Raw genomic sequence first — 72,089 nt, forward strand, 5'->3', positions numbered from 1 at the left:
CTTGGTGAGACTTAAAATAATAGTCAATGGAAAATATTTTTCGTTTGACTGCAAATTTTTGTTTAATTTTTGGAAAATAGTTTACATTTTTGAAACTGTAAACCATTTTTTGAGTTTGAGCTTCTCATTTTCAAATTGACAAACTCAACCGAAAAGTGGTTGGGACCTGCCTGAGACCCACCCAGCACCCAACCAAACTCGACCAGAACTTGCCCGAGACCTGTCCGAGACCCCGCATGAGACCTGTCCGTGACCTTGCCGGGACCCGCCCAAGACCTGTTCGAGACCCAGCACGGGACCCGACTGGGGCCTGTTCGAGACCTTGCCGGGACCCCACCAGCATTTGTCCAAGACTCTGTCGGGACCTGCCCAGAACTCGACTAAGACTTGTTCAAGACCCCGAGAGAAATTGCCTGAGACCTGCCAGAGACTCTGCCAAGACCCACCTAGGACCTGTTCGAGACCCTACCGAGACCTAACCACGACTCGACCAGGACTTGGTCGGGTCCCAGTCAGGTCCATTTTTGTAATTTAACATTTTATATAATAATAATAATAATAATAATAATTTGAGATTTTTCGTATGCACCAAACACCGTAAAATGTTTTCTAGGAAATTAGTTTTCAAAAAATAATTTTTACTAAAAGCATTTTTCGAATTCTTTCATCCGCGAAATGAAAATTAGGCAAGGCGAATAAAACAATAATTTCACGTTCCCTTCTTATGTGTATATAATTCACATATAGAAAATAGAAAAAGTATAAAAAGATGAAAGATTCTATATTTTTTGAGAATTCCCAGTTTTACTAAGAATTCCTATTCTCGGATCGAATTATAACAAATTTTTGGGGAATTTGTAAGAAACTCTTTCTTTATTTTATATTTTATTCAAGTTTATTAAATTTTTAGACAAAAACAAGATAATAAAAAAAGGAGATGCTCATACATATATATAATATATATTTAATGTAGAATATATTAGAATAAGAATATATAATATATATTTAATGTAGATTATTTTTATTCTCAAAAAATCATCAATCCGGTGTACCTCAAAATTATACAAATTATCGATAACCCAAATCCCATTTATTTTATTGATGTGAATCAATGTTTGGATAAGATTTTCCTATTCAATTTTTTTTTTTTTGAATTGATTTTCCTGTTCAACTTCACGGATGAATGAAGTCCTCTTCATATATATTCTCCCGCATGGGCAAGCTGACTATTCAGATTTGGTCAACTAATTACACCTTGACTGGGTAGGAAATTATGGGGCCTTTGGATAGGATAGGATAATTTTTTAAGATTTTTGAGAATTCTAAAAGATTAGCTTGCTTGGTTGTCATTAAGCAGAAGGAATTCGGATTCCTTTTCCTTCTAGAGAGGTGAGAATTCACATTCCCTCGACCTTGATAATGTTCTGTTTCTTTTAAACGGTAAGAATGTCCACATCCCAAACAGAAGGGATTTTTGATTGACGGAATAAAGGTTTTGGATACAAAATGGTAGTTCATAGGGTCGGGTATCACAGTTGGTAGTTCATAGAGAGAAAGTAACAAGGCGTTGTAGTTAATGGAAGAAAAGGTAATTACCCCATTTTTTTATTAGTATGGCGCTTGACGAAATTTTTTAAGTTTTTGATACTATTATATTTTTTTAATTCAATATTATTATAGTTTTCTTATACTATGTGATAATTTTGTTATGATTATTTTATAGTAATCCTTTTTTTTTTTTTAACAGGTAAATCTCTTCTCATTCCATCAAACATTCAAAGCATAAAACTCTTAAAAACATAGGCAAAAGCTATGTGGTTACAAAGTCGTAGATACATCAAAAAATCTAACAATCAAATCGTATCTATGACCTACAATCAAACCCACATACAAACTTCATTTAGTAATCCATGTTCAACGTCACACATTGTATAAAAGTTTTCTTTTGGGTATTATATTTCTCCAAAATCTAAAATCTCTAAACATGAATCAATGACAATATTGGTGGTATATGATTATCAGTTTGAGAAAGATATTATCTCCCCTTGTGCCGACATGTTAAAAAAAAAAAAACATACATGTATCAAGCATTTGCTTCATGAGTGTATGTATTTGTGTGTGTAGTCTAGTATGGTGCAAAGAACTGAACGCACATGTGCATGTGACAATGGGCTATATCGCACTAGTGGCGCCTTGATGGCGCGTGTAACATCTCCAGCCCGTTAAGGCTGAGTTTGCAACTTTTCTTCTTCTACAACAAAAGCTTTTGCAAAGATCTATAAGGTCTATCAGAGTAATTGATTTTAAAAGATACGATAAATGTATAAAACATTATTCAAGAGATTTTATTACAAACGAAATTAGAAAACATTAAACTTTAGTTGCGGAACATCATATTATTACAATAACTGATATAAAAAGACTTTGAAAGTTAATAATTATTCCCGCCCCCATTCCGGCCTCTATTCCAGCGTCCTTTCTACCTGAAAACAAGAAATAAAACTGAATGAGCCCAAAGGGGGGCCAGCAAGTAAAATCCACAACCATAAATAGTTTTACTCCTTGTTCTCAGTTTTGAAAATCGTTTTCACAAATAAATATATATCCAGCCATAATAATACATGTATGTACGGTTGCATCTCCCGTAGCATATACGTACTATTACATCTTGTAATAGATCATCGTCATAAATCATCTTTATAAATCATCATAGTATATCATCGTTGTAAATTATCATAGTATATTATCGTTGAAATTATATTATCATTTTCTCATATTAGGGCCCATGTACACAATTACTCCTGTGTACGAGGGTTGCGGGTCCTTGTGACCATGCCACTGAACTGTGGCCTCAGCCATGTCCGACCGTCAATTAACTCTTTTCTTGGTGCACTCAACGGTTATGTTGATGGAATACCATCTTCTGGCATAGCCTCCTTCAGTGGTTTCGCCTCCATCCGAGTATCGGTACCAAACTCCTCTCATCCTTACTTATCTTGGGGCCAAAAATACTCTCCTCCATACATGTGCCCTCATTTCATAAACATTTAACTCATTTCTTGTACTTTTCTTTGTACTTCTTTTGATGCATCTTAGGGTAACATGTAGGAGGGTTTATCATCATTCTTCTTTCTTATAATCATCATCATTTCTCAAAATCGAAACTTTTCCAAATATAAACTTCTTGTACTTAGAAAGCGTTTAAAGAAACAGAAACTTTCTAAATAATTCTTTTAGAAATCCTTCATGCATGCAACATATCTCCATGACGGTAAATAAAATAATCATTTACAATTTGATACAAGAATGAATAAATAGCATGACATGAAGTAATTTTAAAAGGGGTAGTGAATTTACTTACTTCTACACTGAAGCTAGAAAGTGGTCTGAAGGATCTAGTTGCTCCGATCTTACTAACACTACTAGTAAATCTTTTGAAACTAATTTCTCAAATCCGTTCTCTCCCGTGTTCTTTCTTTCTTGCAACGCTTTGTCTCGCCCTTTCTCTCTCTGTTTCGTGTAAACACTTTCAGAAAGAAAAAAAGACCGAGTAGAAAACGAAAGAAGGAAGAATATGTGAAAGAGAAGGGAGAGGAGTGGTGAAATTTGTTGAAGAGTTCTATTTATAGGAAAAACCAAATACTATTCTACCTTCCATTATACTATTCCATCTACCAACACTATTATACCTACATTTATCCATCTACAATTCTACCTTCATTTTACTATTTCATCTACCAATACTATTATACCTACATTTATCCATCTACAATTCTACCCTCATTTTACTATTTCATCTACCAACACTATTATACCTACTTTTACCCATCTACAATTCTACCATCCTTCTACCAATACTATTATACCTACCATTGACTATTCTACCTTCCCTTACTATTCTAGCTACCAATACAATTCTTCTTACCATTTACTATCATATTATTTCACAAATTACCATTCTCTAATTATCACTCTCTATAACACCTTAAGTTTCCCAAAAATCATTGGCTAAAATTGATTTTAAAATAACATCATCATCAAAATAATCTATAACTTTGAAAATTGGGGGGCACTATAGCGCGCTCGGAACTTAACACAAACCACCAAAGCTCAAATGCAATAAAATCATGACCATTAATTTAATCTAATGGTCAAGATTATCTGTCTGTTGAGATGTGATGGTCAGATTTTAATGATCATTAAAGCAATAATTTATTACTACTAGAATAACAATTTATTTTTTTCTCTTTTGCTAGAATAGAAAATTAAAAGGAGTTTAAGTTTGGTTTCGTTTATGCAAAACGTAACCAAACAACATAGGTTTTTCTTCGATGCATTGTATCCTAGAGTAATATTTACTGCAACTCTTTGCATATATACCAGTCTATCAGAATCTAATGGGGGCAAATAATTTCTTAAAAAGAAAGTGACACAATAATGCACCTTAAGAGCTTTTTTTTTTTTTTTTGGCTAATATTAGCTGGTGTGCGATCTTCAGGATGGTGGAGGTATAGGTGTTGGAAGGACGTTCCTCAGATCACAAAACTATCCTTGTGCGGCTTGACAGTGGGGTAGTTACACGGGTGGGGTATAATAGAAGATTTAAAGTTGAAGCTTCTTGGATGGTGGATGATGAGTATGATCAAACAGTAAGTGATGCTTGGGAGGAAGGTGGGTTGGGGGGTTCCAAGTTGCAAGAGGTTCGCCAAAAACTTGCTAATTGCCAATCGGGACTTACCAGGTGGAGTGCACGAAAATTTGGGAATGTTGAACGGGTTCTGAAAGAAAAAACTAAACGTCTGGAGATATTACAAAAGGAGGAGGATCCGAATAATTGGAAGGCAATCAAACGGCTACAATATGAGATTGATTTTATTATGAAACAGGAGGATCTTCGATGGAAACAGTAGGCAAAACAAAATTGGTACCAGGTGGGGGATCAAAACACACATTTTTTCATGCATGGGCTAATCATAGGAGAAAAGTCAATACTATCAAGCGAGTAAAATATCACATTCTTTCCTGCACCCAAATATATTCACTAAGGAGCAGCTTAGCATATTAACCTTTTCTTCAACAATTCCACATATGAATAAAACCACATATAATTTTTGTAAGAGATGTGATTAATGGGGCCAAAAATTAAAACTTTTCTTGCACTACATCATACGTGTATAGTACCAGCATCATATGGTAAACATGAGATTATAATATTAGTTTTGCTTTTTGGGTAATCAGGTTGACATAAATCTACTGCAACTTGAACAGAAAAATATTAAAGATATTTTTGAAAAGAATAAATAATTTTTACCGAAAGTAAATCAAATATGAAAATCTCATATTTTTTGGAATCCTATTAAATTCCTAATTATAATTAAACGTGGGAATAATCACATTTCTGGAAATCTAAATTCTTAGTCATCACAATCTAAACTATGCTCATTTTTTAGAAAATAATTTCAAATATTTTCTAACAAAAATATTTTCCGTCCAAAGAAACAGGATAAACCTCTCTACCAGAGAACCTCATGTCTTTGATATACATGAAAATATCAAATTACATGGGACAAAGTTTGTACTTGCATTGGTGCATGTTGAGATCACTGTGGTAAATGAGGGGCCATTGATGTAGTTGCTGAAAGCTAGACCCAACTTGCATGTGGAGTAGATAGAGCTAGCTTCCTATTTCAGGTCTTGCTTTACCATTGACATAATCTGTCGGTCCACTTACATAAAAAGGTTGCCATCTTTTCTTTTCTGCCCAAATGTGAACTGTACCTTCATAAAAAGTTTTACTGCAAATGGCTATTTCTGATTTGAAGGAAATATTATTCAACCTATTTAAAATAGTGTCAAGTGTCTATAAACATTTAAAATACACATTAAATTTTTAAGGTCATTAATAACAGTTTACTAACTTAAACTAAAGTTTTAAATATTTATAGACACTATTATTTTAAATGGGTTGAAAGATATTGCTTCCAGAGTGATTTGAAAGAAATTTTTGTCCATATAAAAAATTTGGTAATTTTAAATTAGTTATCAAATTTTTAGGGACGATTTTTGAGTTGTCGTTGTTAAGGATATAAATATTTAGTAATAAATATTGATTTGAATTTCTTAAATCAATGGATTTAGATAATATTTATTAACCTTCTTTTAGGGAATATATTTGTATTTAAAACATTTCAAATCACATATTTATAGAACTGTATACTCAAATTATACATTAAAGAAATATGTAATCTATAACACTTTAAGGTAAGCCATAGATATTTATTTTGAAGATAATTCGGATTCGATTTCAAAAACGTGTAAATATTTATGAAGTATATTGAAGCATTGTGCCCTACCCCATTTCAAATGACAAAAAACTAGCTGACAGCATGACTTTGTACGGATCTTAGATATTGATGAAGTAAATTTTAACCTTGAGAAAGTGGTACATTCTTGAGACATTTTTGTCACTTGTCATGTCACTGAGCTGAGTTAATTTAGGAGAAGTCGATGCATGGCTACAAATGCCTACATGTACCTAAATTTGTCTACATCTTTATTTCACTTTAATTTTGTTTGGGAGAGAAAATACCTAAATTTGTAAAACCATGTATTGTATAAGGTATTGTTATTTGCCCACCTAACTTGATTTCCATTAAACCTATGATAGCATTGGAATTCAAATTTTAGGACCACGTTTGAGCTAAACTTTTACAAATCTAATCAGTCAATCTGATTCATTTGTTCGTAGAACTATGGAAAGGACATAACTATCAGTAAGCCTGAAGAAAGGAATCGTCTAGCAGGACAGGCTAAGAAATTAACCAGCTGTCTTTAATAGCTATTGAATCGGCGGCACACTAGGAAAATTTCGACGAGTCAAGACACAAGCGTATCGTTTGGCGAAGTAGCTTCTTGCAAGAGATTAGAGCACCTACCAGCTCACCTAACGGCCTCAGCACCCCACTCTAGAGTACGGCTCTCAAAAACTACGCTAATTCACATACGACTTGTGCATCCCCTCACGTACTTACCTCCCCTGCTACCCCCTCCTAGGCTTAGGGTACTAGGAAACCTCCACGTCACGCCTTAAACACCAACCCCCCCCCCCCCCCCCCCCCCTCCCCCCCCCCCCAAAGAAATGGAAAATAAGGGGCCTATAAAATGGAATACTTGGTATTCAGGGTGGTATTCCTTTCTTGCTCTAATTCTCCAAGAATTTCTATTCTCTTTTTATCACCGACTTGAGCGTCGAAGCAGTCACGCCAAACTCACCCCCGGCCACCCTCTAACATCTTCTTCTTTCTTTGCAACTCTTCCTTAGTTAGGTGGTGTGTGGCCTTTGTATCTACAAGCTATTTCCTCGGTCGGAGAAATTTTTGGAACATTTCTAATAGGATAAATGGTCAATGCTAAAGAAAAAAAAAATTGTAAACATTTTTAAGATATGAATCTATTTGTTCACTTATGAAAAAAAACTTGCAACATCTCAGTTTAAATTCAAAATTAAGAAAAAAAAAATGGGAGTCTTAATCTAAAAGAAAATTGCCTTGAGAAATGGCAAATGTGATCATTGGTCAAACTTCTAGGTATGTCCACATATGATGGGTGCGTTACATTGCTAGGCTTCCCAAATATTTATAAAAAAAAAAAAATGCTTTGCCTCACCGAACTCCTACTACTTTTTTTTTATTTACGTCACAAAACTTAAATAAATGACATTTGTATACATCATGAAAATAGTCGTTCCGTAAACATTAGAGGTAAAATTTATAGAAAATTAGTCTCTTTTCTTTTTTTTTTTTTTTTTTTTCATTTTCAGTCTGTATTCTCAAAATACCCTTAGTTTTACTTTTGAAATATCATTATAATTAAACTCCCATTATCACTAAAACATAAAAACAAATTATTATTATTATTATTATTATTATTATTAAAAAAAAAAAAAAATTCCGTGACAGCCATTTTTGAATTTGGGAGGGAGGGGTCATTTTATTCTAGGCCATATGGATATATCAAGGGACCATGAAACGAACGTTTTGCAAATTGACTCTTTTGTTCGTACTAAAAAGGACATAAATCATGAATGGTCCTGTTGGAGATGGACGTACCACGTCACAAATGGGGCCCTCAAAACGGCAATAATTGTTGTTGCTGGTAATTATGTTCGAAGTCGGAATCCATATTTCTCAATCAATCGGGTCAATTCCAAAGCGGTCCCCCCACCCGTCACCACAATCCAAACCCCTCTTACCCCTCACCTGGCCCACCAACCTCTTCAATAATTCAACCTCTCATCTCAACTCACTTTCCATTTCTGGACCGTATTTCAGTAATTATATTTATATTAATATAAATATGTATCTCTCCTTTTCTTTCATTAACCTTTAAAAAAAAAAAAAAAAAAAAAAATCTGAATGCATAAATTTCAGTATGATGATATTATGTAGTAAAAAATTAGATTTGAGGTTTTAGTTGATAATTATAGAGTATGGACCAGAGGGTTAACAATTTTTTACATAACTTACAAATTTAACACGAATTCAACACGAAATTAATTAGTGGGTTACGATTTTGTGTAATCGGATTTGGTGTCAACCCGAATTAATCCGTTTAATAACGAGTCAATCCCACGTCAACTCACTTAACCCATGAGTGACCTGTTATAAATTAAATTAGATTTTTTTAACAATTGAAAAACAAAGTCCTAAAAGGCTAAAATTCTTATAAATATTTTTAAAAAATAATAATAATAATAATAAATTTGCATTTAAATTTATATCCGAGTCGAAACAGTTCATGTTTGGATAAATCCAACACGACTTGTTCATTAATTGGGTTATGGGGGTCTGGCTGAATCAATTCAACACGATTTGTTTATTAAATAGATTATGCGGCTCATGTTGTGTCGCCGGTTAAATGAATCATATTAAGATTAAAGGATTTGATCCATTAAATTAAATATATCATGTTGAAATTTACCTCTAACAATTTAACTAGTAAGTCGACCTACCACAAATTCTACAAATTGCAGCATATTTGAAAAGTCTCCACCATTTTGAGTTGGCTACGTGGGACCTATTAATGTTTCTTTAATCGTACAGGCACTATTTATATATATATATATATATATATATTCACATGCATTACATGAAATCATAATATACGAAAATCTCTTATGATTAAGTAAAAGTTATATATGAAGAAGGGCCGGGGTTGGCTTCTTCCACTATAAAATTGTCTCATTTGAGGTGAATATATCTCATGCAAAAACGTAGGGGGATGCATCAAAATTTGAAGCGACAGATCAACTGTGATTGTGATTTAGACTTAGAATAATGATCTTAAATGATTAAGTTTACTATTTTCCATCTACTTCCGGGAAAAAAATGACAGTAAATTCAAGTCATGTGGACTGAATTCTTGGGAAATATAGGTTCCATGCTGCAATGATTAGTACATTTTTTATATATATATATTTTTTTGAATGAATACTTCATGATCTTACTTGTTCCATCAAGTTGAATCTCCAACAGGACCAAATAATAGAACAGGGGCCTTGTCTGTCTGTAACAGAAAATGATATTTTAAGAACAAGGTGGAAAGCAGCTGAAGATATGTGGTGGAGAAGAACATTTTTGTCTTTCATGCAAGTTTTTTCTGAATGTGTTTGTGGTAACAAGTGTTTTGTTTGCAAATGAGTCCATATTGCATGTGTACTCTGGAGAGAGAGAGAGAGAGAGAGAGTTATAAGTTCATTTTTCTCTTGTAATAAGGATAAGGGAAGTACATATGGTGGCTCCAACCAACCACGAGTCAACAAGACGTAGACTTAATGGGGCTTATCACATTTATGAGCAACTACATGTTGTAGGGCATACCAAAAGCAAGATATAAAGTTAGCTGTTATTGACACTGAATTCCAGCTTTGCTGTTTGGAAAGTGTTAAGAGTATATCGTGGAGACAAGATTTTGAGCATGTTTATAAGGAATGGGTAATCCTCTCTTATTAAACTGATTTTATGAGATGAGTTAAGCCCACCAATTTTTTCATAGTATCAAAGTCTACCACACGACGAACCCCATGACAAGGACTAGAAAAAATATCGGCTTGCACGTTAGGAATTGTTGAAAAATAATCTCACATTGCCTGTGGACAAGACCTTGGGCAACCCTCTCTTATTGAACCTGTTTTATGAAATGAGTTAGGCCCAAAAATTTCTTCATGATATTAGAGTCTACCACAGGATTATTAGGTCCACACTATTTACCCAATGAAAAAGACCAGGAAAAATACTGGACTGCACGTGAGGAGAGAGTGTTGAGGAATGATCTCACATTGCCTGTATAGACAAGATCTTGGGCACCTGCATAAGGAATGGACAACCTTCTCTTACTGAATCGGTTTTATGAAATGAGTTAAGCTCATAGATTTCTTCATAGAAAAGCCTACTTTTCAATTGATTGAGATTCTTGATAATCATTGCTAATAATTTCAATAATTAAAATATAAGAGAGTTGATAGGTTCCGATTGTAGAATAGATGGAATATTGATGAATATTGAAGTGAAAACGGAAATATGTGATAGTACTCCGCTTGAGGTAAGAGATCACCATTTATAATTTATTCAATGCCGCTTCCCTATCGCTAATGCTCAATAAATAACCCTACGTAAACACCTATACGCGCGTGCACACCTCTAACTCTTAAAGATAAGGGCAACAAGTCCTAACAGGATGGAATTTCTACGATAAACATAAAGAATAGATGAAGATAACATAACTAGTCTCTCATCATCCTAATCCAAGTATCCAAATAAAGATAACATTTAGGCAGCTAATTGTTGTGGAGCACAATCCATTTTTATCAATGACCATCGAGTATGGACATGAAAATGATGAAATATTACATTCATGGGGTATTATTTACCATTTGATAAATGCATGTATTATTTTTTTTTCTAAGCACTGTAGAAATTAAAGATGAAAATTGGTTAGTAAGCTTTTTGAAGAGTGCTTTGTGTTTTCAAAGAAAGAAATAATAAAGTATGAAATTGACTTCTTACTTATCAAAAAAAAAATTTTAAAAAAAAAACGTGTAGTCGTACAGCTTGGAGGATGAAGGGTGGCTGCGTGGCCACCCTTCTCTTGGGTGGTGGTTGGGAAGTCACCTACCCTTCTTCTCTGTTGGGGGTGGTCGTGTGGCCACCTCTCTTTCTCTCTGCCTTTAAGTATTCTATAAATAATAAGCCATCCCCAACAACTGAAAATATTTTATAAAGTGAATTATTTGTTAAATATTTTTTGAAAAAAGGTTTGTTTTTTCATTTTGACAAAAAAAAAAAAAAAAAAAAAAAAAGGCCTTTTTATACTCAAGATTAAATAAGCTTCGCCTTTGGAAGTAATCAATGACAAACAAATGTTCTCTTTAATAAAACTCGAACAAGAGTACAAGATCGTTGAATGGACTTGATTCTCCATTTTGTTTTGGGCCAGGTGTATGTTTTTGGGTACTCTGTCGTGATGTAGGCTATTTTGTATTTATGGAACGCTTGGGCTGCAGTTGGACTTTTTATTTAATGGGCCTAGCATTTTAATGGGCCATTTCATTTTGGTCTCCACTATACAAAACCCAAGCAGCTGTTGAATTGACATGGGCTGGGCCGCCAAATTCTGCCAGAAAAATAAGATATTAAAAGGAAATAATAAATATATTTAGATTCATGTCAAAAAAAATATATATAAATATATTTAGCTTGCTATCCATGATCTATCCCTTTTAGTCAAATAATGAGGATCCATCGGATATAATTTTATTTTGTGTGGAATCTAATTTAGACCATGAAATTAAAATAATTTTCTTCATTTCATAAATTCTAATATAATAAATTTTGGGAAATAATGTTTCTCATGATAACGTTAAAGAGAAAAATCTCCCATAGGAATCTCAAATAAATAAATAAGAGTCAGATGATTAAAGGGACTTAAGGTATTTCTTTTTTTAAGGGAATTCTTTCATCTTCATTCCATAATAAGAGATCCAAGGCGTAAAGTTCTTACTGAGAAACATAACGAAAACCTATGAAAAGTATAACATCGTAGTTACACTGAAAATCTAACAATCAAAAACGTATCTACCTCCTCCGATCCAACCCATGTGCACACTTCATTTAAGGGGCAGATCTGCTATGTGCAGATTCGATCTTTTTTTTTTTTTTTTTTTTAACGTGTCCACACAAAAGGGGGGAGGAAAGATTCGAATTAGTGACCTCCGCTTCATTAGGGATGGTCTCCAGCCGATTGAGCTATCTCTTGGGGACGTGCAGACTAGATCTGAGTACATGGGTAAGTCTTATCCCTAAAGAAACAATTGACCCGGTCGTGAGATAAATCTCTCACACCAAAACTCTATACCTGCTTAGCTCAAAGGTTAGGATAACATAATAAAACAAAGAAAACCATCATCAATGGCAAGATCCCGGCAAGAAAATGCAGAGGAAACCCTGCGCGTGAGATCCATGCGATCCACACTCCAGCTCGCACGAACCACATCCGGCGCTTGCCAAAAAAAAGAGAGAAAAAGTCTGGTGTCTACTGGGCACTATAGCACCAAGGAGAAACGTGTAGTGGCGTATACGGGCTTAGGCCGACCAGCAGCAAAAGAGTAGATCAACAACAGAACAAGCCAATCTAAATTTTTCAGCAAAATATCGACGATACCCAAGCGTGAAGAGAAGCCAAAAGACGAGGTGATAGGAACGGCTGTTATTGTTACTGAATTTGAACACTGCTGCTGGATTTCAAAATCAAACCATAGTAAAGAAAATGAAAGAAAGAACAAAAATAATGGGGGGGTGGGGTGGGGGGAGGGAGATGGATAGAGGCTAGGGCGGTATTTCTAATATTCCTACCACGTGAATTACAATAATTTTTCAAGGTAATTTCACTTTAGATATCTTGATTTACCACTTGATTTGACAAGCCTTTCAAACTTCAAAACCTTTCAATTTGAACCCCTGAACTTTTAATTGCAGTAAATTTGAACACATCCGTCAGATTTAGTCGTTAACTTCTAACGAAAATACCTAAAAAGACCAAAATATCTATGATTTTCATTTAAAAAGAAAAACCACTCATGGGTCTATTCATGACCCATGCTTGGTCGACCAGAGCTAACCCACGGCTGGGTCGCAATCGTGACCCTAACATTTTTCTTTTTTTACTTTATTCTTTAATTTGGAATTAAAGATAAATTTAGAATTTTATAAAAAAAATCAGGGGTATAAACGTCATTGTCTTACTTTTAACTTTTAAAATCTGATGGATGAGTTCAAATTGACTGCAATTGAAAATTTAGGAGTTCAAATTGAGAAGTTTTGAAGTTTTGAGAGTTTGTCAAATCGCGTGGTAGTTCGAGGTCTAAAGTGAAATTAATAAGTATTTTTCTTTGAAAAAAGTACACACATCTTCAAACAACCACTTCATTGGTAATGTCCTCCAAACTATTAATTGAGTCAATATTGTCTTAACTACCAAAAATTGGTCAATGCCAGCAAAAGACAAAAATGACCTTAAAATTTTTTCAACATACAAGCGTGTATTTTTTTTCAATAATTAACAATAATAATTTAAAAAGTATGTGTACTTTTTCTATGAGACCCAAAACTTAGAAAATTGCATTAAAAAAAAAAAACTTAAAATAATTTTTCTTGGTCAAAAGTACAACCAGGTCAAAAGAAGAATATGTATTAGTATTTCCTTGACCCACCTTCCCAACGCAAACTCAAAATTTTTCAATTTTGGCAGGAAAAAAGAAAAAGAAAATAATTTGAAAAACATCTGGGAAGTGTTGGCACGTAGCGGGACTCTGATTGGTCGCCCAAAAAGAAAAAGGAACGAAGCTTCTGAAAACCCAACTTCCCAAAATACCCAACAACTTCTGGAAACAAGAGAAAGTCTCATCTCTCCTTAATATTTTTTACTTACAAGGGCAGTTCTGTCAACATTGAAGTCTACGCAGGCGGCAGTTAAGTTCCCGTTTCCGCGTCTGCAGCGGCACATCGCTGTATATTTCCTTTGAAAAGGCCATTTCATTTGTCTTCAACAAATCCACCGAAAAATCAAAACAAAGAAATCTCAGAGAGAGAGAGAGATAGAGAAAATGGGAGATTGCAGGCCATTGGGTTTCTTGCTGGGGCTGCCTTTTGCACTGGTGGCATTGCTTTTGTCCGTTGTGGGTGCAGTTATTTGGGTTATTGGGTGAGTTTTCTTTTGTGTTAATATTGTTCATCTTCTTTCCCTCTATGTTTTCTTTGTTTCTTCATTCAATATAGCTTCCTCATGATCTTGGAAAATCGCTTATAACGTGACAGTAAAAATCAATAACTAATTTATTTTTGCTTCTCTCACGTTATTCTAGTTGTATTATAACAGTTATTTGGGTTATTGCCTATTGGGTGAGTTTTCCTTTGTGTTAATATTGTCCATCTTCTTTCCGTCTATGTTTTTTTTGTTTCTTCATTCAATATAGTTTCCTCATGATCTTGGAAAATCCCACAGTAGATCTTTCTTTTATGACGTGACAGTAAAACTTAGTAATTTTGATTTATTGTTGCTTTTCTCACGTTATTTTTGTTGTATTATGACAGTATACTAAATAGCGTTAATCTGTTTCTGACGGTTGATTTGATTTTGTTTTTTGTTTTTTATTTTGTTTGTTAATTTGAATTGCAGGTCTGTGCTGAGTTGCTTGTGCCCATGTTGCATATGTTGCACAGGACTTGCTAATATGGCTATGGGTCTTGTGAAGCTTCCTGTGAAAATTCTTAGATGGTTCACTAAACAGATCCCTTGTTAGAACTTTTTTTTTTTTTTTTTTTTCTTCTTCTTTCTTAAATGGCTATTTTTAGACATTTAATTCATTGCTTTATTTGTTTGTTTGTAATTTCTTTGCGGGAACTTGTATTAATTAATGCTAATTACACTATTTCATTTAGTGATATTTGGTAAAATTCCAGATTCCGTGTGGTTTGGTTCCAAAATCGGTTTTCAAACAATGACAAATTGGCAATGGCTAATGATGATGTAACACTCAGCACTGAAAAATACTAATAATGTGGAAATAAAGATTTAGTGTTTTGGATTAATTGCTTTAATCTCTGCCAATCAAGGGCTAAAGCCCAAGCAATCCTGATGATTAAACAAATTATTATTTATTATTTATTTTTAAGTTAGTAATTGGTAGTTAAAAGAAAGAAATAAATGATATTTTGGGGTGAATTCAAAAATTGTTGATTGTTTGGCCTCAACCTCGATCGTTCGGTACCTCTATTGAACGTTCAGTGATATTGCTGAACCTCCATTTTCACCAAAGGTCCAAGCTTGTCCTTGTGCAGTGTGAAGTAAATCAAATCAAATCAACTTAATTAGTTTCTTTTCTTCCTTGTGTTGCTCTGAAACACAGTAGGTTGGAGAGGCCATACATGCTTTTTTTTTTTAAAAAAAAAATTGACATAAGAGAAGAATAGGGAGTTTACTCAATTTTTCGGTTGGGCTTTATTTTGTAGGGGCTTTAAGGGTAAGGAGTTTGGGCTTAAAAATACTTGGGCACCCAGACCCTGTGTATCAGCCACTGAAACCCATAGCCTATATCTACTAAAATATAGCTAACAAGGCTATGAAAACAATACTAATAGAACTATATAAACTAACAATGTGAAACCATCTATATAAAAAAAAAACAATAAAAAAAAAAACAATGTGAAACCAACAAGGTAAAAGCTGAGATGTTATCTCTTGAAGGAATAATCAAGGTTCTCTCCTTTCCTCTCTCCAAGCCTTCTCTCTTTCCCTCTCCAAGGTTTTGAGGTGAAAAGGATGACCAAAATGGGAAGTTTGGACGAATTTAGACTTCTCATGATCGTCTAATAGGGTTGAGGTGTCCAAGGTTTAAAAAAAAAAGAAAGAAAGAAACTGCCAAACACACTATTGAACGTTTGATGTTCCACTAGAGTGTTCGAAGTTGAATTCAAACATTCAACGTTCCAATCGAATGTTTAGTCCGACAACAATTTCCTAAAAAGTTCCAAAAACGGCATCTTTCCACATTCAACCAATACCAATCTCAAGTATACCAATTGTGGAATATTTAAAGCAGGTTAAACATCGGGGTATTACATGTGCATGCCAGAAAACTCATTGTGAACAAAGACCAAGCGTTTTTGGCCTTAATTGTTGAACCCTCAAAGAAGGTTGAGAAGGATTTATGAGAAATTCTAGTGGTACAGGATTTTTAAGACGTCTTCTCAATGAAATTTTCAGGATTGCCTCCAAGAAGGGAAATCGAGTTCAGAACATAGTATAGTTCAGGCACCACACCTATATCGAAGGCACCTTTGAAATAGTTGAAGATCCACTTGAAGGAATTATTGGATAAATGTTTTATTTACCTGAGTACGTCACCATGGGGAGCACTCGTGTTGTTAAGGATATGAAGGGATCATATTGGTGGAACAACATGAAGTGGGATATTGCAAATTATGTTAAGCAATATTGCTCTAATTGTCGACTAGTTAAAGTAGAGCACCAGAGGCTAGAAGGAATGTGCCCAAGTGAAAGTGAGACAAAATAGCAATGGACTTCATCATGGGATTACCTAAAGCGTCATGGGGAGAATATGCCATTTGGGTAATTGTGCATTGTTTAACAAAGAGTGCTTACTTCATTCCTTGAAGGTTAAAGATGTTGGGGATTATGCCATAAATCTCAATGATTTTATATCTACAATTGACATTCAAGTTTGTAATGAATATAAGTTGTTATTCACTAATTAAATTATTTGAGCATATGGCATATGATATTTTGCATGGTTATTGTGATTATATATATTGTGCATGTTAAAGATCTTTAAATTACTTTGAATATGGTCTATGATGTGAGTAACAGGGTTATCACACAAACTCGTAATCTATAATAATGAATATAAAATGATGATGTCTCTAAACAATAAGTTATTGTTCGTATGGATGTAATTATGTGCAGAAGTGAAGTAAAATTTTACATAGAAGAGAGTAAGTATAGAAGTACTTATTGGGGTATGATGTTGTGTTTCATTAATGATGATTGTTGTTTGGTTATTACTTTTGATAACTATTTATGAAATGCATATTGTGTATAAGAAAATAAAACAGATGAGATAATAGCTATCAATAAAGTTGGTGATTGTAACAAGGGGGTAATGGCAAGCCAGTGGACAAGGTGATAGTAGTCAAAGGCCTTTAATAAATAAGCTAGCTAAAACCAGTAGGATTCCGTAGCAAACAAGTAAACTTTATATGGTCGAAGGTCTAGCACTCGTGAAGACGGACTGGTAAGAGCATTGACATGAAAGGAGTGCTAAGAAAATAAATTTTAATACTCAAACTAAATAACCACTACATTGCATATTTATGCATTCATTAATCCATTTCTATTCTTTGGTTGTATAATAACCAATTGGGGGGGTTTTTTCTTTAAAAACAAAAAAAACAAAAAAAAAAAAACGAATTAGCACTCACGTGCAAGGCATATGCTTATTCACGGTATGAGATGATGATATAATTTATAATAAGATAAAGTTCACTTAACTCCCTCAAACTACCACCTCAATGACAATTTATCCCACAAATTATCAATTGTGACAATTTACCCCCAAACTATCAAAACAATGACAATGTACCACCAATTTTTTAAAAATGACAAAATTACCTTTACTAAAATAAAAACAAAAATACTAAAATTTAATTTTTTTTTTTTCAAATTTTTAAGGGCATTTTTGTCTTATGGAATATTTTATAAGGATAATTTCATCATTTTGCTAGTATTAGGGGTACATTGTCATTATTTTGGTAATTTGGAGGGTAAATTGTCGTAAGTTTGTGGGGTAAATTGTCATTGGGTGATAGTTTGAGAAGGTTAAGTGGACTTTACCCTTTATAATATTAGAAGTTTCACTACACAACATTAAAAACTTGAATTTGTGGGCCTAAAATTTAATTAAAATAAAATAAAGGGGTAACTTCACTTTAAACTCTTGAATTACCACGTAATTTGACAAGCCTCTCTTAAACTTCAAAACCTCTCAATTTGAATTCTTGAACTTTCAATTGCCATCAATTTACCCCCATTAGTCAATTTTTGCCGTGAAAATCCCTAAAAAGACAAAACTACTCTTCAATTTTCTTTTTATTAAAAAAAATTTTTTGAAAAAAATGGAAAAAAAAATGATAAAAAAGGGTCACAAGGTGGCCCAACCGTGGGTCACTTTGTGATTTTTTTTAAAATAATATTTTCTTTTAATTTTTAATTTGAAATTAAGGGTAAATTTCAAATTTTATAAAAAGTCAGGGGTATAAACATCATTATCTTACTTTTAAAGTTTAATATCTGATAGAGGGGTTCAAATTGACTGCAATTAAAAGTTAATGAGTTCAAATTGAGAGATTTTAAAGTTCGGAAGGGGCTTGTCAAATTGCGTGATAATTCAGAGATCTAAAGTGAAGTTACTCCAAAAATAAAACTTAATAATTGTGCGAAGTACATTACCTTTATATCCTTTAAAAGTTGATATGATTTTAAAATTATTTGGATCAAAATCTAATAATAATCGATCTCAGATTTAATTGCGATTTTAAAAGTCACGTCAACTTTAATTCAATGATAAAAAATGGCATTAATTTATATTAGACAAAACATATTTATGAATCCAAACCCATCTATAAACTCTAAAAAAACCCTTTTCAAAACACTTTTTAAACAAAAGGGTTAAATACTATATACTCCCTAGGGTTTCATAACATTATTTGTTTCTCCCTAAGGGTTCATTTTTATTACAGGAGATCCTTGTGGTTTTGATAATAGACTAAATTAGTCATTCTATCAGTTGACTTAACGGAATTTCACGTGAACCAATTATTTTTTAATTAAAAAAAAATTAAGTGGGTGCCACGTATTAACATTTGATTGGTTCACGTGGAATTCTGTTAAGTCAACTAGCGGTCAACTGATAGAAGGACTAATTTAGTCTATTATCAAAATTACATGGACTTCCTGTAATAAAAATGAAATCTTAGGAGGAAAAAAATAAAGTTATGAAACCCCATGGGGTATTTAATATTTAACCCTAAACAAAAACCAAAATTCACTTTCAAAATTCAAAACCATTGTCCTACCTATATAATAAATAAAGAAAAATGCTAGAGGTCAATAAGTTTTTCATATTTTGCTCATATTCTGATATTCCCTTATAATCAACGGTTAAATTTATAGGGTCCACAATTGCCTTATGTGAGATCTACATAAGTTTACAAATTCAATAATTAATTGTAAAGAAATATTAGCTAAATATAAAAAATTTATTGACCCTTAGCATTTCTCATAAGCGCTTTTTTGTTTTGGTACTTTTAATTTTAACGATTTTATTGTTATTCACCTGTATTTTATTTTATTTTATATCATATGTAGATTGTGTTGCCTTATTAATAAATATGAAAAAATCTCGTCCAGAAAGAACCGCATGGCAAGTTCTGGAACTTTCTACAGGATTCTCAAACCATCAGAACTATGTATCGACTGTCATTCGCAGCACTTCCTTCACACGTGACGCAACACCACACCGCTTCCTTATACTCAGCCTCACAGCTACGCTGTCATCGTCAACATCAAAGCACAACTACAAGCAAAAACCGAAGCCAATTGAAAGAAAGCTTTGGCCTTTCTGAACTTGGAATATTGAAAGGATAAGTGAAAGTGAGGAAGAGAAAGAGGGAAGTGGAACAAAATATGGGGGTGGACTACTACAAGATATTGCAGGTCGATAGGAATGCCAACGATGAGGATTTGAAGAAGGCCTACAGGAAGCTTGCGATGAAGTGGCACCCTGATAAGAATCTCAACAACAAGAAAGAAGCCGAAGCCAAATTCAAACAGATCTCTGAAGCCTATGAGGTACTTGTGCTTTTCCTTATCCATTAGCTTACGTTTTTTTATTGTGTGTTCCACCAGAACATGTGTGATGTGTTACTTCTACACAAATTCTTTCTGGTTTTTAGGATTACCCATCATATTGGATTTCTGGGTTTTGTTGGGTTTTTAGCTTTGTTTGTCATATTTGTATATTTCATGTCTGAGATCCTGAAAAGTTTTGGTTTTGTTTAATTTGTGTTGGGAATTTGGAATCTCTGTTTCTCTGTGCGATTTTCTTCTTTTGACATGTGGATATTGCAATTTTACTCTCTCAATATTTGAATTTTAAGACCACCCATGATCAGAGTTTGTGCAGAAGTTACTGGGTTTTTGTTAATTCTTGATGGGAATTCTTGCAGGTTCTCAGTGATCCCCAGAAGAGAGCAGTATATGATCAGTATGGAGAAGAGGGCCTAAAGGGTCAGGTGCCACCGCCCGGTGGTGCTGCTGCTGGCCCTGGTGGAGCTTCGTACTTTTCGACTGGTGATGGGCCGACGACGTTTCGATTCAATCCTCGAAGCGCGGACGACATTTTCGCCGAGTTCTTTGGAAATTCGAGCCCGTTTGGAGGCATGGGAGGTGGTGGTGGAGGCATGAGAGGGTCAAGATTCTCAAGTGGGATTTTTGGTGATGATATATTTGCATCTTTTGGGGAAGGAGGAGGAGGGGGAGGGTCTATGAACCAAGGTGCTCCTAGGAAAGCTCCTCCTATCGAGAACAGGTTGCCTTGTAGTCTTGAAGAGTTATATAAGGGGGCTACCAAGAAGATGAAGATCTCTAGAGAAATTGCTGACATCAGTGGGTGAGTAATTTTTCTTAATTGATTATTTAACTTTGCTCAAATTTTGATTCTTCACTCGTGGTTGCGAATTTGGTTTGTGGGTATTAGTTGTTTGATCAAATTGAGTGATTGCCTTGTTCTGATTCCTTGTAATTAATTGGTTTTGCTGGTTTGATCAAAAAGACTCCATTTGCATTTGCAAGAGAAAGGTTGTCATACATTTGGGATAACAGGACAATGAAAATTAGCCATTGATTTTTATTTTTTTACAAGCTCTTGCTGATTCAAAGTTTGATTTTTACTGCCACGTCATTCCTGTGGCATTCCAATTGTATGACAGTCATAGTTATCTACTAAATAGTATTATTCATTTTGCAATTTGAAAGTTTGCTTCTTTGCATTTGGATTGTAATGGAATATGTCACTTTGGGGGAAGAAGTGGATTTGCACTTTTGAGTTGATAACTTCTACTTGATTTGGCTTAGAGAGTAGTTTTCATACATTAACCTGAGTGATAGGTATCTAAGTTTGTTCAAATTAAGGAATTGTTTTGTTTTTTGTTTTTGATTTTTGTGATTAGAGTTGTTTTGCTTTTAATTGGCTGATAATTGGAAATAGTTTCTTCCTTTTGAAGTATAAAGGGGCCTTTACCTGTTGTGACCTATTAAAGCAGGGTTGTTGGAACAAGTTTTGCAAGGTCATGTTTAGATCATTTTATGTAAACAGATCAAGGTATAATAACATTTTTAATAGAATGCTTGTGTAGATGTAATATATGCCTTACGGACCTTTGTTCTTCTTTTTCTTCCTAATAGGGGGTTTCTCTTCTATACTTCATGTGTACTTAGCTTGCGTTCCTCTGCCTTTTCCAATGAGATTGAATTACTTATAAATAAAAAATAAAAGACTATCTGTTATTCTAACACAGAAATGTTAGAAATGCGTGACCAGTTTAGGGTCTTAAATGGACATAAAACCAGAAAGGCTATATTAGGAGAAGGGTCCTCTCCATTAATGAAATGGAGAGGAGCCAGTTCCTTATTCAATAGAGGCAAAATTGTCCCCAAAAAAAATGAAATGACAATTTTGCCCCTCTTAAAATAAAAAACCGGCTCCTCTCCATTTCAAATCTCCGTTTCATTTGAATTGGAGAGGACCCTATTCCGCTATATTAGGAGGGTTTTGGGAAACACAATTTTATAAATTTCCTGCCTGGGAAATTTATCTTTAGGTCGTTTAGTCTTGGTAATGATGAGGAAAAATTGCTTATTTTTATAAATATCTTACTTGTTGTATGGTCTTTGCCTGCCTATAAGTCATTGTTTAGTTTAGTCAGAGTGTGGGATTTCACTTAGAAGTCGAAGGAAAGATTCCCTTAACATTTGGCTCGAAAAAGTCTCCCCCCCCCCAAAAAAAAGGTTATTATGAATAGTGTAGTACAAACGCATCATGTATTTCTTGTTCTTGGTGTTTATATGGTATGATACTGTAGAAATGCTTTCTTCATGAAGTCGATATTTGCATAACAGAACCTTGAACTAGCAACTGCCACTTGAGCTGGTTTATGAAGAACTACTGGAGAATTGCTCTTTGTGGCTGTGATGTGATCTAGACATAATTAATTGCTTTTTGGCTGCAAATAAAATAAATGTTTCAAGATTATGATATTCAATTTTAAACATGTTTTAATGAGTTTTCATTTTAGATAATTGGTATTATCCTTATTACTTGGCATTTTATAGGAATGGGAATACTAAACAACCATGCTTTTCATGACTTCCTGAATTCATCTAGTATAGTATCTTCAGGCAGAGTAAAACCAGTTAATGCTGACAAGATATGGAGTTGATTGCCTAGTTTTTGACCGTTCTTATCGGCCCTTAATTTATTTATTTTTTTAATAAGACTAATCCAAGAGCTAATGAGCACCGTCACATTAGATTTAGTGAGATGAGGGTGTAGTTATTTATCATTACTCCATTGAAATTGCTTGACGTCATGCATATTTTCTCACTCATTCTGTGTTTTTTGCAGCAAGACAATGAAAGTGGAGGAGATTCTTACCATAAACATAAAGCCTGGTTGGAAAAAGGGCACAAAGATCACCTTTCCAGAGAAAGGGAATGAGCAGCCAAATGTTATACCTGCAGATCTTGTGTTCATCATTGACGAGAAACCCCATAGCGTGTTCACTCGAGACGGAAACGACTTGATCGTCACGCAAAACATATCCTTGGCTGATGCCCTCACAGGTTACACAGTGCACCTGACTACCATAGACGGCAGAAAGTTAACCATCCTAATTACTAATGTGATTCATCCAAACTATGAGGAAGTTGTTCCTGGGGAAGGGATGCCAATCCAAAAGGACCCTACAAAAAGAGGGAACTTGCGAATCAAATTCAACATCAAGTTCCCAACTAGGCTTACGGGGGAGCAGAAAGCTGGAGTCAGGAAACTACTGGGTCAGTGTCAGTGAGCAAGTACTACTCAACACTGAACGGAGCAAGTACTTCTGTGAATATATATATATAGTTTTGTATTTTTGGTAAACTAATATGATAGTTTTGATTTTTTTTTTTTTTTTTTTTTTTTTTTTTTTTTCATTATTGATAAAGGGTCGAGGATTGACATATTGGTGATGTTATCAACACATAGATTGGTGTCGTCTTTTCAATAGTTTTAAATAAAACAGCTTTCTTGCCGATGTTTTCTCGCTTTTGTGGAGCTCTGCTGAATATAGAGCATCTCTAGCAATATTAGCTAGAATAGCTACTGAAAAAGGACAAATTTTCATTTTAGCTATTGCTTAATTTAGATGTACTCCAATAGATTGTTTCTTCTACTATTTAAATATTATTTTTTGTAAATTCTTTTATTCTTTTGTTTTGTTTATCTCTCTCTCTCCCTCTCACCCTAGCTAAACAGCCCCACCACCGCACCAGTCTTTCGTCTCTCTCCCCCTCTTCCTCTAACCCAAGCTAACAGCCCCATCAAACACATACAAATCGGCAGTGGAAGGGCTAATCCTGCAGGCACAAGATCTCTTCATTTTGGACTGGAGCACATACGATTTTTGCATTTGTTTTGGGTTTATGTATTTGGCCGAAAATGGGTTGAGAGGAATGTATTAGGTTGGTTTTCTATTTGCTTTTGCACTTCTCACATAATGGATATTGTGAGGTTTTGGTTTGCTGGGAGAGAGGGATGTCGAGTTGCAATGAGAAGAAAAATTTAGAGAGGACGGTGCTGGGTTAACGAATTTGACGGAGAAGGCAAGGATGGGAGGGAGCGAGAGAGAGAGAGAGAGAGAGAGAGAGGAGAGAGAAGGGAGTAAGAAAATATTAAATAAATGATCTAGCGTGCTAAGTGAATAGCAAGAAGTTCCTACTCACTGTAGCAAAATGTTAATTTTAGCTATTCTGCGGAAGACAATTTAGCTAATAATAGCTAAATTTAACTATTATGAACCTTTTAGCTACTCTGCTGGAGATGCTCAGTATTCATATGGGAGATCGTGATTGTGAACTTTTAAGAGCCTCAACTATAGGGCTTTTTTTTTTTTTTTTTTTTTTTAATCTTCATTTTATTTTATTATTATTTTTTTCAAAAAAAAATTGTCTTTTTCCTCGTAGCTTCAGGTTGAAGTATATTTATATTTTGGAAAAATCAACCGAGTTTCAAGTTCATCCCTAAAAAATTTTATTGTTCCAAATGAATCAAGCGATTTCCGAAAAGGTCCATTTGAACAACTGGATTAATTTGGAAGACAGAATTTTCAAAGGATGAATATGAAAAATTCGACGATGTTTCAGAGATTAAACATGTCTTTACATCGTCTATTAGAATGATGAAAACCGACCACATGGGGGAGTGAAAAATATGTCCATTATATATATATATATTCTTTTTTAACCTTTTTCGATTGGTAAATTACAGAAGAACCGGTGGGGCTTGAATCCACGACGTCACCCTCTACCTTACTACAGAGAGGGCCATAGCTCAAAGGTAGAGAGATATCCATTCATATTCAATTTCAGTAAATGTGCTTTGCACCTTTATAGAAAGTGTTGGATTACAGGGATGGTTCTGCACCATTTACAGATAAAAAAGAAGGCAAAACAATGATGAAACGTCTCTTATACAATAACAATGTCGTCATTTCTTCACTCGCTGTAATCTGAGGATGTATATCTTGCAGCTTCATCTTGGCCAACTTTCGGCTCTCCGCCTCCGTCTCCATACCCGTCTCCCTCCTCATCTGAGTCTCCATTTATATATTCCTCCATATCAACATCCCCTTGCACATCTTCCGCATCCCCTTCATTGTCATCACCACCACCATCATCTTCTTCATCATCATCATCTTCTTCTTCTTCTTCTTCTTCTACATCTACGTTATAATAGGTACTCTGCAGCAAGTTATCAGGCCTGCCATTATAGGGAGGGGCATACTCATCCATCACATTATCATCAAACTCATCTCCTGTTGCCAGACCATTTTCATCGTCGTAATCCGATCTTTCGGAACTGCTAGTATTTCCACCGTCCTCCACTTGCAACCGCATGTTTTCATCCCCACTCCACTCTTCCCTGACCAAGTCACTTGGTGATTTCTCAAGGATGATCTCTTTGGGACTCTCTTTTTCTCTATCAACTATAACTACCTTTGCAGATCTCTGCCTGCTTCTAATGCTCCGACGACCTCGCCCACGCCCTCCTCGTCCACGTGGTCGCCCTTTCCATCCCAGTATCTGCCCAAATCTGTCGCTGTTAGTGGTTGCACTTTTTTTGCGAGATTCAGCTCTGGAACGAATGACCCTTCTTTCTGATCTTCCACCACGAGTACGACCACGGGCCCTTCCACGGCCCCCTCGTCCACGACCAGAGCTAGTAAGTCCAATAGTTGAATCAACCCAGTTCTCTTCCTTAAGATGTTCATCTTTATATGGTGCATGAGCTGTACCATCATCTTTTGAATTCTTGCCGATAGCATATTTTGATGGAAGCTTCTGAAAAATAAAAAATAAAAAAAGAACGTCAGGTGTATATTTGTTAATAAGAACATTAATCAATCAAAGCACAAATTTAACCAAAAGGAGCAGTCAGCCTCGGGAGGTCAGAACTACTGGTAACTTATGTTATCAAGCCACAAATGTTGCCCTGCATCTCTGACATTTAGCTGGACTTGGAGTATAGCATTCCACCCGTTTAACACATGCCAGAAATCTATGTTCAGATACTTCCATTGTAAGCGGCACAAACCGTGTCAAGACCAAGACATATTTGGAAAGTGTGCCCAAAATGCACCTCCAAGGCATGGCCCAAAGAATCATATTCCCCGAGACCGATGTGCCTGTGAGGCGGCTAGGACCATATGCCTCAGCTCACCATGCTTTCAGCCACAATAAATTGGCACCTCCTTAAATATAAGATTAAATCTTTATAGATATACAGTTTACTCTAGAACTGAATACTCACATGTTTACAAACCTTTCTTTTATCGAATACTCATGCTCTTTTTTTTTTTTTGATAAGTATCGAATACTCATGCTCTTTAACAAGTAACTCACACTTCATATTCCATATTCCTACTTTCTTTTATCGAAGAGGTACTAATATCTAGAATCCTCAACACATGTTAATACTTTGAAGGGAGGCGGGGGGGGGGAGAGAGACAGACAGCAAAGAGATGGGAAAAAATCTCCTTCAAACTTCACTTATTGTCCATGTAAAAATCTTAAAATATTAGCCACTATATGACAATTCACCAGTTGGTATCTTTACCACTGTAGCACATAACAAATCCACACACACACACACACACACACACACGGGGATTTAAGAAATGGTAGAATAGGAAGACATTCACACACGCATGCACACACCTACACAGGTACACACTTGCATAAATGTCCATGCTATTCCTTTCCAGACAAAATTTGTCTAATTAAAACCACTGTACTGCATGTCAAGTCTGACCTTTGTATTTAGGTAGGATTGAGCTACTAAGTCAAAAGAACGATTTCTATTATATAGGTAATGTGTTCCAATTTCCGCTTTGCGCCGACAGATCTTTTACAACATGACACACTTGAAAACAAAGAGTGATCTTTCTTTTTTTAACCTCCATACTGACTCTTTCCCTACTCTTTGCCGTTAAACCATCCATCCAGCGGGAGATAAAGCCTCTCCAGCCTACTAGAATTGTTGTTTTACAAACTTCCTTTATCAAGATATGAAACCTAGTGCTGAAGTGAAAGCTACTGGTGAAGGCATGTAACCGTTCTTTATTTGAATTTATTTATTTTCTCCATTTGACATAATTCAGTAGTAACATGAAAAGAATACTCACTATAACCCAAGAACCCTTGTCCTTCTGAGAGTCCACCTTCTGCTGCAGAATATATGAGATTGATGAGTCGAATTCCATGAACCTTAGAGCCACAGCAGCAGTTGTATGTGGTATCCATGGAAGTGCAGGAACTGTTTCAGAACCAAACGAACGTCCTGAAGGGTTAGAGTAATCCAACAGCTCACTGGTGCTCTCAAAGTTTGAAGACAAATAGTCCCTCTTTATGGCACCTTCCAATGATGTCATAATCTGCAAAAGAACACAAACACATTCTACTACTTGGTAAGTTCTCCAAAAGTACACCTACAAATGAGAAACACAGCTAAGACACTGTTTTCAACACGTGCTTCCATTTTCCTTTACTTTTTGATAAGTGATCGAACTATTCGCTGATGAAAATCATTTCGAATGACCATGAAAAGGCAACATCGAAAAGCCATCAATAAACCAGAGAGCAAAAACTTGCCATAATAAGTATTTAAACTTCTGTTCCCAGTGGCATCACCTCCCATTGATTCTGGTGTCTTTCCAATTTCCAATATCAGTGGGTGTACAGGCATCCAGCATACTTGGTCGACCATTTCAAATTTCCCCTTTGCAACTTTTGCATTTCCATGCTGATGTAGGACAGGTTTTGGGAAACCCATGTGCTTGTGGTTGTGGTAAGCTTTAAGGTTTTAAAAAATTGTGAATTTAGGCTGGCGAATGCCATCCAGGGTAAACAAATATAGGATTCAATAGCAGAGAATGCTTGGAAAAGTGAACAAAATGGATGGAATTTACTAGCAGAAGCCGGTGAAGGATTTGAAGGCTGGGGTTTTAGGGTTTCAAGCATACAAAGGAAAGGGTAAATTCGTAGGAGTTGCATAAAATTACAGATCTGTCCCTCATTACAAAAATAACCATAAATGTCTAAAATAAAAACACAAATCAAAAGTGTTTTAACCCTAGACTCCTTAAAACACGATCTTTGAAACCTTATGACTTGTCCTAATCTGATGTTGCACATAAGCCCCCCACACAAGAAAAACTCTAAATTGGCAAAACTGAAAATCACTCTAAAGAGAGCAACTTCACCTTTCTCCCATGGCTGCCACAGGTGTTCCCAAATTTTCAAACCCTCGTATTGCATCCTAAATTCACTCCTGTTTTCCCGGAGAGACACATGTAAATGGAATTTGGAACCCACATTGTAAGATATCATGTGGTTTCTAATATCAGTATCCATTTATTAATGAAAAGGCCCACTAACTAGTTACAGTATCATTAACTCTCATACTCCAGGAATGGACAAGAAAATGAAGAAATTTGAAATCACAAGCAAATATAACGAGAATGATGTTTGGAAGCTCTAATGCATATCCCTTCGAACAAGGCTAACTTATAACCTGAAGAAGGTCTTCAGCCAATGATAAGGAGTGCAATTTCATGCCCCATGATTTTCGATGACTGTCAGTCCAAAGAGGTTGAAGAGCTTCTGGTGGAAGAGAAACCTGCCAAGTCAGAATCAAGACAATATAAGCTGCATGAACATTTAACCCCCCACCCCCACCCCCCCCCCCCCCCAAAAAAAAGTAATAATCAGCCAACAAAGTTCGCAAACGGCCATTCAAAATACAATATTTCTGTTATAAACTGAAACTCTAATAACTTGAAAAATATATACAAGCGTATAAACTGCAGGCATACCTCAACCAAAGCTAACAGCAACTTAAGTAATCGTATCTGGACAGGAGCTGAGAGTGAACCACACCAAGTACAATGAGGACCCACCTTCGGTTTCTCTTCACATTGAGACACATGTTCAGAAAAATTTAAGCTGCTCCCAGATGAACTGTATGTCTTATGGCAGGAAGGACAGTGGTTGTCTTCAAAAGAATAAATATCATGACAGTAATCACATGTACCCAGCAACTGTGTACACCTTTTTTTCCCATACTTCATTGCACATAATACCGAGGAATTAAAGCATTCTTTCCACATCCATTTTTCAAAATCCTGATATCTCTTCAATGCATCATTTTTTTCACCTTCATTTCTTCCAAGCTCAATTGCAAAAGATGTTGAGGTCTCTGACATATCAGAATCAGAGACACACACAGTACTTCTAGGGCTATCAGTACCTATGCTGCAATCAGGGCCAGGAGGCATTTCAATGGCTTCTGTTTTGACAGAGTCTCCATTATGTCTCCTCATGTTAGCACAATGCATATTCCTCCTAAAAGATTCCTTGAAGGACATCTCGATCTTTTGCAACATCGTGTGCAAATGAGATTCTCTAACCCCACGTACATCTAAAGATGACAACAGAGCATCAAAACCCTGCATGTAGATGGTAGAAACTGATGAAAACCAGCATGGGCAATATGGAATATGTATGCGTAGGCAATCTTAGAAAAATTAACTGGTCAATGTTTCAGGATAAGTAGCACTAGAAGAAGATAAAATAAAATATTAAACACCCATCAAATACTGCACATGGCAAAAATGCCGTGTTTTAGCACCGAAGATCCTAAAGTAGCAAACATCTCTTGCGTCTACTGCCATCAAATACAAAAGGGCAAGGAGAATGTAGAACAGCTGCTACTACACAAACAAAAATAAAAAGCACAAAAAATTCATATAAAAAATAGATGCATGCATTAGTGTAATAATCTTATAGAGACTGCTAAAGCATATAATGGCTCGCCAAAGAGAAAAGTACCTCTTCAGAATCAATAAGCCTCCAACATCCATCATGCAATTCAACAAAGATCCTGCCACAGCCCGGATCATTTCGAGAAGAAGATGTAATGAATTGCCAGTATCGATTACGTCTACGATCCTGACCAAGAGGCAGTGATCTATACACACACATCTCTTCTGCCTTATGCCCAATGTAAGATTTTAGCTGCGAGCGTGACCTTTCAGCGATATACGCTGCTTGCTGATATGGAAGATTCTCTGCACCAGCAGAGTAATCTTGCATTTGCAGGTTATCTTCAGAGGGCAAACGGCTAAGGTAATTTTGGTCATTCTGTAAATCATTTAACTGTTCTTGCTGGACGGCAGGGGCCACAGACGTCTCATTGTTTTTGTCATTGCCTGTAGGAAATGGACTTTGCCTACCCTCTGCCAAAGAAATTGTAAGGTTATGTTCCGTCTTGTTCCCCGTAAATGGTGAAAAATGCATCTTCATTACAAATTCTTCTTTCATACGGCGTTTATCAAGTTGTGCTTCTGCCCACATTTGCTTTTTTAGAGCATTTGCTGCTTCTAATCGTTCCTGAAAACCATTCTCATTTCAGATCAGACAATCAAAAGCAATTCAACAAATTACTTTTTTTTAAAAAAAAAAAAAAAAAAAAAAAAAATTGAGGAAATGATACCTCAAGGACAACGCGAATTGAGTTTCCTTCAATTGCAACACCAATTAAAGCAATGAGTGCATTAAGGCGCTCCTCAACACTCAGATCAGAGTACTCTCCTTCCATAAGTCCCTGAACCCAAGGTTCACCAGGATTGCTTTCATCAATATCTGTATCTTCTTGATTAACAATGGCCACACTATTGCCGATTCCAGAGACATCAATAGACTGTGCAATAAGAGAACCAGTATCTTTATCCTCATTTATCACTCTAGACTGCATTGGAGACAAACCTTCATCAGCATTCCCGAGACCGACTTGTGGAGTTTCCATAAAATCATCACTTCCCTTACCACTTCCCACAGGAGTTGCACTGAATTTGATAGCTTCTTCGGAATTGTGGTCTTCTTTATTTGGATTTATTTCAGCACCTAAATCATCAACCTCAGGATCCTCTCCTACATCACTTTCAGAATCTCCATCTCTTTCAGCATCATCAGCATCTTCTCCATCCACAATCCCGCTTTTAAATATCCGGATTCTTTCCCTGGCTGCAGAAAGTATTGCCTCAGCATCAGCCGGATCCTTCCGATAGGGAGGACGTACACAATATGTTGATGGGGCTGTCCTCTCAAAAAGTTTTGAATCCCTAGATAAGGCAGCAGCAATAGAAGCTTCGGGTGTCTTGCTTGTAGTGAGATCCCGAAGCCCAGATTTCTAATAACAAAATAGATAAGCTAATAAACGAATTAGTTAAATACACATAAACAGAGCTCATACAATCACCAAACTAGAGTTACCTGAATCTTTTCTGCAACCTCTAATATGGTAAGGCCCATACTTCCCTCAAGAGAAAGAACATGAAATGCTGCAAATTTGACAGTTCCAGGTGTCAATCGATGCCTAGATCTGCGTGGATTAGAAAAACCCCTCTCTTGCATTATAGCAACAGCATTTTCAACAGCTGCTCCATTGCGCAAATTAGAAATTACATCTTCACCATCATTACCCTGCATTGCACCAGGGGAATAAAATTGTAAAACAAACTGGAAAGAGTTTTCTTTCTTTTTTTTTTGATAAGTAAAATGGAAAGAGTTAAATGAACATATCCGGATCTCTTCAGGCACTTCATCCAAAGGAAAAAAGGAAAGAACTCAACACTAAGCTGATATATGCATGTAATTATTTCTAGATTAGAAATATACTTTTCAACAATCACAGGTTTATGAACCAGTATCTCTCATAATTCATACCAATTACTGACATAGTTTCCTCAATCTTTTTGAAACTTTATTAACATGTCTTTAAAGGAAAACAATGTCAATGTGAACACATAACACCAAAAATCATTAATACTCGGTTGTACATTTAACATGAATTAGGGAAAAAAAGGCTTTAAAATAGAGTAATGTTAAGGACCATCTTTTTATCCTCCTAAAGTTGATGTAGCTTTTAAAATCACCATTAAATTTTAGATGAATCATACTTGAATTTTGATCCAATGGTGATTTTGAAAGCCACATCAAGTGTAGGAGAATTAAAAGAGGATAAAAAGATAGTCCCTAGCATTACTCTTTAAAACACCTCTAAAATGCAGCATCTAGATACAACACCACCGGTCAAAGTAATAAGTTTAGCCAACTGGAAATTGGTCAAAAAACAAGAGAGAGAGAGAGAGTAGTAACCACTAGGATCAATTTTTAGCATTGAAGCACCATGCCTAAAAAAGAGAGTTCTGAATACAAAGCAATCAAAATTTAAGTAATCACATACATCAAATTTAGGTGTGGGGAATCTGAATATAGAAGCGATCACAAAAGTTGACTAATAGTGCTTAAATTTTGCACAAAACCATCATCATTGATCAACTATCTTGGTCTTCTGTTGGGGTCTGTTACAAGGCCAAGTTTATTTGGGATTGTGTTGTTGAAAAGATTCTTATGGGGTGGGATAGGTGAAGAATTCAAATATCACCTAATTAGTAAGTGCAAGGTTTGCTCTCCCACTTCTGAGGGAAGTTTAGGGATTCAGAACATGAAGCTGTTCAATCGGGGCGCCAACAAATATTTGATATTCAACATTAAAAAAGAATCAACAATATTCAGAAAGAAAAAAAGAAAAAGAAAGAAAAGGCATATGATCATCAGAAAACTTTCTACCAACTCAAAACAAACCACAAAGTGGCTAGGTGTCGAATGCGACTTGGTTCATTAAAGAGGGGAAAAAAAAAGACCAAGTCACATCTATTCTGGGTTTTAGGCTGAACCAGTATGACCTAAACCAAGCTGCACCCCAAGTAAAAGCATAGAAAATTTGACCATTCACAAATTCAGCATGGCATTCTTAATAGATAGGCTTTAGCACAAAGAAAAGTTAAATAATCAAACACCTGGAGCTAAAAATCTTAAAATGTAGAAGAGGTATTTTTTTCAAATGCATTCAATAACAAGATTACTACATAATGACATACAGCAATCAAGCCATCCATAACACAAGCATCAGAAAGTTAATCACTTGTTGGAAGAAATGACACAACAAAAAGTAGCCAGCTTTTACACTGATACAAGTGCTGAATGGATGTCACCTCATTGTCATCACGATTATAAGTCTGTTCAATATTCCTTCTCTTCAGTTGTGGCCCAAAACCTGCTGATAGAGCAAATTGCCGCAAAATTTCCGGCCATGTCAAGGGATTTAAGTGGAGCTGCCAGTTACGTATATCAAAACCCCAAGCATATGCCTGATAAAGAATGCCATTTTGAAGAAAAAAAATTACAAGATATCTAAGAATTTTGATGGAAACAAAAGAAGAGACGGAACAAAAAACAAAAAAAAAAAAAGAAGAACAAAATTGCACAAGTTACAGCCACTACTCAATAACTTACCCCTTCAACAATCTGCGGATGCCCACCTCCAGGATTCGCAGCACTATTTTGAATTGCTCCCAGCCCGGTAGAGGGTGTCCTGGCAACATCTTCAATATCTTTTATGACAGATCTCAGAAGAGAAACATGTATCTCACCCAACAGCCTCGAATCCTAGGATGCCAGAGACCAAAGGATGCTTTGAATGCCAATAAGAACAAAACAACATAGAATCCTATCACAAAAAATACTTGCAACACACAAGCACGCAGATCTTTACTTACGTAGTCATGAAAAGCTTGGATGAACTCATCCAAAGTAAACGGCCAAAGTCCAAGAACATCAGCAAAAGTAATTAAGAACCTCCAAACCTAAAAACATATGTCACAATTCAGTACATCTGAAAAGATGAAAAAATATTTTGTATAAGCAGGGATATAGATGCTAGACTGACAAGCTGCTAAAATAATCAGGATTTCAGCACAAGAATTCACCTCCTTGATGATGCTTCTTTCTTTTTTTTTTTTTTTTTTTTTTTAAGTTACCAATAGGGGTAATGCTATATAAATAAAATAACATCAATAACAATTTAAATTCAAATTTCTATTGCATAACAAAAGGAGGTTTGATACTGGCTAAACATAAGCAGAGCACCATGCTGGTGACAAGATACGAATTAAGGTGCATATGACAGGACAAAGCAAAGGGTAACTGATAATTCTGAAATTGGCCAAAACATGACAAAACGAAATGGACAATCAAAGGGGCATGGAGAATAAACTTCTCCATACAACTCTCCTTCAATTTTTTTGTAGCCGTACAGCCTCAAGCATGATCAAACACCCCCCACCCCCCTCACAAAAAAAATAAATAAATAAGCATTTAAAATACATTTACAATTGGGTCCCTGATTTTACATGTATACAAAGAGAATAAGCCTTCTAATTTAGATATATTTTCCTGAAGCATTCCAGTCTCAAATGGACTTCATATTCATACCAGGAAAAGCTGAGTAGAAGAAACCTGAGAAAATACATTTGCTAAGACTCACCATAAGAAGATTCCCTACGCTTTCCTCCGAGTCGCACCAAGGTTGTACAGTAAAAGGCCTTTTCAATTGGACAGGTTTGGGTGGGAAAACAGTCCGCATATCTAAAACACGCACAATGTTAGCTGCTCCAAAGATCAAAATTCAACTATACATATCATGCCAAAAATATAAGATTCAGGTAGTCAATATTGAAGTTAAGCAACTGAGTAGCAAAACAGAAATATTAATGCAAGGTTGCATACTAACAAAAGAATTTACATGATAAGGAAGTTGACAATATGACCAAGTGCAATGGTGCAATTATTCTAACTATATCCAATTTTTGATGTTCTGACCATATTTGTCTCTTGGATAAATACAAGAGCCACATAAAATTCCCTCTAAATTTTATGTTTCTTTATGACTTCAACCCTCCAAAATTAATTTTTTACCCTAAAATATGTTCTTTTTTTAGTTATGTCCTGTGGGCAAAATATCCAATTACCGCCTACCAACTTCTGGTAGTCAAAATAAAAATTTATACCGACGTTGGTAACCGAACCGAACCGAACTGAAAACAACTTAACCAACTTAACCGAAAACATAACCGCCAAGGTATGATAGGGCAGCGTCCTAGCAATACTAACCAGTTCTCATTTAATTTTATCTATATTAATGACACTTTGTAATAATCTAAGATAATGAATATGTTAAAGGTGCTTATAAACATGGCCAATAAACACTTGTTTAGCCCTAAAAAAACATTTGGGCCCAAAAACAACCCATTTGGGATTTGGCCCATAAAAATAGGCTTGGCCCAAAAACAACCCATTTGGCCCAAAAAGAGATTTGGCACATAAAAGTTAACCAACTTAACCGACAGACAATTAACCAACTTTACCGAATTAACCGAAATTGTCGAAATTAATATATATATCGCTATAAAGTCGGTTAACTAACCGACTTGGTTGGTTCAGTAGGCAAAAACGGGCTGCCAACACTGATTTAACCAATACCTAGCCCTAATGTCCCCTCCCATCTAAAATCCCGGTTCCGCCCCTGCGCCTAAGCCAAATCCAATTAATAAAACTAATAATTATCGAACTAGTCAAACTTTTATATTGTAGAATAGACAAAATAAAAAATAATTTTAGACCTCCATGTAAAGGATGAGAGTTCATACTAATATGAATAACTTCATCTATTTTTTTTTTCACCCAGAAAAATATCGTGATTATTCAACTCAGGTCACAAAAATTGTCAAAGCATAATAATAACTACTTTTAAATTCAACACTCCAATCTAACTAAGAGGATGGATGGGTTGTCCAGACACCAGTATGCCCAAATCAGTACTATTTTTATTTATATCATCATCTCTTATTATCGGGATAAGTTATCATCATCTAAGTATGTTTCTTTCAGGTTTTCAAGACAATGAAATATTGTTCTGGTCAAAATTCTCCTCAAAATGTAACTTCTATCAACAGAACAAGTTATACACCTTTTTTTTACGAAACAAGTGGTTCACAAAAAATGCTTTCTCCATGAAAAGTAAATTTACAGGCATAAACTCATTCAGAATTTAGAGAGAGAAAACTGGAAAAGCATCACAAGACCATTACTTCTATACAGTGTTGCTCAACCAAAACCCTAAGAATTAACTTTTATATCTCAAACTTAAGCTCAAAGGAGTCTTATTAAGTTCCTGATGCATGATTCAATGCCAAAATCTGCAGATTTGTCCCATAAAATACATAGCCCTAAAAACTTGAACAGAATATAAGGGATGTCAAAGTCTACCTCTATATAACTCGAGATCTTGCAAAGTTTCATAGTCAAGAGAGACTATTGAGGGCAACCCCTTGCAGGAGGTGGCTAACTCCATGAGTTCCAGGCGTTCATCCTCAATGAGTTCCATTGATTCTTTTGCAATTCTACGAGCAATAGCTCTCTCATTAGCAGCTTTAAGCCTTGCTACCTCCTTTTCCCTGCGAAGTTCTTCTTTTTGTCTCAACTTCTCAGCCTGAGTACATGAACAAACATTTTTTTTACAAGTGAGTACATGAACCAACATTATAACAACTCCTTTTTTTAAAAAAAAAAAAAAAAAAAGTTCTTCAATCTGTTACGAACATAATTATAAATTATCCTCACATGTTAAGTTATAAGGAAGTAGCTATAACGTAAGATTCTTGAACTTACTCTTACTGACTCCTTCTGCAAAAACTTCTCCCTCCGCTCCAGTTCACGTCTTTGCTCCCTTTGGTATCTTTCCTCCTCTCGTTGCTTTTCTCGCAACAGCCTTTCTTCTTCCTTCTTCCTTTCACGATCATGCTTCTCCATCTCTTTCCTCATTTGCTCTTCTCTCTAATGCAAAAGAAAAATATATTAGTTTACAACAAATAAGGTTTACAGACAAAATTTAGGAACAGTATGCGCCACACCTTACGCCTCAAAATATCTTGCTTTTCAAGCTCTTTCCGAATCCTTTTCTCATGGGCTTCAACTTCCCGTGCTATTCTTGCTTCCTCACTCTGCAGGAGGAGAATAACAATTGCATTAACTGCTGGTCATTAGTTGAAAAGAATGAAATGCTTCATAGTGCGAGATACCTTGCGCTTCCTCTCCATCCGTGAAACATCCTCTTCCAGGGTGACCCTCCTGTCAGGCGATATGAACGGATTTTCCATTCGAGTTATTGGGTGAGCACCAAAATGAGAATCTCTAATGTTTGCAAAGGTGTTCTTTCGTGCAACAGTGTCATTCTCTACCGAAACAGAGGGCAAGAGGTGAGCCTGCATGCCTTGTTGAGGCAAAAGATTTAGACCAGGCACCTGACCTTGAAAACCATATCCAGAAGGTACTTGTTCATTCCCATGCATGAATGAGCGCCCAGATGATAATGATGAAGTCCTCGAATTTGGACCTTCAGCAGGTGAACCATAGTGGTAAGATGGGGCAACTCTCTCGTATGCATCAGTTCTGACAGTTGGCTGCTCAGGAAGAAACTGGTATTCATGGAGAGCCCTGCCAGCACCCTGAGGACGAACCATGTGAATATATATGGCTTTTTTTCTTTTTTTTAGGTTAAAGAGACATAGTAAATAAAGAAACAAAAGGATGATCCACCTTGGAAAATAAGCATGTTCAAAAGACAAACGTCAAAGGAAAACAAAGGTACAGCAGAAACGTTCTACACAGAGAAAGAGAGAACCTCAGATACGTAAAAAAAATAGAGTAATGAATAGAAAAGAGTGGAAAATAGTAAAAAGATAAGTGAATAAAAGGGAAGTAGCAGAGCCCACAACAAAAGATGCAACCAATACATCCAGAACCACAAGACAAACACTTCAGAGTTTAGATAGAATTTTTCAAAAGAAACAAAGAAATTATTCTAAAGTGGCAGCGTACATTGTGTGTACATCAGAAATTTGGATTATAACCCTGACAAACTCAAGGTTCCTTGACACATTAGTAAAAATTACGCATGCGTCCTCTCAAGCCATATAACTATTTTTTTTTCTTTTTTCTTATTTTGCTCCACAGATCTGTAGGGCTTTGATCGAGGAGGAGTTAGCGAGGAAGGCCGAGGTTGTTCGAGAATTAGAGAAGTGCACTCTTATGGAAGAGATTAGTTGGAGACAGAAATCTAGGGTGTTTTGATTAAAGGAAGGGGACAAGTGCACTAAATTCTTTCATTCCATAGCCAACTCTAACAGAAGATATAACTCGATAGAGTCCCTTATGATTGAGGATAATCTTTCTTCAAATCAAGATGAGATTAGTGAGCACATTGTTGATTTCTACCAAAAGCTCTTTGCTGAACAACACAGTTGGAGGCCTTTGGTAGATGGTATCTCTTTGGATTCCATTTCAGAGGGAGCGGCCAGCTGGTTGGAAAGGGATTTTGAAGAGGAAGAGGTTAGAAAGGTAGTGTTTAAGATGAATGGCAATAAGGCATCGGGCCCCGATGGGTTTTCTATGGCGTTCTTCCAAGCTTGTTGGGAAGTGGTGAGGGAGGACATTATGAAAGAGCCTCAACTCCTCTTTCATTTCGCTTATTCCGAAGATTCCCGGTGCCGTCAACCTCAAAGATTTCCGCCCGATTAGTCTTGTGGGAGGTATGTACAAAATTATTGGCAAGGTTTTAGCAAACAGATTGAAGGTTGTGTTGGACAAGATCATCTCCAAGTTGCAAAATGCTTTCATCAAAGGTAGGCAGATTCTAGATCCCATCTTGATTGCTAATGAATGTCTTGGTAGTAGGCTGAGATCTGGGGAGCCAGGGGTCATTTGCAAAATGGACTTGGAAAAAGCTTACGATCATATGAATTGGGGCTTCTTGATGTACTTGCTAAGGAGGTGTGGTTTTGGAGGGGTATGGTGTTCTTGGATTCAACATTGCATTTCCTCAGTGCGGTTCTCGATTCTGGTAAATGGGTCTCCTAAAGGTTTTTTTAGCAGCTCTAAGGGTTTGAGGCAAGGGGATCCACTCTCTCCTTTGCTGTTTGTGTTTGTGATAAAGGTTTTGAATAGGATGATTTCGGCGGCGGTTCATAGGGGGCTGTTAGAAGGATTCAAAGTCGGCAACACTACAGTCTCTCATCTTTTATTTGCCGATGACACCTTGATTTTCTGCAATGCTAGGCATGCCCAATTACGTTACTTGCGGAGTTTGTTTTTGTTGTTTGAAGCTGCTTCTGGGTTGAAAGTTAATTTGGCTAAATCAATGCTTTTTCCAGTGGGGAATGTGGAGCAAGTGGATTCGTTAGCCGGTATTTTAGGGTGTGAGGCAGCTACTTTGCCAGTGAAGTACTTTAGTCTCCCATTGGGAGGCTCTTATAAGTCCAAGCATATTTGGGATCGAGTAATCGAGAAGATTGAATATCAGTTGGCCAGCTGGAAAAGGTTGTATTTATCGAAAGGGGGTAGGGTCACCCTTATCAAGAGCACTCTTACTAACTTGCCCACTTATTACTTGTCTCTTTTTCCTATTCCGGTGAGTGTTGCTAAGCGTATTGAGAAGCTTCAGCGCAATTTTCTTTGGGGAGGGATAGGCGAAGAGTTCAAATACCACTTGGTGAAGTGGTCGCAGGTTTGCACTCCGATCAAGGAAGGAGGGTTGGGGATTAGGAACTTATTGGTCTTCAACCGCGCTCTTCTAGGGAAATGGTTGTGGCATTATGGGTCGGATAGAGATGCTTCGTGGAGAGTTGTGGTAGATGCGAAGTTTGGAAGTTTATGGGGAGGGTGGTGTTCTGTTGAGCCTGGAGGATCGTTTGGGGTAGGATTATGGAAGAATATTAGGAAAGGGTGGGAAACTTTCAAAGGCTTTACGAGATTTGAAGTGGGGGATGGGTCTAGGATTAGCTTTTGGCATGATTGGTAGTGTGGAGATTCAGCTCTCAAGATAGCGTTCCCGATCCTTTATAGTATTGCTTGTGCGAAGGATGCCTCAGTTGCAGATAACGTGGAGATGTTAGGTGGGTCCAACCAGTGGAATGTGAGTTTTTTTAGAGAGGCTCATGATTGGGAGGTGGATGCCTTTGACTCCTTCTCCTAGGTGTTACATTCTACTTGAGTGAGAAGAGGGTCGGAAGACAGATTATGGTGGAACTCTTCCAAAAGAGGTACGTTAAAGGTCAAGTCTCTCTTTCTCTCCTTGGCATGCTCGGAAGGGAGGAGGTTCCCCTGGAAGAGTGTGTGGCGAACACAGGCTCCTCCAAGGGCAGCGTTTTTTGCGTGGTCAGCGGCTTGGGGGAAAATTCTGACCTTAGATAACCTTAGAAAGCGAAATGTGATTGTGGTAAACAGATGTTGAATGTGCAAGAAGAGTGAGGAGACAGTGGATCATCTTCTTCTTCATTGTGAGGTGGCGTCTGCTTTGTGGAGTGCCTTTTTTGGTCGTTTTGGGTTATCATGGGTGATGCTTGGTCGGGTTTTCGAGTTGCTAGCCTGTTGGTGGTCCGCAGGAAGGGGGGAAGTGCTGCAGTCTGGAAGATGGTGCCTACTTGCTTTTTTTGGTGTCTATGGAGAGAGAGAAATAATAGGTGCTTCGAGGATGAGGAGAGGTCTTTCGAGGACATTTTATCCTATTGTTTCCATACTCTGTATCTTTGGACTGTAGCGTTTGTTTTCCCAGTTTCGATTAGCTATGATGATTTCCTTGTACGTTTTTCTTTTTCTAGTTATGTGATCCTCCTTGAATACTTCCAGTGTACTTTGGAGCGTCTTACGCTTTTAATAAAGTCAGTTACTTACTTATCAAAAAAAAAAGATTTGTCTTAGCGATTCAAGAACTAACTTCTATAAAAAGACAGCTCCTGCAAAATAATAGTAGATGGCGGCACCTAGGACATGGTAACCTAATAACATAAATTGTACACATTTTCGATTCTTATCCAAGCAGGAAATTGCTTAACTTTTAGAAATTAAAGAATTTGTGAGGGTCCAAGCCATATTTGTCATATATATGTGAACTCTACAACAGAGAAGAACAAAAGTTTCATTTACACATTCTCAATCTCATGTATGTATGTTGAAAACTAATTCAATAACCAAAACCCACATTAAAGTACTGCTGGTGTGACTTATAACTATCTGACACAACAGGGTGGAAACAATAAAGTAAAATTTACATGTGGAACGATAAATATCACAGATCTATCAAATTTATTACAACCTCACCTCAACAGTAAGGCAAATATTCTTAAGAGTGGAAGGAGTAGAGAATTGTTTCAAAGAAAGTCTCAAGACAATTAAGATTAAATGATGATGGCGCATGCAAGCGTGTCGCCATTTCTTTCTCTCGTCTCTTTCTTCTTTAGCATCTTAGGTCTTGGGTAGCCTCTTGGTTTATCAGGGTGATGTTCTCGTCTTGTCTGTGGTGCTTGCTGATAGTTTTGCGACTCAAAGTGCGTAGTTGTTGGCTTCTCAGGCAATGGTGTTCGTGTTGTTTTTCTGTTTGGTGTGTTACGATGGGTCTGTCCAGATGGTTTTATGTTCAACCAAAATCTTTCAAGTTTGCTCTGGAAGTACAAATCCATGTTTTACGTATCTTTATAAGGAGCAAGGGTTATATGTGTTATGTTTCCCTCGGTAAAGTTGTTGGCTGCTATGAAGGAGGTGCTTAACACAGAGGTGTCCAAGGAATTTTTGAAGAATAACAAAGTAGGCTTGAAAGTTTTCTTTGTTCAAAGAAGAGCAAACAAAAGTGGCCCTTTTTTTGTCATCAACGAATATGGCGAAGGAGGGAAACACGGCTCCATCACCATTCTAGAGGGTCATGAAAAGGAAAGGTTGGCTTGGCTTGGCTTTGGGTCTTCTCAGCCTCCGGTTGGCGATGGCCATGACGTCACTCTTGCGAGGAGACCCCCTCATGGGTTTGCTTTGACTAAGAGAGAGGCTCATTTTCCAGCATACAAGGAGCAAGAGCAAAGGTTGGGGGAGGCGCAGTGGTCATATAAGGCAGCAATGCTTGGTCGCACCAAATACCAAGTAGGGCTAGCAATTTATGATATAACCCGCGAATCCGACACGAACCCGACACATAGTTATAAGGTTAGAGCTTGGCATAAACAGGTCAATTTGCTTATAACTAATTCTTTTGGGGTCATAACGCATATGTGGCTAATGCTTTTCTTTGGGTTGTTACAAATGGTATCAAAACTACCTAGTAATGCTAGGCTATGTGGTACTAAAGCACTACATGATATGGCCCTTACAAGGACGTCAGGAGTTTAAAAGAGAGAGTTTGTAACACCCCGGTCCCTTAGCACTACATGACGTGGCCCTTGCAAGGACGTCAGGACTTTCGTTGAATTAAAGGATTTATTCTTTAAGAACCTCTTTCTTTAGGCTGATGCCTCGTATTGTAGTTTTTAAAATTTTAATGCTTTCAGATCTCTTCTCCGCTACTTGCTAGGCTTCGCTCTTGTATATTTCTTATGTACTTGGGGTGCAAATTTGCGCTTTTTAATGAATGTACGTTTACTTATAAAAAACAAATAAAAACAATTTGGCAACTTTTTTAAGAGAGAAACATTTTAGAACTTTTTTCTTTTACTGTAATACTAACTATTTTTTTAACTTAAGAAAAAATTAAAAATAAATATAAAATAAAATTAAAAAAAAAAACTATTTTTTTTGGCTTCTACTTTTAGTGCTCAATATTGCAACCTTTGCACACAGCCTTCACACCTAAGTTGTTATTCTTTCTTTAATTTTATATAGTAGACAAACATATGATGGCAAAAACTACGGGCTTGCATGGTAAAGTTTTTTTAAAAAAAATGTTTTCAGTTTTGTGTTTTGAAGAACTAAAAATTGAAAATTGTCGTCTATGGGGACCACATCTGAAAAATTGCTGTATGCGGGAATCACGTCTGAAAAATTGCTGTATGCGGGAGTCGCATCTGAAAATTAGTTTTAATAACTAAAAAATTGTTTCTAAAAAGCCAAAAACTAAAAGGTGTTCTGATAAGTTTTCAAATCATAAAAGAAACATAACCAAAAAAAAAAAATTGGGCCTACTAGCGGACGCCACTCTCTACAAGGGTGGAGATTCACCCTACTGAGGAAGGCAGTGGGGTGGAGACCCATCCCCTTCATGCCTCTCCCGAAGGCATGGGGAGTGTCCCCCACACCCCCCTGCGGACAACATGTTAGGGGTGACGGGTCTCCACCCCCACCAACCCGCTATGGTGTCCACCCGTGATGGGGATGGAGTTCCACCCTCTGCAGGGATGGATCTCCACTATTGCAGAGGGAGGTGATGATGTGAAGTTATACCTCCGCCACCCTATGTGGGCATGGACCGAAGGTGGAAAGGAGGACCCACCTTCGTGAAGGGATAGCCTCCAATTTTTGTCTAATTTCATTTTACAAGTAACAAGGTCAGCCTCCACATTTGAAAAGGTGAGCGTGTGTTTTCAAAACATTCTTACATAAAGGTAGAGAAAGTTTTCTAAAAAGTATTTTGTGGTTATTTTTAAGAGTGTTAGTGATGGAGGCCACATCTGAAAATTCATTTGAATAACAACTGTTTCAAAGGTGCTTTTCTTAAAAAAAAAAAAAAGCTTTGCAAAACTTTGCCAAACAGAGCCTATACTATTGGAATCGCTACTGACACTTAATTACTAAAATACCACAAGTGGTATAGTTTATATAATTGAAAACAACCATACACTTGAACTTGTGCAAATCAATTTTTTATCTTAACATAATTCTTTAATGCAAGTTTGGGCTAGCAATGAATTATTCAGGTCTATAGCAGCAGCATGATATGTTAACTCTGCATGGAACACCCAACAAGGTAGTCAAGGATGTAAATATCAAAGGCATTAATCACAGCCATGCACTACTCGAATGAACAGTCTAACCTTGATTGATTTAGCATCGGGTCGCTCATATAGCTCTGGTTCAAATGGCCGTCCAGACTGCTTCTGCTGCCCCACTGTCGCCACTACTAAAATGATTTAAAATGGTTAGCAGGGTGCAACCACTTTAGACTATCTTTATCACTTAAAAAGTTGTAAGAATTGAATCAAATTGAATCATTACTCTTCTATGCAGAACTTTAAAAGAGCATACTTCAAGTCTAGTATAAGAATATAAGAAAAGGATTTTAAGACTTAACACATGATGCGACACAAGGAGCATGTCATAAGAAATACAAAACCTCTTACATCAAATCCTATGTGTTCCCTTTTTGAGTTGATGCATGTTGAAGAAAAAAAAAATGGCTTTGCAGCATTGAACAAAAAGGATGCATAATTTCCATGCCCACCCTCTCCTATGCCAGAAAGTAGTCATGAGTAACGAAATTTAACCTTGCAATCTATGCCTTCTCTCTCCTAAGCCAGAAATAGCTTATGAAAGCATTGAATTCCTATCATGAGGAACTCTAGCAGGTAGCAATTTCTAAACTATTCCTGTAAGTATAACGATCCTAACACCTAGAAATAATCCCATCAAGATTGCATCTTCAGAAAATCTCATAATTAACCTCAACTGGTATCATTAGCTTAGATCAATAAACTAGTAATATAAGTAACTTGCATTATATTTTCCCAGTAAAAAAACTGCATTCATGTTCTTCCAGCAATGCTAGCAATTAAAGGTACAGTAACAAAACCAAAACCCAAAAATCCAACTTTACCTATTGGCGCCCCAAATGCATCCGGTGGCAAGGGATCAAACTCCATCCCAAGAATGGGCCCATCCTCCCTCAGCGGCTCCCCCAACTGCGCCTCCACAAAGGCAATCGCTCGAAGCTCTGCTATAGATTGTTGTGGCTCATAGTACCTACTCATTGCCGCCACATCACTTCCAATCCTCGCAACCGCAACCCCGGGCCGCCCAACAACTCGCCGCGACTCCACAAACGGACTTAAAGCCGAAGCTGACCCCAACGCGCGCTCACTTCCCACCTCTCCCACCACCATTTCCTCTCCAACCGAAGAGTCCTTGGGCTGCCTCTTCCCCGGCGGCCCCTTCCGGTCCTTCAACCGCCTATGACAGAACCACATCTGCAATTGCCGATCCGAGAGCCCTAATTTCACCGACAGCTCAGCCCGCAACGCCTCCGACGGGTAGGCCTCCTCTGAACCAAACCAAAATTCCACAACATTCACACTAAATTAACAAAATAAAAATAAAAATTCACACAAATGAAAAAATCACTAGCTAAAAAAAAAAAACAACTCATTAAAAAGCTCAAAAAAAAACCGGCATAGGTCTTCTCCAGAATCTCCAACTGCGAAGCTGTCTTCATTTTCCGCTTCGTCTTGTTCTCCCCCTCCGGCGGCTTCTTCTTCTCTCCCTCCGAACCAGCAGCCTCCATTACCGAAGATCAAGCTCATACAAACCCCAAAAAAAACCCTAAAAACAACAACAAAATCCCCCTCAGAAGTAGAGGAAAGCAAAAATCCACTTTCTCGCTCTAAAAGCAGGAAAAAGCGAGCATAGATTCAGAGCATGCTGCTGTTTCTCTCTCCCCAAAAACCCCTCTCTCAAAAGAGATTATTAAGATCAAGAACCGAAGAGCGTGATTGAGATGTGCGGTGAGATTTGGGGAACACCAAAACATAGCAATAATAATAATAATAATAATAATAAATATAATAATAGTAGAAGCAGTAAAAGAAAAGAAAAGGGAAGGAAGAAGAAAATAAATAAAAATGATGAAAAGAAAAGAAAAGAAAGAGATTGGGGATTTTTGATTTTAAACAAACTACTACGAACAAACGAACGAACAGTCTTTCTCTCTCTAATCGCACCCATTTTTCTTTTCTTTTTTCGGGGGGTTTATTGTTTTTTCGAAATAATATAATTGTTAAAGAAAGAGAGAGAGAGAGAGAGAAAGAGAATAATAAATTGAGGTTTTAAAAGGGTTGAACGTATTTGTCAGATGCCTTTTGAAATTTGAGAGAGAGAGAGAGAGAAGCGATTGATTCACGAATGGGTTTTGTGGGATTGTGTGGTGAGTTTTTCTTTCTCTTTCTTTCGAGTTTTTTCTTTTTTCTTTTTTTTTTTTTTTTTGGGGGGTTGCTGGAGTTGGCGTTGGATCTTGTTGGGATTTTGTATATATATATATATATACACTTCTATCGCTTTCAGAGCTCCGAGGCTTTGTACGATAGCCGAAGCTGTCGTGAAAGTGTATGGATGATCCATGCATCCACCCGTGAGAGGGTTTTTATGGCGCGTGCATTCTGGTGAGTGTCACTGTCATGGATTTTGTGTGGGATATTACAGTGTTTTTGGAATGTTCGCGACTCGTGAAAACCTTTTTTAGTGTTTAATTTTTAAATTTTCATAAATTTTGCCCATATTTAAAAGAATAATACTAGACATTCCAACATTTTTTTTCAAATTCTTTTTTTCAAATGATCTTGTCCATTCAATAAATAAATAGATTTATATTTTTTTTTAAATGAATATGTGGTCCTAATCATTTGAAAAAAAATATATTAAAATACCCAACAGCCCTCAATTTAAAAATAGGTTGATTGTCATGTCTTGTTTTATACATCATAAAGTGATAAATAAACCTATTTTAAGGCATTGAGAATCTTGAGATAGATGTTGATGTGTCTAATGAGAGACACATGTGGTAAATGATAAATTGTTAAATTTGAGGGTAAAGTGATGGATGAAGATATTTTAAACTTGAACAAAAGTTAAAGACGTTATTCTTGAATTTAAAAATCCAATGACTAAATCCAAATAGGTGAAAACATAAAGACTAAATATGGCTTTTCTTTTTTTTTTTTAAAGAAAAAGTGTTAAATTGATGGGCTTTGATAAATAGCTCTTGGGATTTAAAAAATGGTTAAATACTTCTTGAAGAAAGCAAAAAATAAATAAATAAATATTTTGTACGGCTCAAAAAGTTGATAGAACTTGTTAGAGTGGTCATTTTTAGCAGATTAGTGTGTATGAACAGTAAGCACACCGATGTTAAAATATTATTTTTATTATTATTATTTAAATGTTATTTTAATAATATTTTATAATATTTTGACACCGGCGTGCTTGGCGGTACGCTAAAAATCACTACTCAAACTTGTTAATGTAGTAAGTCAACACCAATTTTATATATATTGTAACATGTCTCCTACAATAAAATTATAAAAATTATTTAAAACAAAAAAATAGAGAAAACGGAAGCTTGACCAACCATCCCGTTTTCTCTTTTTCTGTTTTTTAATATATAGATTATATTTAATTTTTTTAAAAAAAAAAATTTATTGTAAGCAACACGTGTTTATTAACGAATTTTATCAATGTTACAAACACTTTTTTTTATTATTATTATTATTTTGCTTACCCTAGTTTTTAAACTATATGGAGCTGTCTATTTGTCAAGACCCAAAAAGTAGTTCAATCAGCTAGTACTACGCCTAATGAAACGGAGGTTACTAGTTTGAATTCCCCTCCTCCTCTTGTGTAGACATATAAAAAAAAAAAAAAAATCACATTAAATAATTTAACGTTTTTTGTTTTAAGCAAATAACTATCATTGATGCCTAAATAATAATAATAATAATATGAATGCTTTTGAGCTTCGTGCACTAATAGAATTAGTGAATAAAAAATGAAGGGTGCAGAAACCAAAACTTCCATGTAATACCTACAAAAAGACTTTGTTTTTTCTTGAGACTAAAAAAGATTTTCTCCATCATGCTTATGCAGGGTTAGATCTTATTGCTGGGGACGCCCCAGCAATCTCTTTTAGTAATTTATGTGTATGGTAGCTAGATTTTTTAACTGAGCAATATATATATATATATATATATATATATATAGTATTTTTTAAAAAAACTTTACTTAGAAGTTTTGAACTATCACGCTTTTGAAAAGACCTTTCAAATTTTAAAAACTCTCAATTTCACCTCTTAACTTTCAATTTGATGTGATGTACCCCCCTCCTTCAATTTCTAGACGTTAAAAATGATTAAATGACATTTATACCATTGGCATTTTTAGTGGTTTCCATTAGGGTTTAATGAAAAAAAATTGACAGAGGTTGGCCAATTGCATCAAATTGAAAGTTTTTAAAATTTTGGGAGTCTTCTTAAAAGGTATGGTAGTTCAAGGGTTCTAAGTGAAGTTATCCCTTTTTAAAAAAAATAAATAAATAAATTTAAGTTGATATAACTTTTAAAATTACTATTTAAACTAATTGTGATTTTAAAATGCACATCAACTTTAAGAGAATAAAAAGATAGTATATAGCTTACTCTTCTAAACAATATGCGTATCAAAAGTGACTCCCTAATTAACTAGTAACAATAACACAATCCATTCAACCAGCTAAGAACTTCTTCAAGTCTCTCACCTAATTAAAACTACGATCTATTTAGAAAATTTAGAAGAAATATGATCTTTTATTCAAGCCTTTGAGTCAGAAAGTGAGAGGAATGTAGAATTCAGTGTCCTAAATGTTCTACATTACTTAATTGAAATTTTAATGATATGTATATAAATTTTTAAGGATGAATTCTACTTCAGATTTGCATTATTTAGTATTATAGCCAACCACTATATCAAGAATAGAATCAAACGCAATTGATCAAGTATGAAATCAAATGAATTGCAATTTTTTGATTGAGTCATAGATGGGATGACCTATAGGCCCAACTAAAATATCTTGGTAATATATATGAATAGTAGTATTGATACATGAGTGGAATTGCCAAAAGAAAATTGACTACCATTGTGTAAGTGTTGATAGAGTGTTTTCAGGCTCAAGAATTTGCTATCCAACAATTTTCTCAATGGCTAAGCTGCGAAAAAACCTCTGTACGGCAGTGAGATTCTTCTAAGTTCTACGAACTGGTGTGTACGAGAGGGAGGGGATAGGAGGAAAGAGAGAGTCTCAGAGAGATGTGTGAATGAGACTTTCTGGAGAGAGAGAGAGAGAGAGATATGAGGATTTCCAGGAGTCCCGTGGCGAGGAAGAAGAATAAAAAATAAATAAATAAATAAAGGAAAAAAAAAAAAAAAAGGCCCTTCTCCTTCCTCTTTTCTCCTTTTATCCAAAGATGCAAAAAATGTGAATATATGTCATTAGGTGAGTGGGTAATGACATATGGTAAATAAATGTAACAAAAAAAATAGGGCCCACTATGGGAGATTTTCTCCCCAACAAAGTGAATCACCATGTTTGTCGGCTGCGATGCACAATAGTATGTTATGATCATAAGTATCTTAGATAGTTTAAGTACAATCTTAACTATATACATAAGTTTTAGATATTCTTCTTTTATAAGTCAATTTTCAATGACAAATTTTACTAGAATTTGTTTCATAGGAATTATAATTTTAAGTTGTCATCATAAATTTCAATGAGATTATCATAAAAAGACAAAAGTTGGTTGAAACAACTTGGAAACTTATATTACACGACCAACTTTACCCACAACATGTCGTATTATTCTATATCTTTTTCCTTTTCTATGGTTGATATTTGTTTCTCAATCTTTTTGGCCAATCTGATGTTGACATCTTGTGAAATTGTGGATAATTTATTGCAACATTATCTACACCACATACAAACTCATATTTTAAATCTTAAAGTAGTGAATATTACAAAATATTCATAAAATTAATGACATGCAATTCAATTGACATTACTATTATTAGTATGAAAAATTGTGAAGTAATTCCACAAATCGACATGAGTGCGTACTTCTTGATTTGCTTTTTGTGGTGCCGACATTGCACGTGGTGATAACATCAACCAAATTATAAGATAAGCTTTAGTTCCATCTTGTCAATTAATCAAGTGAAAGAGCTCAAAAAACCTATATACCTAATATTAATATAGCTTCCCCATTTACATATTTTTTTCTAACTTTTTTTTTTTTTTTTTTTTTTAATCTCGTTATTTTTTTTTTTTTTCTATTTTATCTTTTGAACCTTATTTTTCAGTTTGACTAATTTAAGATCCAGCTTTACAAAAAATTTAAATTTAAGATTTTTGTCCTTTTTTTTTCTAATAAATAATTAAAACAATACAAAATTACATTTATGCCCTTTTTACTAAAAAAAAAAAAAAATTGTTGTGGGGTGGCTCTGGACTAAACTAGGATTAAAAAAAATTCTTAATTAGGACTTGAGGGTTAATAAGAATAATGTTTGGCATAAGGTATTAGGAATAGCCCCTAAATTTGTTAGATGTTGTGCCATAAACTCTAGTCATCTTGCATGGTATTTTATTTATAAAGCAAAAAAAGTTGTTTATTTACAAATGTATTTTGAGAACCTTGGATATATGTAATTTTTCACTTGTATTCTATCAATTACTTATTGTTTATCTTATACATGTGAATGTCATTAAGCTACACTATACATGACTTTGATGTGAATAATGAATTTATCACACAAAAGATCTTAGTCATAATTTATTGCAGCTTATAAATGATTGTTTGCAGTTACTAATGAAACTGTGAATTCCATTGGTAAGACTATAAGACATCAACTATATATGTTGATTTATCTTGATCATGTAAAGTGTTGACTTCGAAAAATAATGTGTTGGTGTAGATACAATGCACTGAACGGGTCAAGTGACCAGTCATTATTCTTTCTTAACATTATCTAAAGAATAATGTACACTCACGACTACTTATGAACTTTGCTCTAAATTTTGAGGAGGTCACAAACTCACATATCAAGTGGAAATTATTTTGATGCATTTAGGAGTAAGACATTTTAATGGTCAAAACTTTCAGTGTGTTGGATGATCGCATGTAGCATGTGAGAACTCCATCTCCAAGAAGGAATCCAACTTCCTTTAACTAAATAAAAGGAATAATGAATTTTCCCCTTTTATGTAGATTCGGTGTGATTATTCTTCTTAATCTAGACCTGGGTATTTTGGTAAGATTGGCCAAAACTTTTATAGCACAGATTGAATGTATGATTTCACAAAGTACTTAGAATGATCAAGTGACTGAATCAATTCTTCAAGGATCCAAGGATAAGAGCTAGTGAATTAAAGTGTCAATTATAATTAACTTTGATTCGACTACAGAATATTCTATAAAGGGGTTTTAAGTTCACATATAAGTATAGTCATTACGGGTTTAATTGAACAATACAAAATATACACTAGAGTTTAATTATAATTATTTAGTGGAATTATTTGTGATTAATAGTAACTTGTAACAAATCATGAGATGACATGTGTAACATGACAATTGGAGTTATATTTTTGCATTCCAAACCCTTTTCAAGCTGACGTAAATTGACTTGGTTATTTTAGGAGCCTTTATTATTATTTATGGGCATGTTTTATTTTGTAAAACAAGTAGCAAGGAATTTATTTCCTATAAGTCCAGTTAGAGAGAGCAAGGTAAGTGCCATGGAATTTAATTTTTAAGTGATAAAGTTATTGAAATTTATTTGAACTTAGAAAATGGATTTCTATGCTAAAAAATTTAAATAAGCATTAGGCTAAGGGGATAAAACCCAAACCCATGCTTTTGAAATTAAAAGGAGATGGGATAGGCTAGGCCTAGTATTGAGTACATAAGGAGAAGCCCAAAACCCCCATGGCCATGTATATGCAAGGGGATTAGTCCCTTGATCAAACTTCTATTATGACTAGGAGTTGGTTTACACTAATCCTAGTTCTCATAGACTACTAGGGCTAGTTCCCATACCTTTTTTAAGGATTCCATATTTATAAATAGATGTGTCTTATAGAAGCAAATAAACTATTGCAAACAAATTTTTCTCTAGACAAGAAAACGGGCCAAGAGAGAAAAAATTATCTTTAGCCTCTTGCTTCTATTTTTGATAAAGTTTGAGAGCCCATACTCTCAAGGTCATTTTAAATTATTGAAGAGAATGCTTGAAGGTCTTATATAATTTTTGATTTTGCCGCACACAATAATGAGGAATAATATGAAATCGAAAAGAGAGAGAGTAAGAGAAAATTGAGACGTATATTTACTTGGTTCAGCAATGTGCCTACATCCACAGGAGAGTGCGAATATATTTCACTATTAATGATTTAGGGTTATAACATAACATATTTATATGAAAACCCTAATTGTATGGACATATTTTGGAAAACCCCAAAATACCCCGAACGTAAATTTCGCTCCGTTCACTCCACTCTGACTACTCGGCCAACCACTAGTATTCTAATATTACTCTCTATATCTGAGAGAATATGAGCCACCAGTTTCAACAATCCTTATAGTCGTGTTTATCATAGCAAGAAGAGGAGAAGAAAAATCAAAGGAGCGAAAGGTTTAAGGGGATAGCTGATAAGCACCGAATGTTGCACATTCAAACCCCTTAACTCGCATATATTAATTCCTTAGCGTTGTTATCTTTTTGATTTTGTGTTGTTTTCATGCTTTTAGGTTCTTAGGGAGAATACAAGAACTTCTATTGAATTCGGGCTTAAAATATTATTTTTTGAGATGCTGATACTGAAAAGTGGGATCGAGCCCACTTCTTATGGGATCAAGCACAAATCAGCCCATGTGCGTAAGTGCGCTCGAGCGCACTACAAGTGGGATTGAGTGCAAATCAGCCTACTTGTGTAAGTGCACTCGAGAGCACCACAAGTGGGATCGAGCGCACTCGTACTGAAAAGTCCGAAAAATGCTGAAATTGATAAGGAAAACTTTTTTAGGTCTCCTAATTCGACTGGGAGACTGACTTACAAATTTTCTGAAATTTCTAGGGCTTCTGGGGTTTGTTTCACACCTTATAAATAGGCATTTAAGCCTTGAAGAGAGTGTTCTTGGTTTTAGAGAGATAATTCACACAAAGATCTTCTTGGAGGCTTGAAGAGTTGAAGAGAAGATGAACATGGCAGGAGGCCATCTCAGCACCAGCATGAGCAACTAATTCTGTAACAGGGTGTTGATATAGCCATTTTCAAGTAACAATGGTTTAATTGTATTTAATTTGGATTTTTCTACATGCATGATAGTTGTATAACTGTGAGAATTGATCTTAATGTTTATATTCAATCATTATGAAAACTTTCTCTTGTCTTTGAAAGCTTTTTATATTGATTGAACTCAATCCTTCATATTTTTTGTGACTAATTGACACATGATTAATAGGATTTGATAGGCCATGCCTAGGGAAGACGAATTTGTTTACACCCTAGTTTAGTGTAATTTATGTAGACAATTCGTACTAACCTAAGATGAGTTATGCTTATCCATTGATTTTTTTTTTTTTTTTGATGTCCGAGAACCTCTCCAAGGCAGGGTCCTTCACACTCACCCCTGCAGGGTAAACCCCATGCACCGCACCATCGAAAGTTTCCTTACACGGAATTGGTTAAGTCGTTGGTTTGTCACCAAGGGGTGTGGTCCCAAGGAATTGTTTACTCTTATGAGGTGTTGAACTTTGGATCTTGAAGGGAGCAATACCTTAAGACTAAGGCCTTTACCACTTGGGCCAACCCTTTGGGGTTATTGATTGTGTGTAACTTATTAAGATATTTGATAGTCCATACCTAAGGAAGACAGATCATACCGCATTTAGAGGTTAGGCAGACAATCTGTGCCAATCGAAGATGGACTATACTTATTTCTTAATGAGAGTATTTTATTGATTACTCGAGTGAGACAAGCCCTATATCATGCATAGTATGAATTTCCCTTATTAATTTATAATTGACCATTGTTATGTGGTTAGCAGTGAAATTAACACTCTATCCTCTCTCTCAACACAATCTACTTTTACTTTATTTTATACATTTACTTTATAAATCTAAAAACAAACAATCGTCTTTTGAATTGAGTTATAGTTGATATTGACAAGCTTGATAACAACACTTGCGCAGTATTTGAGGTTCGACACCCTCTATATAGCCCTATCCTATAAGGATTTGTTCTATTGCGAGTGATAATTTTTATTATTGATATTTTTTGTACACAAAAAGACCACATCAGTAGCCAAATCTACAACGTATATGTCCTATCATGTGAAACTTATTTTTTATATAATTTAGCCTATTTCTTTGAAGCCCATTGATCATAGGAAATAGGAACCTTATTCTATTGTGCAATAATTGCATACAATGAGCCCAATATAAGAGGTAGGAAAATGGGTCTAAATTGACACTTGAGTCTGTTCTAGGCCTAAGTGCTCGATCATCATTGAGGGGGGAATTGGTCACCCTAGCTCCTGTGATCGATAACAGGTGCCCAAAAATCGATCACAACTTTTTTTGTGATCAATTATAATCAATTAAAATGAAATTTGAATATGTAAAACTATAAAACCATTCTTAGGCCAACCCTAGCGGCTTAAAAGGTGCTCATGGGAGAGTGTAATGCCCCGAAGAATAAAATTCTTTTAAAAAAATAACAAACTCTTTTAAAATACACGTGCTTTCAAAACAAAGTTTATTTTCAACAATGATTTAGTAGTTTTGAAAAAAAAAAAAAAAAGAAAAAAAAAAAAGGAGGAGAGGATCTATCCTTCCATCAACAAGATCAATCGTCAAATTTTGAGGATCGATCATAACGCATCCAAAACCCTAAAAACTTGAAACGTGAGAGAAGCATGAGTGTGAAGGGGAGACATGAGAGAAGCTTGAAACTAAAGCTCTTTGTCGGTTCGAAATCCATATTTTGTGTTCTTTCGATCAATCCGTTTTCACAAGGTAAGCCTACAACATTGATGTTTCTTTTGTATTTCTCTCCTAAACCATTTAGTGTCTTGTTGTATTTATGTTGTAACCATGTTGTTTAATTGTTTGGGCTGTGTTTTCATGATGACATGATTTGTTTTCAAATAAATATGTGATTTAAACAAGGTTTTCAGACAAAAAAAAATGATATTCTATGTTTCTCATCGTTTGATTAGTTTAAAATCAAGGATTTGATTTGATTTAATGTATTCACTCAACGTTTTAAATGAATACAAACACATGCTATTTTATTATTGTATTAAGGTAATCAAGGTAAAACTTTAGGCAAAGTTCACTTAATCTCCTCAAATTGTCACCCCAATGACAATCTACTCCCCAAACTATCAATTGCGACAATTTACCCCCTAAACTACCAAAATAATGATAATGTACCCCAAATTTAAACAAAATGACGAAATTATCCTTACTAAAATAAAAATAAAAATACTAAAATTTAACTTTTTTTTCAAATATTTAAGGATATTTTTGTCTTATTGAAAATTTTATAGGGGTAATTTCGTCATTTTGCTAGCATTGGGGGGTAAATTGTCGTAATTGATAGTTCGGGAGGTAGATTGTCATTGTGGTGGTAGTTTAAAGGAGTTAAGTGAACTTTACCCTAAAACTTTAGATGGTTCTCATATCAAGAGCTTAACCTTGACACCTAAAATATGTTTGAACATTTAGGATTGTTGGATTGCATGTTGAGGGCCCGAAAGGACTCAAAAATGGTGTTGGAAGGCACCCGGATCGATCCCTTCTTAGGCAAGATCAATTCCAATAGGCAGGATCGATCTTGCATCCCATAGGATTGATCTTAGCCTAGCAAGATCAATCTCAGCCTTATATGAATGATCCCTAATTCGCTATGATCGACCACAAAAAAGTTAGGATTAATCACAAAACCCTTAAGCCTCGTTTAGTATGCATAATATGTATTCCATTAGGAAAATAAATAGTCATTACTGGAATGGAGGAGGTATTCATATTCCTTAGTATGGTAAAAATATATATGCTCTAATTGGAATTGAACCAAAATTAAAAAAAAAAAAAAAAAAAAAAAAAAAAAAAAAAAGCCCTCATTATCTTTTATTTTTTAAAACTCAAATTAAATTAAAAAAAAAAATTATCTTTTTAAAACTCAAATTATTATTATTATTATTATTATTATTTTTAAAAAAATTAACCTAGGAATTCAATGGATGGCCACCTAGTGCTGGCAAAACGGGTAACCGGGTAGACACGATTAGGACCCGCTAAGACCCGCGACCCGATTACCAAAGACACGAACACGACCCATTTAACTAAACATGTTAGGAGGTCTGACACGATTAAATTGTGTAATAAGAATTATTTTACTCAAATTTTAAAGAATTATTTGAGTAATCCCAATATTAAATTGTCATCAACAAGTGTCATCTTATAAATGCAATTGTCCTCCATACTAATCTGAATCAGAACACCAAGCTCAACCCAAATCCATTCAAAACAACATAACCAAATACCCTACCAACTACCAACAAATTGTTTCAATAACAAAGGTACTCATTGAACAATAGTTACAATACAACACTCATTGAAAAAACAAAAACAGAGTGTCAAAAAATCCAACAATTTAAAATGAATTTCACAAGCTAATTCCCCAAAAAAACAAGACCCAAAACACATAAATCGAAGCACAAAACTTGAAAGAGTAATCACAATCAACCTTTCAACTTAAGATAAATCAATTGAACTAAAGCATAAAAGACCAAATAAGCTCCAAACAAATGCTCAAATAATTTCAGAACTTTAAGCATCCTTAACAAACATCAATAATGAAGATTAAAAGTGCTGCTCCCACTGGGAATCCTAACAAAACCCATTACAGTTTCATCAAACTACTATACTACTGAACTTTTACAAATTACAAATTCCTTTGCATATAGACAATAGTTAACATAGTTCATCATCATTAGATTCTAAACAAAATAACTAAATAAGGTTTCCATGAGCCATCATCATTAGAGTCATTACAAAATATGAACTAAATAAGGTTAATATTTTAAGAAATATTAGCAGATTGTGCTCCAGATGAATTTGGAATGTCACAAGAATTAACATCGGTTGTCAAAATTTCCTCTTTTATGCTATCCAACTTCATTTGTGCTATATCAACAAAAAAAAAAAAAAAAAAAGGAATTAGTATTTTTATAGTGTAGTTAAAAAATAATACAAGTAAATGAAGAAATTAAATATGCAAATAAATAATATTACCTTGATCTCCATATAACCAATATCTAGTGCAAATTAATGTCTCAACAATATCAGGCTTGAGTAAGCTCCTATATTGATCAATCACACGTCCACCAATACTAAAAGTGAATTCTGAAGCAACAGTAGAAACATGAATACTCAAAACATCATGAGCCATTGCAGCTACTTCAGGATAGCGAAATTTATTTCCTTTCCAAAATGAAAGGATGTCAAATGAATCATTCACAGCCACATACCTAGGTTTCTCCAAATAAATTTCCAATTGACTCTTTTGTGAATTAACATTGACTCCACCAAATGCCAAATATTCCTACATGAAAAAGAGAGAATATAAACATGAATAATTAAGAGTATTAAAAAGATTATATACTAAGTTACTAAAAAGATTATATACTAAGTTACTAAAAAGATAAGAAATCAATGATATTATAATATTATTCACATGTTCCCAAGGTAGTGTTGCTCGAGTTACTTGGGGCTGCTGAACAGTTATGGAGCTTGAACTTGAAGGTATAGAAGAAGCACCATACTCCATAAAAAAATGTTCTTTAATTTATCATGAACATTCACATACTGTGTAGAATTCATAACTCCATAGATCTTCGTATCGTAATAATTTACAAGATAAAGCTTGTAACGAGGATCTAAGATAACGGCAACGGCCAACACTTCACTGAATTCCAACCAATATTTCTTAAATTTAGAGAGCATTTGAGTTGCCATTAAACTCTTATGCTCATCTTCACTCACAAGGTCTTCTTTCAAGCTCACATAAATCATGGCAATCACAGGAAAATATAAGTTGGTGGTGGGATACTTAGTATCAAAAAAACCACATGTAACTTGGTAAAAGCAAGCTAAGAAACTTTTGATATTATCCACCTTTTCCCACTCAAGTGCAGTAGGACAATGCTTATAGTTTTTATCAGTCATCTCCAAATAACTAAAAGCACGCTTATAGTGAATAGCACTCTCAAGCATGAAATATGTAAAATTTCATCTAGTTAGCACATCTTGTTTTAACCCTTTATGACTGTCCAATGACATTTGATTCACTGCTTATAGAAAACTTTGTTTTCACACTTATGATCCCCTAACATACTTCACGCTATCTCAAACCTTTTTGGATAGCATCATTGATCTCTTTCAATCCATCTTTCACTATCAAATTAAGAATGTGAGCACAACAACGCATATGAAAGAACTCGCCATCACAAGGAAGGGCTTTTTTCCTGTTCAATTTATCTTTTAAGAACCCAACACAAAGATCATTAGAAGAAGCATTATCCAATGTTATACTGAAAATCTTGTTCTCAATCCCCCACTCTTATAGCAAATTATATATAACATTAGACAAAAATATACCATTATGTGGTGGGGGCATAAATGAAAAGTTTAACACCCTCTTAGTTAAGACCCAATCTTTGTTAATAAAATGTATAGTAAGGCAGATATACCCATCAGTTGCCAAAGAAGTCCACAAATCAGATGTTAAACAAATCCTCCTAGGACAAGCATTCAACATAGATTTAACCATTTGTTTCTCTTTCAAATACATCTTAACAAAATCAACCTTACCAGTATTTTTAGAGATAAATGGTACATCAGCATGCAAGTATTGATGTACTTCTCTTACATCATCATATTCAACATATGAAAAAGGCAAATCATGCTTAATAATTGAAGCAACCAATAATTCTCTATATCTTTTAGGATCAAATTTAGGGTGCGTTTGGGAGTGCGTTTTTAAAAAAATAATCTGCGATTTTCAACCAAATCGCAACTTTAGGGTGTTTGAGATTGCGATTTTAAAAACACAAATTTTAAAATCGCAAAAAAATCTGCGATTTCCATAAACTGATTAGAGGGTGCTTATTTGAAAAAGTGTGAATTTAGAACAAAATCACAATTTTTATTAAAAAGATATTTGGCGCAATAGTTACATTTTTTAGAACAGGAATGAAAAAAATACCAAGAATACCCACCTAAAATATATTTAAGCCATTATTTTCTCTTTTTTTTTTCTTCATCCTCTCTGTCTTGTTCATCCTTATTGGTAATTTGATTATGAAACCGCAATTATATGCTAATGTTATTCAAACACTCAATTGATAAAAAAAGTACTTTTAAGTATGTTTTACCAAACGCCTATGCGATTTTAAAAACGCAATTTTTAAAAACGAAATTTTTAAAATCGCACTCCCAAACGGGCCCTTAGAGTTACTTACCCCTTGAGATCCTACTTTTCCAGCTAAAAGCATTTGCCCAACATCATGAGTGTTTCTCCCCCCGCAATTTTTACTATGCTTTCTTAAATTTTCAGTTCCATATGAACTTCGAGCCCTATATTTATTACTACATGTCTTGCATTTTGTCCATACCTTCGGGTCATTTGGATCAGCATTGGGAACAATATCATAATATTGCCAAACAATTGAGGTCTTCCTACGCTTCTTTCCCTTTTTCTTACTCCCCATAGAAACATAGTCATCTTCTAGTGAATTTACTTCAACAACATTGTCGTCAATTTCGAATGACTCGAATGCATCTTGAAAAATTTCTTCATTAGTCATCTACACACATAATAATTAGTTAAAGTATATGCTAGCAACTAGTTTAATAAGATTCAATGACTATATAACAATTACTTGTCAAAAATTTGGTGCATATTAAATACATGCCTTATTTTGCCATTGATGCACTTTAGATCATTCAAACACTCTCTCCATAGATCATCTTCTTTTAATTTGTATGTACTATATTTTAAAGACAACTTCCAAATGTATAAATACTAATTTTAAAAAATTAATTATAAAATGTTATACCATTCACTTTGTCTCTCTGTTATTCCAAATTTTCAAGGCTTTCAAGTTTCAACTTTAGCAATATTTCACTTTGATTATCTACACAAAATGTTTATCAAATTTTAGCAACATCTAAGCTTGTTCTGAGCCCTATATAATCAACAAATTAGAGGCAGATTAGTAATTTAATACTTACTAGTCTCTACTCAGCCAACAAACCGTCTAAAAACAAGCATACCAAATCATGTCTATAACTCTCTAGTCTTTACCCAGCCAACAAACCGTCTAAAGACAACCAAAAAATGCATTATACATTATAAAAATCATATATTATCAGTATTTACAGTGTACACGCAAAAAATGCAAAAAAAAAAAAAGACAACGAGTAAAATCTAAAAAAATAGTAATAATAATAAAAATCAAAGCAAGAAATAGAGAGAGTCAGAGAGATACTGTCATACCGGAGACAGAGTGGAGTCAGAGAGAGAGAGGCGCGGCTGAGTCGGGCTAACGGAGAAAGAGGCGCAAAGATGAGTTAGATGACCACTGTCAGTGAAATTTTTAGATGAGAGAGGGAGATAGAGCCAAGAGGGAGAGGGAGAGAGGAGAGACAGTCCGGTCGCCGGTTTGGGTGGGGGGGGGGGGGGGCTGGCTACTGCTGGGGTGTGACCGTGTGAGTGAAATTTTTAGATAGAGAGGGAGATAAAGCCGAGAAGGAGAGGGAGAGAGGAGAGACAGTTCGGTCACTAGTTTGGGTGGTAGGGGGTGGCTGGCGGCTGCTGCCTACTGGGGTAGTGGGTTGTGAGTTGTGTGAGTGTGTGATGAAGATTGAAGAGACGAAAGAGTGAACTGTGTTTAGGGTTACCGGGTTACACTTATACTTAGGTTTTTCTTTTTTTTTTTTCTTTTTTAAAAAAAATTTAAATGGGTCTGGCGGGTCACCTGAGACCCGACTGACCCGCCAAACCCATTACTTTAAACATGTCTGGCGGGTCGACCCGCCAGACATGAATTTAGTCGGGTCTTAATCGGGTAGACCCGATTAAGACCCGAACCCGATAAGCCAAAACCTAATACCTGCTAACTTCGTGTCGGGTTCACGGATCGTGTCAAAATTGCCAGCCCTAGCCACCTCCCTCAAATTATCATTAAATTGATAATGTCTCCAAGCCAGCAAAATGACAAAAATGACCTAATTTTTTTAATAAGATGAAAATATCCCTATAAATTTGAAAAAATAAATTAGAAAAAAGAAAAAAGAAAAACTAGGGGTAGCAGAGCCACCCTTAGATATGGCTGAAGCCCTTGTTTTTTTGTTTTTGTTTTAAATTTTTAGTTGAGAGCACCTACTATCAGGTCTGTTGGGAATAAATTCACACTACAAGCCCACCAAATTCTGGGCCCAATGGCCAAGGATAGGCCTATGAAGATATTAATTAAATGGCAAGAGCTATTCAATTAATTAATAGTTTTATATTCCAATCAGGATAATATTGGAATAAAGACGTCCTACTTATCTCTACAAGATGACTACTTAAGATTATCTCTACATGATATCTGTTGAAGGTTTATCTCTACATGATAACTGTTGAGTTCTATCTCAACTCTGGACTCTCAAACCAATTCAAATGAGAAGGTCCAGTCCAAGTCTACTTCAACAGCCCGAGCCTATAAATAGGTCCCTACATAAGGTACTGAAATATCTTAGATCTTGAATACTGAAATATTCTCACATATTATTGAGTTAGAAACTTTCTGACTTTGGCATCGGAGTGTCCCCGGTTCCCCGGGGACCCCCTTGACAGTATTGCCTTTTTTGTAGTGATTTGGAGTACACGACAATGTATTGAAGACCCCGAAGAAAGCGCATCCACCGTGTTGAAAATTGTTTTAACAGTTTGGCGCCGTCTGTGGGAACGATTATTCGTTTCTCATTAAAAAAAATATTCTTCACGTTGTGAGCACTCAATCCGACGACAACCAACCGGATCGACGTTCATTGATTCAATTGAAATTGCTTAACAGTCCCAGCTGAAGCAGATTCGCGCTCCCAGCCATGACATTCACTGCCGAAGCCCAAACCCAGCCGGTGACCGAGTCTGTACCGTTCACCGTGGTACAGATCTAGCCGTCGCCCTACGACCCACTGCTACCGGAGATCCGCAGCATCGCCGATCTCTGGACTGCAGCACTGCCGGAGACCCAAGCGACCAGCCTGCAGGAGATTCGCCACTGCTGGAGACCCAGATTCACAGCACCCCCACTCGTCGTAGATCTGTACTCCACGGCCATTCGCCGCAGACCCGTGACCAACAAACCACCAAACCAGACTACAGCGCTGCCGGTCTCCAAGCCCGCTACGTCGCCGATCTGTCCCGCCGTCACTGACCCACATTTGTGCGTCGAAGAAAATCGTAGAAGAAGAAGCCTCTATGCGTGAAGTGTCTCGGTGCTGAGCAGGAAAGAGAAGAAAAAAGAAAGAGAAAAGAAGAAAAAAAGAAAAGAACAAAGAAAATATAATAGCACGTGAAGGCTGTACGTTGGAGGAATTTGAAGAAGAAAATTGGCATTTGACAACAAGTTTTTCTTATTCAGTTTATATTCCTGTTCTGATTTAAGAATAGGTTATCCTGATTTAAGTTTATATTCCTATTTTGGTTTAGGAATAGGTTATCTTCGTTCAAGTTTATATTCCTATTTTTGCTTAGGAATATGCTATTCTGGTTAAAGTTTATATTCCTATTCTAGTTGAAGAATAGGCTATCCTGGTTCAAGTTTATATGCCTATTTTTGCTTAGAAATAGGCTATTCTGGTTTAAATTCCAAATTTGGTTTCGATTGGTTGTGAGCGTAAGGTAATTCTTATTCCAAATTATTACATTCCGGGGATACTCTATCCCGAATAAGAAAAACCGAGTATATCACTCCCGGATATGAAAAAGGAAGAACCGAACCGGGTATATCACTCCCGGATATCCGCGGATATGAAAAAGGAAGAACCGGGTATATCACTCCCGAATATGGAAAAAGGAAGAACCGGGTATATCACTCCCGGATATGGCAAAGGAAGAGCCGGGTATGTCACCCCTGGATATGTCACCATCGGAGACAAGGAGAAAACCTTGGACAAAAACAAAGATAGGGAGACAACCCTCTAAAACAATGACAAGGAGAAAACCTTAGGCAAAAACAAGGATAGGGAGACATTCTTTTTTTCTTCTTTTCTCTTTCTTTTTTCTTTTTTCTTTTTTTCTTTTCTCTTTCCTACGCAGCACCGAGACACTTCACGCATAGAGGCTTCTTCCTCTACGATTTTCTTTGATGCACAAATGTGGGTCAGTGACGGCGGGACAAATCGGCGACGTATCGGGCTTGGAGACCGGTAGCGCTGTAGTCTGGTTTGGTGGTTTGTTGGTCACGGGTCTGCAGCGAACGACCGTGGAGTACAGATCTACGACGAGCGGCAGATCGGCGAAGTTGGCGGAGCTGCGGGTTTGGGCTCCAGCAGCCCGGTCTTGCGTTTGGGCCTCCGGCAGGGGGTGTTTCGGAGGCATGTGTTGGTCTACGACGGTCACAATTCTGCTTGGCTGCTTGGCTCTTTCCTTGTTTCAATTGACGTGTATGTGAGATGTGGATCTGGTCGTAATTCCACTTGGCTCAGTAAAGGTGGATCTAAGACGTGGGAGGCAGATCTGTGCAGATCTGCTATTGAAAAAACAAATCGGCGAATTCTTCCGGTTGATTGTTGTAGGAATGCGTGCTCGCACCGTGATGATTTTTTTTTTTTTTTTTTATGAGAAACGAGATAATCGTTCTCATAGACGGCGCCAAACTGTTAGAACAATTTTCAACACGGTGGATGCGCTTTCTTCAAGGTCTTCAATACTTCGTTGTGCACTCCAAATCACTACAAAAAATGTAATATTGTTAAGGGGGTCCCCGGAGAACCGGGGACACTCCGATGCCAAAGTCAGAAAGTTTCTAACTCAATAATATGTGAGAATATTTCAGTATTCAAGATCTCACATCCCTCAGTACCTTATGTAAGGGCCTATTTATAGGCTCGGGCTGTTGAAGTAAACTTGGACTGGACCTTCTCATTTGAATTGGTTTGAGAGTCCAGAGTTGAGATAGAACTCAACAGCAATCATGTAGAGATAAACCTTCAACAGATATCATGTAGAGATAAGTAGGACGTCTTTATTCCAATATTATCCTGATTGGAATATAAGACTATTAATTAATTAAATAGCTCTTGCCATTTAATTAATATCTTCATAGGCCTATCCTTGGCCATTGGGCCCAGAATTTGGTGGGCTTGTAGTGTGAATTTATTCCCAACAGTTAGCCCCAAATTCCCTTAGCTAAGGTACTTGGGTAATGGGAATTTAATCAAAGCCTTTTGGCGGCTTGTTGTTTGACCTTATCCGAGACTCGTCTCCCTAGTGAGTGTGCTTTGAGCTCATAAGTTGGAGCTTTTCTGCTCTGTTTTTGGCATCGCCTGAGTTCCTGGGAGCACCCCCCATCTCTATCCTTTGGCCGAGGGTTAAACCCATCCAAGTTTCGAGATACCAGGGGATTATGCCCGGGTCCCTCTCCAATTCATAAAGATAATCCAAACCTGCACAATAACCTTTAAGCAGTAATTTGTAAGTCTTTCGATAGACTAACCTTTGTTCCCCGTTCACCTTGGGGTGATTCCTTGTTTTGTGACTGAATTGTCTCATGTTGCTTGTTTTTAGCCTAAGGTTGTCTCCTTGTCTCATGATTGCCGAGAGTACCCCCAACTATTTCCTTTGCCCGGGGGCTAAGCCTGTCATATCCTTGAGATACTTGGGAATCATGCCTGGTCATCTCTCAAATGCCCGTTTTTACAAACTAGGCTCCAGACCTGCATAATAAACTTCAAACAATAATTCACAAGTCTTTCAACAGACTCATCTTTGTTCCCCATTTGTCTTGGGGTAGCTCATTATTTTTTACCAGGTTGTCTCCTGTTTTGTTTTTGCCCAAGGTTTTCTCCTTGTCCTTGTTTATTGCCGGGTTGTCTCCCGTTTTTGCTTTTGCCCAAGGTTTTCTCCTTGTCCTTGTTTTAGCCTAAGGTTTTCTCATTGTCCTTGTCTTAGAGGGTTGTCTCCCTATCCTTGTTTTTGTCCAAGGTTTTCTCCTTGTCCTTGTTTTAGAAGGTTGTTTCCCTATTCTTGTTTTTGCCCAAGGTTTTCTCCTTGTCCTTGTTTTAGAGGGTTGTCTCCCTATTCTTGTTTTTGCCCAAGGTTTTCTCCTTATCTCCGTGGTGAATCTTCTTATTTTTTACCGGGTTGTCTCCCGTTAATTGTTTTTAACCAAGGTTTTCTCCTTGTCTCCGATGGTGACATATCCGGGGGTGACATACTCGGCTCTTCCTTTGCCATATCCGGGAGTGATATGCCCGATTCTTCCTTTTTCCATATTCGGGAGTGATATACCCGGTTCTTCCTTTTTCATATCCGCGGATATCCGGGAGTGATATACCCGGTTCGGTTCTTCCTTTTTCATATCCGGGAGTGATATACCCGGTTCTTCTTATTCGGGATAGAGTATCCCCGGAATGTAATAATTTGGAATAAGAATTACCTTATGCTCACAACCAATCGAAACCAAATTTGGAATTTAAACCAGAATCGCCTATTCCTAAGCAAAAATAGGAGTATAAACTTGAACCAGGATAGCCTATTCTTCAACTAAAATAGGAATATAAACTTAAACCAAAATAGCCTATTCCTAAGCAAAAATAGGAATATAAACTTGAACCAGGATAGCCTATTCTTCAACTAGAATAGGAATATAAACTTTAACCAGAATAGCATATTCCTAAGCAAAAATAGGAATATAAACTTGAACGAAGATAACCTATTCCTAAACCAAAATAGGAATATAAACTTAAATCAGGATAACCTATTCTTAAATCAGAACAGGAATATAAAGTGAATAACAAAAACCTGTTGTGAAATGCCAATTTTCTTCTCCAAATTCCTCCAACGTACAGCCATCACGTGCTATTATATTTTCTTTGTTCTTTTCTTTTTTTCTTCTTTTCTTTTTCTTTTTTCTTTTCTCTTTTTTTCTTTTCTCTTTCCTGCGCAGCACCGAGACACTTCACTCATAGAGGCTTCTTCCTCTACGATTTTCTTTGAAGTACAAATGTGGGTCAGTGATGGCGGGACAGATCGGCGACGTAGCGGGCTTGGAGACCAGCAGCGCTGTAGTCTGGTTTGGTGGTTTGTTGGTCACGGGTCTGCGGCGAACGGCCGTGGAGTACAGATCTATGATGAGCGGCAGATCGGCGACGTTGGCGGAGCTGCGGGTTTGGGCTCCAGCAGCCCGGTCTTGCGTTTGAGCCTCCGGCAAGGGGTGTTTCGGCGGCATGTGTTGGTCTCCGACGGTCACGATTCTGCTTGGCTGCTTGGCTCTTTCCTTGTTTTAATTGGCGCTGTCTGTTGGGACGATTATCTCGTTTCTCATTTAAAAAAAAATTCATCACAGTGCGAGCACGCATTCCGACAACAATCAACTGGAAGAATTCGCCGATTCGTTTTTTCCATAGCAGATCTGCACAGATCTGCGAATATGCTATTCTGGTTAAAGTTTATATTCCTATTATAGTTGAAGAATAGGCTATCTTGGTTCAAGTTTATATGCCTATTTTAGCTTAGGAATAGGCTATTCTGGTTTAAATTCCAAATTTGGTTTCGATTGGTTGTGACATAAGGTAATTCTTATTCCAAATTATTACATTCTGGGGGTATTCTATCCCGAATAAGAAGAACCGAGTATATCACTCCCGGATATGAAAAAGGAAGAACCGAACCGGGTATATCACTCCCGGATATCCGCGGATATGAAAAAGAAAGAACCGGGTATCTCACTCCCAAATATAGAAAAAGGAAGAACCGGGTATATCACTCCCGGATATGGCAAAGGAAGAGCCGAATATGTCACCATCGGAGACAAGGAGAAAACCTTGGATAAAAACAAGGATAGGGAGACAACCCTCTAAAACAAGGATAAAGAGAAAACCTTAGACAAAAACAAGGATAGAGAGACAACCCTCTAAAACAAGGACAAGGAGAAAACCTTGGGCAAAAACAAAACAGGAGACAACCTGGTAAAAAATAATGAGCTACCCCAAGACAAACGGGGAACAAAGGTTAGTCTGTTGAAAGACTTGTGAATTATTGTTTAAAGATTATTATGCAGGTCTGGAGCCTAGTTTGTAAAAACGGGCATTTGAGAGATGACCGAGCATGATTCCCGAGTATTTCAAGGATATGATAGGCTTAGCCCCCGGGCAAAGGAAATAGTTGGGGGTACTCTCAGCAATCATGAGACAAGGAGACAACCTTAGGCTAAAAACAAGCAACATGAGACAATTCAGTCACAAAACAAGGTGAACGAGGAACAAAGGTTAGTCTACCGAAAGACTTACAAATTATTGCTTAAAGGTTATTGTGCAGGTTTAGATTATCTTTATGAATTGGAGAGGGACCCGGGCATGATCCCCGGGTATCTCAAAACTTGGATGGGTTTAACCCTCGAGCAAAGGATAGAGCTGGGGGGTGCTCCCAAGGACTCAGGCGATGCCAAAAACAGAGCAGAAAAGTCCAACTCACGAGCTCAAAGCACACTCACTAGGAAGACACAAGTCTCGGATAAGGTCAAACAACAAGCTGCCAAAAGGCTTTGACTAAATTCCCATTACCCAAGTACCTTGGCTAAGGGAATTGGGGGGTAACTGTTGGGAATAAATTCACACTACAAGCCCACCAAATTCTGGGCCCAATGGCTAAGGATAGGCCTATGAAGATATTAATTAAATGGCAAGAGCTATTCAATTAATTAATAGTCTTATATTCCAATCAGGATAATATTGGAATAAAGACATCATACTTATCTCTACAAGATGACTACTCAAAATTATCTTTACATGATATCTGTTGAAGGTTTATCTCTACATGATAGCTGTTGAGTTCTATCTCAACTTTGGACTCTCAAACCAATTCAAATGAGAAGGTCCAGTCCAAGTCTACTTCAACAACCCGAGCCTATAAATAGGCCCCTACATAGGGTACTGAAATATCTTAGATCTTGAATACTGAAATATTCTCACATATTATTGAGTTAGAAACTTTCTGACTTTGACATCGGAGTGTCCCCGGTTCTCCGGGGACCCCCTTAACAATATTGCCTTTTTTGTAGTGATTTGGAGTGCACAATGAAGTATTGAAGACCTTGAAGAAAGCGCATCCACCGTGTTGAAAACTGTTCTAACAAGGTCTATCTTGATAACACTCATTTTGCAGCCTCTAATTACTATGTGACACATCATCAATTTAAAAAAATGCAAAAAAATAAAAGTGAGAACAATTACACCAAATAGGAGAACATTATTAATTAGGTGATAGTTTAAATAGGGTTCTTTAGACTTTTCCCTTTAGAAATTTATTGTCAAACTATTTTATTTCATTTTCTAAAGATTGTATTTTAGATACTATAGACGACCAAGCTTCATCGAAGAATTCAAAGAAGATATTCGGCTCTATGTAATTATAAATATGTTCCACACTACCATGTTGTTGTTAACAAATGGACATGCATCCAGCTGTTACTAATCAGTCAAATTAGTATTAGAATTTTTGTCATTGTCTACTTTAAGTGTTATTTTGTACTCCGGATTATAGATCGATCAATGAAGAGTTATATTTTCTAGCTATTTGCCCGAATATATTATTTTTTAAGGTATGATACATCTTCCTTTTAGTAATGAGATTCTACCAAAACTTTAAGGATAACTTCACTTACTTCTGAAATGTCACGTCTTTTGCAAACCCCTCCAAAGTTTAAAAACTCTTACTTTAATGTATCGATCTTTTGCATTTTTCTAATTACTCTCATCCGTTATAATTTTCTGTTAAATCTTAATAATGGAGGAGTGTAAAATTCTTAAAATGCCCTATTTTTTTATTAAAAAATAAATTTTTATTATTATATTTTTTAAAACAGGGACCCATCGCTGGCGGGTCACTATTTTTATAATATAATAATAATAATAATAATTTTTTATTTGTAAATAACGGTAAATTTGGAATTCTAAAAAATTTCAGGGGTATAAATGTATTTTTACTCATTCTACCGTTTGATTTAAACCCAATCTCCAACAGAATGGGATAATTGGAAAAAATCAAAAGATCTATATAACAAAGTAAGAGTTTTTAAAATTTAGAGGGGTATTTGCAAAAGGCGTGACATTCCCTAAATAACTGAAGTTAACCCCAAAAATTTGTTGTTGGTCGGTGAGATTCTGTTTTGTAGAAAATCATTCTCGTGCTGCATCAAATGGCATGAAGAAATGAGAAATTGTATGAAGTAAACAATCTGTTCCAACCTTAATGTTAGAAGAACATACAATCATGTAATGTCCTAAATCAAAGGAGCCATGTAAAATGAAAAGAAAAAAGGAATTAATTAAGCAATATTCCAATTAATGGCGAGAGAGAGGGAATCCAATTCCATGGCGTTTGCTAGGGAAAGCAACAAACAACAAGCTGCAGGCAACTCCAATCCCAATAGGCAAAGCCACAAGAAGATCCTTAGCCTCATCGGACGGTGTCGGATAGAAGCACTTGACAACATTCTGATCAAACAAAGCCACCGCTGCAAAAACCAGCACCGACATAAATGCATGAAAAAAATCAACAAGCCTTAGCCTATACTTGGCTGCCTCCTCTGCATCCACCGGCAGCCCATCAATCACCCACAGCCCTCTAAATGTGGCCAAGCCATGGCGAACTTTCCCCCTCCCATCCCTGAAGCTGTCGCTGAAACACAGAAGAAAACATGAGAAACAGCAAACACCCAGAAGGCCCACAGACATGAACTTGCTTGTCGTGGTGTGACATTGCCCCTGGTGTGTGAAAACAGGGGCCAGAATTTGGAACGCCAGCACTGTCCCTGTGGGAAGAAGGTTCGCCAAATGTGCTGATATTTTGAATGTCTTTCTTATTGCCTTCTGTGCTGGCGTTTTTGAGGGTGCTGTGGGGGGTGTTATTGGTGCATTTTCCAGCAGTGGCTGCAGTTGTTCTTCCACTGCCACATGAGTTTCTTCATTCTGTGTGTTTGCATCCATGATCAAAACTCTCTCTCCCTCTGCAGAATGTTTTTCACAAATCTCTATGAAAATGTGATATATTTATATGCAAATTAGTGGTGGGATTGGTTGTTTTGGTTAGAATTGGCATTTTCTTACTCATTTTTAATGTGCAGAGGCATGGAGTAACTGATGTGAAATTAAGTTGACAATGGCGTTAATAAGGAGGGATTTAGTTAATGAGCTGCTTTTGTTAGGGAGTTTCCCCAATGAGGTTTTTAATTGTGGGTTAAGGGGTTTTTTTCATGCATATGTTTGTAAGATTTAATGGGTGGGAATTATATTTGATGGTTACTTGTTCTAACTTTCTCCTACTTTTAAGGAGGTTGCGAATAAGAGTAATGTTAATTAGAGCTCGTTTGAAATTGTGTTAGAAATGGTAAAAAGTACTTTAATATTTAAAAATATAATTGTTAAAACAAACTTTTGAGAAAAAAAAAAAAAAAAAAAACAATTCCAAACAAGAGCATGTTGGAGATTGAGTTGAGAAATGGAGTTTCAAAAGTCAAAAAGAGTTTTTTTTTTTTTTTTTTTTTTTTTTTTTTTCAAGCTTTTCACAAAGCGTTTTGGCCAGTAAAAAAAGTCAAATAAGTACTTTTAGAATATTTTACTAAACATATTAGTTTTTCATCAAATTCTATGACAATCATATAACAGCATACTAAATAGCATTATTTTATCAAAAGTCAACGTCCGAGGCATTGGAGGGATAGAAATAGACTACATATTTCATGTGGAAGCATTAGAAATATTGTCATTGCATAATATATTCATTCGTTTGATCAAATTTATTGCAGCCTATACCTGATATCATTAGATCATTAACTTAACCTAACGGTTTAAATCAAAATAAAAAACACTTAACCTAACGGTTGGAAGTGGCCGGGGGGGTACAATTAATATTTTACAATGCATGCACACATATTCTTAACCGGCTTAAAAAGAAAACATGCGTTTTCTTTTTGTGTTAGATGAAACCTAGTTCCTCAAGAAATAAATGTTCTTTTTGGAGGATTAATTATATCTTTTAAGAGAGATTTCTAGAGAGAGAGAGAATGGGGAGAGAAGAAGTATTTCATGGTAGAAACAAATTGATTAATGTGTACGATGATCACTTTGTATACAAACATAGAAGAGAATATTATGCATGGACATAAAATTCACACCAATAATAATGTCATTGATATTTTGATGAAACCTATGGTGAGAAAGAAGTTTATGGTGTTCAACTTCACTCAAATTTGTTGTCATTTTATGATTGGTGGTGTTGGATATATAGCATTTTGTACCAATTGGAGTAACTAGCCTTCATGTGAAAGAACATGTAAAGGTGTTCAACAAGAGAGTCCAATATTTGAACCGTTAGAAAGAGAATTGCCTAAATACATTAATAACATACATTTTTTTTTTTTACATGTCCGCATAAGAGTGGGGAAGATGATTCGAACTAGTGACCTCCACTTTATTATGCGTGGTCTCAGCATTAATATACATACTTGTATATCATTCTAACTCAAAAGCTTTAAATAATGAACTTTGGTCCATTTAAGTATATCAATTGTTCACTTTATTTATTTTTTATTTTTTAATGTGGGACACGACATTTACATTTGTACTCATAACAAATTTTTCGCTTGTTAGCATAGTTTTTGACACGGTGTGAACTGCGCCTTCTTCGGGGCCTTCTAGATCTACAATACGTCTTTGCGTTCCCACAATTGCTACAAAACAACAAGAGCGTCAAAAGATCCGCCGGCGACTATGTTAGGAAACTCCGATGCCTAAGTCAAATGCCGAGAAAACTTCAATGCTTAAGTCAATTTCATGGAGAGGAGCAATGCGATGCACAAAACTCAGCAATTCAATGTAGTTGAGTCGCAGTATTTTTGAGTGTGGGAGATTATGAGATTTATAACTTGTGTTTGAGCCTATTTATATGTTGAGGAGTTGAGATAGACTTGAACTAGATCTTATTATTTGAATTGATTTGGGAGTCCTAAGAAATGTAATGGATTTGGGGAGTAGGACTTTTTGACCCATATTTTTTAAATAGAACTCCACTTGAATTGTATCTCCGGACTATAATTAATAGCTTCGTGAGCCTATTATTGGCCTTGAGGCCCAATATCTAATGGGCTTGTAGTACAAAATTATTCCCAATGCCGCTCACATGCGAGTCTCTTCTAAATTAGCCCAACAAAATGTCAAAGACCAAGACTCATTTAAGTAAAAGCTAACCATAATTCTAATACCAATTGTTAGGAAGAGAATCAAGTAGTGAGTCCAC

General features: G+C 36.0%; 4 protein-coding genes across 5 annotated transcripts; 2 read left to right on the forward strand and 2 right to left on the reverse strand.

The window, feature by feature from the left end:
* The first annotated feature begins 14,150 nt into the window (after positions 1 to 14,150).
* LOC148585346 (taximin) lies at positions 14,151 to 14,854 on the forward strand. Its single transcript, XM_088516980.1, has 2 exons — positions 14,151 to 14,256; positions 14,731 to 14,854. The coding sequence occupies exons 1-2, from the start codon at positions 14,159 to 14,161 to the stop codon at positions 14,852 to 14,854; spliced, it is 222 nt and encodes a 73-aa protein (XP_088373106.1). The 5' UTR covers positions 14,151 to 14,158.
* Positions 14,855 to 19,554: 4,700 nt separating this feature from the next.
* Positions 19,555 to 23,608, forward strand: LOC132182348 (uncharacterized). The gene is made up of 3 exons (XM_059595571.2): positions 19,555 to 19,980; positions 20,358 to 20,800; positions 22,814 to 23,608. Exons 1-3 carry the CDS (start codon positions 19,816 to 19,818, stop codon positions 23,256 to 23,258), a joined length of 1,053 nt encoding a protein of 350 aa, XP_059451554.2. The 5' UTR covers positions 19,555 to 19,815; the 3' UTR covers positions 23,259 to 23,608.
* A 1,139-nt stretch (positions 23,609 to 24,747) lies between these two features.
* RLT2 (Homeodomain-like transcriptional regulator) lies at positions 24,748 to 45,871 on the reverse strand. Of its 2 annotated transcripts, none has more exons than XM_059596356.2 (18): positions 45,106 to 45,871; positions 44,537 to 44,980; positions 43,758 to 43,840; positions 36,990 to 37,415; positions 36,822 to 36,911; positions 36,580 to 36,744; positions 36,178 to 36,400; positions 34,397 to 34,497; positions 33,630 to 33,716; positions 33,367 to 33,519; positions 33,066 to 33,221; positions 31,282 to 31,491; positions 30,503 to 31,198; positions 29,839 to 30,399; positions 28,824 to 29,456; positions 28,523 to 28,627; positions 27,135 to 27,383; positions 24,748 to 25,791 (listed from the first exon to the last, which is right to left on the reverse strand). In XM_059596356.2, the coding sequence occupies exons 1-18, from the start codon at positions 45,218 to 45,220 to the stop codon at positions 24,946 to 24,948; spliced, it is 5,343 nt and encodes a 1,780-aa protein (XP_059452339.2). In that variant the 5' UTR covers positions 45,221 to 45,871; the 3' UTR covers positions 24,748 to 24,945. The 2 variants fall into 2 exon arrangements, with proteins under 2 accessions (XP_059452339.2, XP_059452338.2); XM_059596355.2 differs by having other exon boundaries at positions 43,758 to 43,843.
* Positions 45,872 to 69,136: 23,265 nt separating this feature from the next.
* On the reverse strand, positions 69,137 to 69,781 carry DMP7 (transmembrane protein, putative (DUF679 domain membrane protein 7)). The gene has a single exon (XM_088517012.1). It carries the CDS (start codon positions 69,779 to 69,781, stop codon positions 69,137 to 69,139), a length of 645 nt encoding a protein of 214 aa, XP_088373138.1.
* Between the last annotated feature and the right edge of the window lie 2,308 nt (positions 69,782 to 72,089).

Source organism: Corylus avellana, chromosome 5 (assembly GCF_965113065.1).
Source record: "Corylus avellana chromosome 5, dhCorAvel1.hap1.2, whole genome shotgun sequence".
In the NCBI taxonomy this organism is placed as follows: domain Eukaryota; kingdom Viridiplantae; phylum Streptophyta; class Magnoliopsida; order Fagales; family Betulaceae; genus Corylus; species Corylus avellana.

What these genes read in the sequence shown, in the direction of transcription:
- LOC148585346 (XM_088516980.1), top strand. Translation starts at nt 14,159, where the DNA reads ATGGGAGATTGCAGGCCATTGGGTTTCTTGCTGGGGCTGCCTTTTGCA. An exon ending in GCAGTTATTTGGGTTATTGG is followed by an intron (nt 14,257 to 14,730) that starts GTGAGTTTTCTT and finishes TTTGAATTGCAG; the next exon opens with GTCTGTGCTGAGTTGCTTGT.
- LOC132182348 (XM_059595571.2), top strand. Translation starts at nt 19,816, where the DNA reads ATGGGGGTGGACTACTACAAGATATTGCAGGTCGATAGGAATGCCAAC. An exon ending in AGATCTCTGAAGCCTATGAG is followed by an intron (nt 19,981 to 20,357) that starts GTACTTGTGCTT and finishes GAATTCTTGCAG; the next exon opens with GTTCTCAGTGATCCCCAGAA. An exon ending in GAAATTGCTGACATCAGTGG is followed by an intron (nt 20,801 to 22,813) that starts GTGAGTAATTTT and finishes TGTTTTTTGCAG; the next exon opens with CAAGACAATGAAAGTGGAGG.
- RLT2 (XM_059596355.2), bottom strand. Translation starts at nt 45,220, where the DNA reads ATGGAGGCTGCTGGTTCGGAGGGAGAGAAGAAGAAGCCGCCGGAGGGG. An exon ending in CCGATGCTAAATCAATCAAG is followed by an intron (nt 37,416 to 43,757) that starts GTTAGACTGTTC and finishes GTTCGTCCTCAG; the next exon opens with GGTGCTGGCAGGGCTCTCCA. An exon ending in ACAAGGGTTCTTGGGTTATA is followed by an intron (nt 25,792 to 27,134) that starts GTGAGTATTCTT and finishes TTTATTTTTCAG; the next exon opens with AAGCTTCCATCAAAATATGC.
- DMP7 (XM_088517012.1), bottom strand. Translation starts at nt 69,781, where the DNA reads ATGGATGCAAACACACAGAATGAAGAAACTCATGTGGCAGTGGAAGAA.